General features: G+C 39.6%; 2 protein-coding genes across 5 annotated transcripts; both read right to left on the bottom strand.

Annotated features, from left to right (window-relative positions):
* Positions 1-36,302: 36,302 nt before the first annotated feature.
* On the bottom strand, positions 36,303-39,288 carry LOC147424458 (beta-glucosidase 42-like). 3 transcript variants are annotated; one of them, XM_086499507.1, is made up of 4 exons: positions 39,157-39,288; positions 37,567-37,669; positions 37,294-37,399; positions 36,303-36,951 (listed from the first exon to the last, which is right to left on the bottom strand). In XM_086499507.1, exons 1-4 carry the CDS (start codon positions 39,197-39,199, stop codon positions 36,922-36,924), a joined length of 282 nt encoding a protein of 93 aa, XP_086355633.1. In that variant the 5' UTR covers positions 39,200-39,288; the 3' UTR covers positions 36,303-36,921. The 3 variants fall into 3 exon arrangements, with proteins under 3 accessions (XP_086355633.1, XP_086355632.1, XP_086355631.1); XM_086499506.1 differs by lacking the exon at positions 36,303-36,951 and adding an exon at positions 37,882-37,969 and having other exon boundaries at positions 36,958-37,399; positions 39,157-39,261; XM_086499505.1 differs by lacking the exons at positions 36,303-36,951; positions 39,157-39,288 and adding an exon at positions 37,882-38,078 and having other exon boundaries at positions 36,958-37,399.
* Positions 38,250-41,116, bottom strand: LOC147424457 (beta-glucosidase 25-like). 2 transcript variants are annotated; one of them, XM_086499508.1, is made up of 10 exons: positions 41,025-41,116; positions 40,763-40,913; positions 40,588-40,685; positions 40,479-40,492; positions 40,314-40,399; positions 40,031-40,111; positions 39,853-39,940; positions 39,631-39,761; positions 39,488-39,496; positions 38,250-39,274 (listed from the first exon to the last, which is right to left on the bottom strand). In XM_086499508.1, exons 1-10 carry the CDS (start codon positions 41,037-41,039, stop codon positions 39,090-39,092), a joined length of 858 nt encoding a protein of 285 aa, XP_086355634.1. In that variant the 5' UTR covers positions 41,040-41,116; the 3' UTR covers positions 38,250-39,089. The 2 variants fall into 2 exon arrangements, 1 of the variants encoding a protein (XP_086355634.1); XR_015186342.1 differs by lacking the exons at positions 38,250-39,274; positions 39,488-39,496; positions 40,763-40,913; positions 41,025-41,116 and having other exon boundaries at positions 39,695-39,747; positions 39,853-40,399; positions 40,479-40,749.
* Positions 41,117-72,089: the final 30,973 nt, after the last annotated feature.

Below are 72,089 nucleotides of genomic sequence, written 5' to 3'. Positions count from 1 at the left end.
CAACAGTCAAGAACAAAGGATTTGGCAACCCTAAAATCCTCTCTGTAGTGCAACACGATGGTCAACAACAGACAAAGACAAAGAATCTATTTTTCTAAATCTGATCTTCCAGCAACGCAACATAATGGTCGGCAACAACTAGGAAGAAAAGATGTAAGATACCTAGCTCCTCCTTGCACTGTGACTCGGTGTGGTTAGCAACAATCAGGGATGGAAAATCTAATTGTACAACCTAAGATACACCCTGCAGTGCGACACGGAGGTCAGCAACAGTCAAGGACGAAGCGTCTAAAGTCTAACCCCCCTTGCAGTGTGTCACGAGGATCAACACAGTCAAGGACGGGTGTCTAAACTTGTAGACTAACACTGAGGTGTGAGCAATGCTCCACTACAACAGCATTAGCAAAAACAAGATGCAAACTAACACTAAGGTGCGAGCAAAGCTCCATGACAACAGCGTTAGCAAATAAAATTCACAAAAAAAAACATAAAAGATTAGAAGAAAAATTATCTGCTTGGCTCGGCTCATCTCGGATTGTCTCTGCTCTGCTCGGCTCTCTCTGTCTTTGTCACTGCTCTCTCTCTCTCTAGCAATTCTCGCTCTAGTGAAACAGTTCGTTTGAACTATCGCGGTGCCTTTTTTTATAAGGCGAACAATATTTCGATTGAACTATATTTTGATCAAAATATAGTTCGATCAAAATAAGGTTTATTTGGAAATACGTGTATAATACGGGTATACAACGTATATAATCAAAATATACATACAATTTTTTATGTATGGGCGTATAAACCCAACTTAGAGTTGTCCTAGATGCATTGGTGAAGTTTGGACTTGTTTTTATCAAGTTATGGTCATTTTTCATTTTATAATCAAGTTTGTTTTTTTTTTACTTTCTAGACAACTTTTTGGCCAACTTCAGGAGCTAATTGAATGATTTTCTGATGCCAAATTTCATAGAAGACCAAGAAAGCAAGGTGAGGCTCCCCCCTACCAAGTGGTGAAAATATCATCCAATGAAAAAGCTCACATTTCAAAGGAGGAGCTCGCAAAGATATCGGCCAACATTTTCATTGGAATTCCAAGCAGTCAACATAACGAAAGTCAAAACAACATATTTCCAAAGGAGCTATGGACTTTGCATCAAAGAGAAGTGATCAAGGGATACAAATGCTTGCAAATGGACACCTTCTTAAGGTTATCTCCATGGGGCACGAACTTCTAGAGAGCCCATCAACTGATGAGCTCTATACAGTATAATGGGAAGGCAACTCTGACTAACAAAGATGGGGAGACGGTTAAGGTTCGGATCACCACCGACCTTATTAACCAAGCTACTGACAATTACAAAGCATTTGTCAAGTAGCAAGGCCACAAATTCACATACAAGGATCTGTTGTAGTAAAAAACTGAGCTACCATTGCGGCTGATCTCCCAATACCTAAAGGTGCAAAAGCCACCAAGATACACAGAGCCAAATCTACACATTGTAGTTGTTATGGCGATGGGGCTTATTGAGCAGAGAGTTATCCGTTGTGGTTTGGGCAACTACATTCTTGAAAACCTTGTTGAGGTCAATATCAAGAGTAGTGAAAAGAATAAAACCTACATGAATGGGGGGCCAGTGCTCACCAAAATAGCCTACCAAGCACTAGGAATGATTGACCCACGTCGGTTGACTCTCAGATTGATATTTTTCACAAGTCTAAACTTGCACTTTGGGCGGTAGGATGTCCTTCGTTGACACCTGGCACTAGAAAGATAAGAGGACAAGGATCTAAGAAGAAATCATCAGATAGTGAGGAGATAGAGATAGACATAGAACTTACTAGTGAAATAAAGCCCGAAAACAGAGATACGCCATTGAAGTTTCAAACCATTGTTGATGAAGAGGATGAGAATGAAGAGCAGGATATCACCATACCTCTAGTGCAGGATATCACCATACCTCTAGTGCAGGTCAAGCATTGATCAATAGAGCTAAAAGATCAAAACCTTATCTCCCAAACTCAAACATTAGGGGAAGTTTTGAGGTCTCTTTTTTGTCTTTTAATGTTTAGAGGGAGAGTGCTTTAAGCCAATGAGGGGAGGGCTTTCGTTATGAAATCTTCTTATTGAAAATTATATTTGACTTTTTTTTCTTTTAATGTTTAGAGAGAGAGTGCTCTAAGCCAATGAGGGGGGGGGCTTTTGTTATGAAATCTTCTTTTTGGAAATTACTTTTAATTCTCTAAAATGAATATTCTTTGAGCCAAAATTTGAGGTCGCTCTTAAGAATATGTGTCTTTTACCTCAAAAATGTCTCTTTCACCAACCCCAAAGATTTTTTGAATCTTCTCACGGTCTTTTTCCCCCTTCTCTTTCCACATCTCTTTGTCTCACCTCCTCTTTCTACTGTCCTCTTCTCACCCTCAGCTGCTCTGCATCCTATTCTCCTTAAGCAATGGAGTCCACCCAATCCAAACGCCCTAGCACATCCATTGAATCTATCACCACTTATGCCACCTTAGATGAGCACAACCAATGGATCCCAATATCTATAACCAAGGGTAGTTGGATTATAATGCAGCAGAGTAGGAGAAGAAAAGCCTCATCCAAGAACCATTCTTGTCATGATGGAAAAGAGAGTGAAATACTTTTCACTTGTTGGATCCAAGAAGACAATGAAAGAGGTTTTGGTGCAGCATGTTCACATGCACATGGAGCTTCACTGGCAATCCAAAAGCTCAAATCTTCCTCTGCACAGAGCTAATTGTAAGTGTTTCATACTTGTCTTCTTGTTTGTGGTTGGTTCTTTTCTTGTTTTTTAGATTATTATGATTTTGGTTTGTGGTTCTCTACTATGCTCATTACAGACCTACATCCTTCATGCATAGAGGAATGGCAACCAATGGAGTGTGTCATAGATATTTTAGATGTCCGGCATGGATCCATTGGTGAAGAGATTTACAAAGGGATAACAAATAGTTCTTTGGAAAAAAAAGGGATATTTTTTTATTATCATTTTTATGTCCCACCAAATCTATGAAGGATTGGGCATTGTCACCAAGGTTGCACTGCCTCCTTTCAAAAGTGGAGAATGGCCATTGCCAAGCTCAATAACAAGTGAAATCTATAGATTCAATATCTTTTATGAGATCCGAAATTGTCTAAAGGCCAACATTGCAAGCAAGCTGAGCAGAGTTACAATGTTTATGCCCATTATTGTCTTTGTGGATTTCTTTGCAAAGCTTGATGTGAAAATCTTTAGAACAATGATGTTGGTTAACTACTTAGAGTGTAAAGATGTGTTAGCTGAGGGGGCAGTGTGGAGCTATGATGAACCTACCAGGGACTTAAATAGCAGCAAGGGGTGCCATCTTCAGCCTGGTGACTGCTTGAAGTGCAAGCAACTTCCTTTTACAGCCTGTGAGAGCTTGTGAGTGCCAGAAACCTATACATAGGATCCCTTGCTTCACAATTTGACAAACTCGGAGCCTTGACACACTCTCTCTCATCTAGAGATACCGCTACGCAGAAATCACTAGATATTGAGCTCTTGTTGATTAACTTAAACGGTAATTAGCCTAATCCTTCTTAATTAGCAAGGTAAGATTAATCTATTTTCTTAATAAATTAAAGATTAGGCCTATGTATACTCATAAATCCTCTCTCAATTAAATATTCTCTGCTGATTGTTGTAATTAAAGCTTGAGAATATTAAGCTAATTAATTATCCTATCATATTAGGACTGAAATTATCCAAATTAACCATAAATTAATGGGAAATATATTAATTAGGTTTAGATTAAGTTGAGGTAATTATCAAAGCTGCATTAGATAGTCATTAAGCTAGCAAAATTATCTTATAATTTTTTGAGTAATTATCATAATTAATTAGACAGAATTATGTTGTTTTTTAGAGAAAATTAAAAGAGAAAATAATCAAATTGACTCAAAATATCTTGAGTTATTTATCAGAGGTTAACTACATGTTAGGAAACCCGTGATAAATGTCAAGCTCAGATAATTAATCTACCTAATTACTTTAGTAGAAATACTCTGTTTTTAGGACAAATTAAAAGGAAAAACTAGTAAATTGATTCAAATTGCTTTGAGTTATTTATTGAAGGTTAATTGCATGTTAGGAAACCTGTTAAAATTATTTCAAGCTCAAATAATTAATTTACCTAATTACTTTAGCAGAATTACTATGTTTTTAGGACAAATTAAATAGGAGAAATTAGAAAATGGTAAAAATTGGTTTGAGTTATTTATTAGAGGTTAATTACATATTAGGGAACTTGTGATAATTATGTCAAACTCAGATAATTAATTCACCTAATTACTTTAGTAAGAATACTATATGTTTAGGACAATTTAAAAGGGGAAAATTAATAAATTGATTCAAATTGCTTTGAGTTATTTATCAGAGGTTGATTACATGTTAGGGCACCCGTGATAATTATGTCAAGCTCAGATAATTAATTTACCTAATTACTTTAGCAGAATTACTCTATTTTTAGGACAAATTAAATAGAGAAAATTAGCATATTCAAAATGGTTTGAGTTATTTATTAGAGGATAATTACATGTTAGAAAATCTATGATAATTATGTCAAGCTTAGATAATTAATTTACCTAATTACTTTAGCAAAAATACTCTGTTTTTAGGACAAATTAGAAGGGAAAAATTAGTAAATTGATTCAAATTGCTTTGGGTTATTTATCAGAGATTAATTATATGTTGAAAGACACGTGATAGTTCTGTCAAGCTCAGAGAAATTATTTACCTAATGACTTTAGCAGAATTACTCTATTTTTAGGACAAATTAAATAGGAGAAATTAGCAAATGGAATCAAATTGATTTGAGTTATTTATTAGAGGATAACTACATGTTAGTGAATTTTTTATAGTTATTCAAGCTCAGAGAATTAATTTACCTAATGACTTTAGCATAATTACTCTATTTTTAGGACAAATTAAATAGGAGAAATTAGCAAATGGAATCAAATTGGTTTGAGTTATTTATTAGAGGATAACTACATGTTAGTGAATTTGTGATAGTTATGTCAAGCTCAAAAAATTAATTTACCTAATTACTTTAGCAGAATTACTCTATTTTTAGGACAAATTAAAAGGGAGAAATTAGTAAATTAATTCTAAATGGTTTGAGTTATTTATCAGAGGTTAATTACACCTTAGGAAAACCGTGATAATTATGTTATCCTTAGATAATTATTTTTAGGGGAAGATAGAAGAGGGAATATAGTAGATTAATCCAAAACCCTTTTATATAAATATTATAGGTATCACACACCTTGAGGAATCCATGATAAATACCCCAACCTCAAATAAATAGTTTAGGTATTTATCCTTAATAAAAGTAACCGATTTTGCGTATAAAATAGAGAAAAGAAATTAGTAAACGAATTTATCTAATTACCAAATAAATACCTGAGGTCCAAAATCACTCTTGAAGGGTGGGACAATTACCTCAGCATAAATGGTCAGTATAACAAATTACTATCAGCAAAATTTTACCAAAATTAAACCATAAGTATAGGAGGGAAAGGTTATAAATTAAATTTATAAAAATTCCTAAAGATACAACATATCAAATTACAATTTAGAGTGAGTAATCCATTAGCTGATAGGAATTTATAATTTACTAAAATTAAGTATAAAATATTCATAGAATATAGATCAAGGGTAAACCTAGTAAATGGCTTCTCTAATAAAATGGCAATTATGAAAAATTACTAATAGTATAAAGAAGTTACAAGAGGAATATCTCATCCAATTAACTATCAAGGATACCTACTTACTCCAAAAATTCTTATTTTTGGGTAAAAAGGAAAAGAAAAGAGATTATTCAATTAAACCTCTAATCAATTGAGTCTTTTTATAAGGATAAGACGTTATGACACCTAAAAGGACCCAAGAAAATCCTACATCTGATGATGAGGACGTAGCTTTAAAAAGAACTAGAGTGTCGCACGACGACGAAGCCAGGCCTAGTAGTAGGCCTACGAAGGAGAGTCTTCAAGCACCAACGCAGCAGCAGATGGCCGATCAATCCCAGGTGGGTTTCACATTATTCAATTAAGTTTTTAAATAATTTAAGTTCTTTTATTAGTTAGCATTACATACGTAAGGAGTGAGAAAGAATCAGGAAAGGAATTATTGACCAAAAATGAAAGGTAAATTCCAACGTGCATTTATAGGAAAGAATTGTTTGGGTTAAAACTGGTTGAATTAAGAAAGATATAATTGATCATCCTTAAGACAGATTTTCTCAAGACACCTCTGACTCCTTGGTATATTTTGATGATAATGATTGGCTTTCTAGCCACGGATAAGTCGGTTACCCCCATGAACGATGAGTTTCTACTCCGTGTCATGTCTTGATGTTTCTACATAAGTTAGGATACCGTTTTTATCTTAGGGGAGCCGCCTGGTATTATGGGCAGCTGGTTTGGTGTATGGGCACCCGGAACCTTGGGTGGGGGTTTATCCACTCTGGATTATGAATAAGGAATGGGTGCCGTTTTTTTTCACCCTTAGGTGGTCTTGAGACAAGAAGAGTACTGGTCATGGTTACTATGGATAATGTTTTGATTGACAGTACCATGTCTTAAGTTTAAAGATGTCTATTTGCTAAAACAATGTTTTCAATACAATTTTCAAGGGCTGTTTTAATAAAATTCTGTTATGAAGGATAAAAGGAATCATTATTTTCATTGTGATAAGAACGTGGTAGTAATTAAATAACCAAAGAATCATGTGTGAGTGCGGGGTGGTAAGTGGGGATTGACTAAGGTTGTCAATCATGGACGAGTGGACCTGATTAGTCAGGTAATTATCCATCCCCGCACACTAAAAACGTTTGGAAAACTTCTTCACTTGGAAGATGAGTCCACCAGCGCCTGTGCCCTCACATATGTTAGGGGGGAAAAAGCGTTGGTTGAGGATACCTTAGCCCAATTGTGGCAGTTATAGGGCCGAAATAGTTTTTTGGACTTTTGATACGTTGTCCCGTTTTCGCTGCGAGACAGGACTAGGTCTTTTTCTAAGGCTATAGACCCAAGCCATTGTCAATGGTAAAGGTCTATGCCTTGAATTTTTCTTGTTTAGAGACTCTGATTTTTATCAGACCTAGAGACCTGTCAAGGATCCCATCTCGATTTTGGTATTGGCGGGTTGGGGACCTCACAAGTGGTATCAGAGCGTGTGTTAATTAAAGTCTTGGACCTAGGGAGAAGTTAATGTGTTAGGTTGAAATAAGTGATCTTGATGAATTCTAGTAAAGAGATATTTGATTAAAAAGAGGGAGAGAAAGAAAGAAAGAGAATTATCCCCCATCTTTGCAGGAAGATTTCCATCAGGCCTATTGCAAATCCATGGATTTCAACGTACGGTTTATGAGAGCTTGCCTATCCCGACACTATTCAATGCGAAAAAGCGTGATGAAGTGGCTAGATAAGAGATTTTCTCCTTCCACTTGGAGGATCAACTGGTCAGGAAGCGGTGGGTACTCGGAGTTTGAGGCAGTTTGAGCTTTTTCACCGATCCATAATTGATGAAACTGTGAGTAGCACCGTCATCTACCAAGATGCACACCTTGTGCCCTTGAAGATATTCGTGTATACATACTAACTCATGTGGTCCAAAGGTTTGTTGCCACATGGAAGCTGTGAGACAGCATTCATGCACCACCTCAGTGTGTGTTACTTCCACGGTGGAGAATTTTGAGGAAGACTCAAGAGGCAATAGTTGCACCATATGCATTGCTTTCTCCTTCCCTTGAGCAGAAGATTTTCCCTTGGGACAATCCTTTTTGTCATGGCCTCTTCCTAAGCATTGAAAACATAGCTTCTCTTTCTTGGCTTTATCAAAATCCTCAGGAGAGAGAGGACCCCTGGACCCCTTGGGTTTCTTAGATGCATTTGAATTAGCAACTAGAAATTTTCTTTTATTGTGCCCATACTGAGTGCGTGTATTACCATGTATACTAGTAGGCACGTTACTATTATGTGTTTTCTTATCATCAGGGTCATCATGAATATGTGCTTTCACTATGGCTTCCTCAAGTGTTTTAGGGTCTTAGGTCTTGACATACTTCTTAAGTTTTGGAGTCACACCTCGTATGAACCCTCGTACTTGTTGAAAGGTATCCAAGCCTTCCAACTTGAGGATGACGTCCCGATAGTGAGATATATATTCAAGGAGTGATGGATATTGGCGCATGGAACATGTGTCCCAAGCGGTCCAATTTTGATTGGCTTGGTTTGTAGGCAAAATTTCCTTGCTAAACATTGATTCAAAGGCTTCCCAAATCTGTGGTATGATATTCTTCTCCTTGAGAGACATCTACCATTTGTAGGCCTTGCCTTCTAGAGTTAAGCTTGTTTGCAAAGCTCTGAATGCATCCGGAGTATGCCGTAAGGCGTGAATTTCATCCCATTTACTAAGAAAGATGTTCATTGTATCCTTATTGCGGTCCCGGCCTTCATCCTTGAAAACTGGTGGTTTAAACTTCTTTAACAAGTCATCTACCTCTTTGGCAGTGAGAGTATGCAGTGTTTCATTAATTGGGCCTTGCCCTTGTGTTCCAACGTGCTCATGCATGTGGGTGCCAGTAGGACTCTTAGTCTGCTGTTGCATTAATTGAATGACTAATGTGGAAAGTTTAGTAACATTTTCATTTAAAGATTTATAATTTTCATCCATGACTGTCATGCGTGTCTAAAGTGCATGAAATTCTTTATTATCGAGCAATTCATAAGTATCTTCTCCTGTCGCAGCGTCGCTGGTACTCTCCTTGAGAGGATCCGTCCGTCATTGGAAGGATGAGGAATACTTTGCTCAAAATCGAATGTCATGTTGATATCCGAATCCATGGCAACACAGTGCAGTGAAAGAAGTACTCAGAAAAAAATACCTAATGTGGATAGCACTTGCCAAGAGAGGTAACTCCACTTATGCGTCGTAGCACCTGACCGTCAAAAAAACATAATTTCCACAAGCGGCGTAAAAAATCGACCGTGGCTTCACAAGACGACTGAAATCGTGTAGTGTAGATGGTTGAAGCGTCATCATTGTCAGAAATCTTGATTATTGAAAGCTTTGGCGATTATGTTGCATGAACGCTAATTGAAACTGTCGCAATTGTAAAAATATGCATGTATCTGGAATTTTTTGTAATAACTGAGCGTAGCTTGTAAGTCGTGAGACTCAATGAAAAGCTGAGACGGCTTGTTGCTTGCCCCGCACACGAAGGCTCTTGCTTGTGAGCCACCTTGCTTGTGGGAAGGGCCACCAAGAATGGCCAAGGCTCAAAATTTTGTGGCAATTGGCCATGCCATATGAAATCGAGCAACTTCTTGAAGGGAAAAAAATGCAGGCAACACGAGCAGAGACGAGAGCTCACAAGGAAACTGTGTGCGGCTTGCTCAAGCGGCTAATGGCAGCGAGCTCTTGGAAGCACACCCCCTTCGCCTAGGCTCTCCTGTCAAGCCCAAGAGTGCGCAACTCCATGCACCACATCTTCGCTTCCAAAACGGGAGAGGGTACCCGATTTAGGCAGTCCCCTTACTAAATTTGGTAAAAACCCTACAAAAGCCACGGTTCTCACCTCAAGGCCCTATTTTTAGGAGCAAAAAGTGACCACGCCTAGAGAGAGAGTGGAACAGAGACTTCCTAGCTAACCTAAGCTCTGATACCAATGTAAGAACTAGGGGAAACTAGACTAAGGATCCTCCTCCTAACCTCCCTTTATATAGGCAGTCTCCTAGCCCCTTGCCCTAGACGGATCCCCTGTCGACACTGTCTAGCCCGACCCTTGGTCGTAGTCCATGACCATCCTAGTTCTTAGGTTACAGGACCCTTGTCCTGAAATTATGGTTCTCACGGATATGCTATAATCAGTTTTTTTTATGGCTTGGTGATTGTCTTCATCCTTTGTGCAAAAGTTTTCAGTATGAGATAGGTTAAAAGCATAAGTAAGAGAGACTTCATCTGGTACTAAATTCCACTAATTCAATTTCAGAGAAATACTCGTATAAATAGCCTTTACACTGTTGCTCAAGAGAAAAAATTACTATTAAAGCAAGCTCAACTCCCTACTTTCAAGGGAGAGGGACCCAATTTAGAGCGAGATGTTGAAGCATGGTTAGATGCTATGGACGACTATTTTAAAACTGCAAGAACTGCTTAGGAAAACCAAACAATGTTAGGTATGTTCCGTCTCACGGCGGAGATGCCAAACTTTGGTGGAAGCAACACTGCATAGATAATCCCACGAGTAGTCCATCTTGTGAGAACCAACCTTAATGAACGAGGAAGATGAAAGAGCCACTTGCTTGGCTACAGTTGGTAATCCTAGAGTTCAACAGCAATAGGCAGTTTTGTAAACCACTATAAGCCGATAATGTAAAACTTTGAGTTACTTATATAATGGTATACATTACTTTCTTTCCCAAATTACTTAAGGAATCTAAAGTTAAGTTAGTATTCAATCAAGAAATCAAGGGTTGATCTAGAAAATGAGACAAAAGTTCTCGATAGTATGAAAAGATTTTGAATTTTGAGAATGAGATAGTTATCAAGAAACCAACTCACATTCTTCGTGCATACGATAGCCTTCGTTGGAAATGACCTAGATATGAAAGTATTAAGGTACGAGACTAATAGGAAGCCGAAAAAAACTCTTGGTATGATACTTCTTAAAACCCTTTACATATTGTTGGTCAACCAGGTTAGAGCACACAGGGGGTACCTCTGGTGCAATGGTGGAATCTTGTGCCGAACGCAGATTGCTCAGGATGGCAAGAACACGCCGAGCGCATTCAGATTGGCAAAGCTGAAATACATGATACTTGTCGAACGCTGATTGCTCTGAATAGTCAGTTAGACCAAGCGCGTTCATGGTTACAAGGTGGATGTATGAATCTTTTTTGGAATTTATTTAACCTGGTTTTTGAGATGATACGAATGGTTTGTAAAGGTTTTTAAGATGGGCTCAACACTAAGAGTTTCTTGAGGAAAAATTGACTAGCAAGCAACTCCAACCAGAAACTAGAAAGAACTCTTAGAGTAATCAGTAACCTTTGGTAAAGTGGAAAGGTTATCCCTTCGAAGATGCCAATTGGGAGGATGAATTTCTCTTCTCAAAGATTTTCCCACTTTCGGTTGAGATGAGGGCATCTCAAATTCTTAAGTTGGGGTGATTCTAAGGTTTCCAGTTTTTGAAATCTTAAGATGGTATAAAGCTTAGTTCAACTGATATGATTATTGAAAAAGCAATGTAGAATTGTCGACCGTGGCAAATATTGGTATTTTTGAAATCTTAAGCACAGCAAACCCCGGGCTAGAAATTTTCAGAATAAGATTCCGATAAAATCTGGAAGAGTTACGGGACCTGAAAGGCTACAATAGGAATTCAATTAGCTAAGTAAAATTAGATGATTTCAGTAATTATTATTATCAAAGAGTTTCTTATCCTAAGGTTCTAAAATTTACTGATATTTCCAATTTTCATCATTAAAAGTCTGTGAAAATAGTCAAAATCAATTCTGGAAGCTGAGGGAGCAGTGTGGAGCTATGATGAACCTGCCAAGGACTCAAATAGCAGCAAGGGGCGCCATCTTCAGCCTGGTGACTGCTTGAAGTGCAAGTAACTGTCTTTTACAGCCTGTGAGAGCTTGTGAGTGCCAGAAACCTATAAATAGGACCCCTTGCTTCACAGTTTGACAAACTCGGAGCCTTGACACACTCTCTCTCATCTAGAGAGACCACTACGCAGAAATGACTAGAGATTGAGCTCTAGTTGATTAACTTAAACGGTAATTAGCTTAATCCTTCTTAATTAGCAAGGCTAGATTAATCTATTTTCTTAATAAATTAAAAATTAGGCCTATGTATATTCATAAATCCTCTCTTAATTAAATATTCTCTAGTGATTGTTGTAATTAAAGCTTGAGAATATTAAGCTAATTAATTATCCTATCATATTAGGGCTGAAATTATCCAAATTAATCATAAATTAATGAAAAATATATTAATTAAGTTAAAATTACGTTGAGGTAATTATCAGAGCTGCATTAGACAGTCATTAAGCTAGAAAAATTATCTTATAATTTTTTGAGTAATTTTCATAATTAATTAAAAAGAATTACACTATTTTTTAGAGAAAATATCAAATTGACTCAAAATCTATTGAGTTATTTATCAGAGGTTAATTACATGTTAGGAAACCCATTAAAATTATTTCAATCTCAAATAATTAATTTATCTAATTACTTTAGCAAAATTACTCTGTTTTTAGGACAAATTAAATAGGAAAATGGATTCAAACAATTTTGAGTTATTTATCAAAGGATAATTACATGCTAGGAAACCTGTGATAATTATGTTAAGCTTAGATAATTAATTCACCTAATTACTTTAATAAAAATACTCTATTTTTAGGACAAATTAAAAGGGAAAAATTAGTAAATTGATTCAAATTGCTTTGAGTTATTTATCAGAAGTTAATTACATATTAGAAAACAAGTGATAATTATGTCAAGCTCGGATAATTAATTTACCTAATTACTTTAGAAGAATGACTCTGTTTTTAGGACAAATTAAATAAGGGAAATTAGCAAATGGATTCAAATTGGTTTGAGTTATTTATCAGAGGATAACTACATGTTTGGAAATGTGTGATAATTATGTCAAGCTTAGATAATTCATTTACCTAATTACTTTAGTAGAAATACTTTGTTTTTAAGACAAATTAAAAGGGAAAAATTAGTAAATTGGTTCAAATTGCTTTGAGTTATTTATCAGAAGTTAACTATATGTTAGGAAACCCGTGATAATTATGTCAAACTCAGATAATTAATTGACCTAATTATAAATCCAAAAACCTTTGATATAAATATCAGAGGTAGAACACACCTTGAGGAATGCAATATCCCAACCTCAGATATATGGTTTAGGTATTTATCTTCAATAAAAGTAACCGATTTTGCGTATAAAATAGAAAAAGGAAATTAGTAAATAAATTTATCTAATTACCAAATAAACACCTGAGGTCCAAAATCACTATTGAAGGGTGGGACAATTACCTCAGCATAAATGGTTGGTATAACAAATTACTATTAGCAAAATTTTGCCTAAATTAGACCATAAGTATAGAAGGAAAAGGTTATAAATTAAATTTATGAAAATTCCTAAAGATAGAACATATCAAATTACAATTTAGGGTGAGTAATCCATTAGCCGATAGGAATTTATAATTTACTAAGGTTAAGTGTAAAATATTCATGGAATATAGATCAAGGGTAAACCTAGTAAATGGCTTCCCTAATAAAATGGTAATTATGAAAAATTACTCATAGTATAAAGAAGTTACAGGAGAAATATCTCATCCAATTAACTATCAAGGATACCTACTTACTCCAAAAATCCTTATTTTTGGGTAAAAAGGAAAAGAAAAGAGATTATTCAAATAAACCTCTAATCGATTAAGTCTTTTTATGAGGATAAGAAGTTATGACACCTAAAAGGACCCGAGAAAATCCTACATCTAATGATGAGGACGTAGCTTTACAAAGAACTAGAGCGTCGTACGACAACGAAGTCGGGCCTAGTAGTAGGCCTACGAAGGAGAGTCTTTAGGCGCCAGCGCAGCAACAGATGGCCAATCAATCCCAGGTGGGTTTCGCATTATTCAATTAAGTTTTTAAATAGTTTAAGTTCTTTTTATAAGTTAGCATTGCATACATAAGGAGTGAGAAAGAATGAGGAAAAGAATAATTGACCAAAAACAAAAGGTAAATTCCAACGGGCATTTATAGGAAAGAATTGTTTGGGTTAAAATTGGTTGAATTAGGAAAGATATGACTGATCATCCTTAACACTAGAATGGTAACCTAACAGGACATAAAAGTGTCCTTTCAGGGTTTTGGGAAAAAATTCCAAACCATAGTAGACCAACTCATTTTGAAAAATCCTTTCATGAGCTTATAGTTCACTAACTACTACACATGGAAAAAATAAGAAACTTGTAATTTTTCTCATCCTTGGTCGCTACAAGCCTCCAAAGTTGATGGACCAGTGCATTTTGCCCAAAAGAGCAATTTCTTACGGTTGATTGCATATAAATAAGAGTGGAGATTTTTGTAGGACATGAGATAAAATGCCCTGTTAACTTCAATGGGTTGGTGACCAAAAAATATGGTTGCTTTTACCTCACTTTTTTTTTTGGCAAAAAAAAAGGTACAAAAAAGTTGCATTTTTGCCATTCTGCGGACCTATCATCAAAGTTTCTATAGTCACGCTCAATACAGATACTATATACATGTTTTCTTAGTTCCCTTTGGACCTCTGGATTCAAAAGGAGCCATGGAGCATGTCAAAAGGATAATGGATCTCTTACAATTGGAACCTTGGGGGCAATGATAAAGTGCTAAATACAGCAAACATGAAAAAACTGGGTTAAGCATTATGACCTCTAGAAACCCATAGAAACTACTCAATATCTAGCCCCGTTTGTAGTCTATGATTAGATATGGTCACTACCTACAAAATACACACAATTGGCCTAAGAAACTAGCAATATTGAGAAAGTTATACTTGCTACTCTAAAATGTATCGTATTCTTCAGCAATCAAAAAACTCAACCATCATCATATACTATGCTACATAGCATATTAGGTCCCCCAAAACTCAACGAAGATTAGCTTTATGTTATACATTACACTTACACAATCAAAATTGAATTTGGATATCACGAAAGCCACCAAAAAAATCATAAAAGTGCTAATTTTGGCCAAAAAACATTGGTCATAACTTTCAATTTTAACACTTAGCTCTCCCTACAAGCATCAAAACATGTTGAGAACTATGAAGGCTTAACCTCTAGCCATCTAAACCTCACAAACATAAAGTTTAGAGTGGTATAGTTGCCAAAAATTGAAAAAAAACCAAAAACAGGACCCGTTTTTTCACACAGTTTAGGTTCAAAAATGCTGTGCAAGAGTAAGGTTAATGGTGAGATCGATACTCAAAAAAAAATGCTAAGTTTTTTTCAGCTCATAAGGCAACTTTGTGGATATATAGCACCTAGAAATTCATTTTTATACTCTTCAAATAATTCAAGCAAAATGGTCACTTAAAAGGACACAAAAGTGTCCAAGGACATAAAAGTGTCCTGTTACCATTCTAGTGTTAAGATAGCTTGTCCAAGACACCTCTGACTCCTTGGTATATTTTGATGATAATGATTGGCTTTCTAGCCACGGATAAGTCGGTTACCCCCATGAACGATGAGTTTCTACTCCGTGTCATGTCTTGATGTTTCTACATAAGTTAGGATACCGTTTTTATCTTAGGGGAGCCGCCTGGTATTATGGGCAGCTGGTTTGGTGTATGGGCACCCGGAACCTTGGGTGGGGGTTTATCCACTCTGGATTATGAATAAGGAATGGGTGCCGTTTTTTTTCACCCTTAGGTGGTCTTGAGACAAGAAGAGTACTGGTCATGGTTACTATGGATAATGTTTTGATTGACAATACCATGTCTTAAGTTTAAAGATGTCTGTTTGCTAAAAGAATGTTTTCAATACAGTTTTCAAGGGCTGTTTTAATAAAACTATGTTATGAAGGATAAAAGGAATCATTATTTTCATTGTGATAAGAACGTGGTAGTAATTAAATAATAAAAGAATCATGTGTGAGTGCGGGGTGGTAAGTGGGGATTGACTAAGGTTGTCAATCATGGATGGGTGGACCTGATTAGTCAGGTAACTATCCATCCCCGCACACTAAAAACGTTTGGAAAACTTCTTCACATGGAAGAGGAGTCCACCAGCGCCTGTGCCCTCACATATGTTAGGGGGGGAAAAGCGTTGGTTGAGGATACCTTAGCCCAATTGTGGTAGTTATAGCGCTGAAATAGTTTTTTGGACTTTTGATACGTTGTCACGTTTTCACTGCGAGACAGGACTAGGTCTTCCTCTAAGGCTATAGACCTAAGCCATTGTCAATGGTAAAGGTCTATTCCTTGAATTTTTCTTGTTTAGAGACTCTGATTTTTATCAGACCTAGAGACCTGTCAAGGATCCCATCCCGATTTTGGTATTGGCGGGTTGGGGACCTCACAAGTGGTATCAGAGCGTGTGTTAATTAAAGTCTTAGACCTAGGGAAAAGTTAATGTGTTAGGTTGAAATGAGTGATCTTGATGAATTCTAGTAAAGAGATATTTTATTAAAAAGAGGGAGAGAAAGAAAGAAAGAGAATTATCCCCCATCTTTGCAGGAAGATTTCCATCAGGCCTATTGCAAATCCATGGATTTCGACGTAAGGTTTATGAGAGCTTGCCTATCCCGACACTATTCAATGCGAAAAAGCGTGATGAAGTGGCTAGATAAGAGATTTTCTCCTTCCACTTGGAGGATCAACTGGTGAGGATCTGGTGGAATTTTCTTCATTAATGCGGGAGAGTTAGAAGGTTTAGAACTAAATATGAAGAGACTCAACTGGGCCGAATATCTTCAAGTGATTGAAGTATACTTTTTCATTGGAAGAGAGAATCCATAGGAAACCCTTGTAATAGGTGATGTTCAAGTATCACAAAATCAGTGGGTGTTTGATCAAGTATCTAAAGTAATCTACCCAGGTAGAATTAGGCCCATAGGTGTAGGCCCTAGTTTGAATGGACCAAAAGTTGTTGTATATTTTGATCCTATATCTGATCCACCCAAAGTCCGCAAGATTCTAGTATAAAGTTATCATCACCCTTGTACATAGTAGGACCTTCATGGATGGTATTAACTCTTGTACATATTATGTGTAAGAACTAGGGGAAACTAGACTGAAGATCCTCCTCCCAAACTCCCTTTATATAGGCGGGCTCCTAGCCCCTTGCCCTAGACGGATCCCCTGTCCACACTGTCTAGCCCGACCCTTGGCCGTAGTCCATGACCATCCTAGTTCTTAGGCTACAGGACCCTTTTCCTGACATTACTCCCCCCTTAAGAAGAGTTTTCGTCCTCAAAAACAAAAGTGGGAAACTTCTTCTTAAGAACACTAATGTTTTCCCAAGTGGAACCTTCTTCAGGTCGGTCTTTCCACTTGATTAAGGCTTTTTGTCGTACGTGATGTCGTGTACGCAACTCATGATAATCCATAACACGTTCACGTTCATGCGGTAAGGTAGGAGGTTCAATGTAATCAACCAAAACCTGTTGGTCAATGACGTTGTCTTCCCCATGTAACCGCTTTCGTAGAGGGCTTACATGAAACACCAGATGAATGCGAGAATGTGATGGTAGTAATAGTTTGTAACCACGATCATCGACTCGCTTGAGTATTTTGAAAGGCCCACAATATCGGGGAGATAATTTAGGCGTCAGTCCAGTTTTCAAACTTTCTGAATGTTCTGGCACACGTAAAAGTACTTCCTCCCCTTCTTCGAAGATAACTTGCCGATGTTTATCATCAGCGTATTTCTTATACCGATCATGTGCTTACCGAACTTTCTGACGAGCAAGTTTCAGCATATCCATGTGGTCTTGGAGAAAATCCTTAACCTGTTGGAGTTTTTCGATTGTCAACCCCACCGTAACTGGTGACCTAGGTTGAAACCCATACATGAGCATGAAAGGACTAAAACCTGTTGTGACATGCTTAGAACTGTTGTAGGCAAACTCGAGAATAGGTAAGTATTCTTCCTAGTCTGACTGTTTTTTGCTAATGTATGCTCTTAGCATATCCTCTAGCACTTGGTTAACCCGTTTCGTTTGACCATCTGTTTTTGGATGATCAGTTGTACTGAGGTTGAGTTGTGTACCCAATCGTTTAAATACAGCTCTCCAGAAGTGGCTGTTAAACTTGGGATCACGGTCACTAACAATGTTACTTGGCAACCCATACAATTTGTATAGATTGTCCACAAATAACTTTGCTAGTTCCGGTGTCTTAACTCTTGATTTGGTCGGAATAAACTTACATAGTTTAGTCACCTTGTCTACGACCACCCATACTGAGTCATGACCTTGTATAGTGGTTGGTAAACCTACAATGAAATCCATAGAGATACTTTTCCCATTTTCCATTGGGAATTTCCAAAGGATGTAAGAGTTCTCCTGCTTTCAGGTGCTCCCCCTTGTTCACTTGACATTTTTGGCAATGCAGACATAAGCTTGAACAAAACCATGTAGACCTGGCCAGTAAAACTGTCGTCGTACGAGAGAATAACTTTTTCTAATCCCCGGGTGCCCTGCACTTGGACTATCATGACATTCATAAAGAATTTGGTGCTGAATGTCTGTGTCCGTCGGTACACAAACTCTCCCCTTGTGGAGTAGGTACCCATTGTCGATGGTAAAATGCTTCCATCGTTGTAGTTCATCACTTGATAAAGGAGAACTAGGTGTGGAGGTTAACTATACACTACTTGCATTGGAGTGAGAAGGATCCCTCTTTTGAACATGGCTCCACACTTTGGATAATGTTTCATCATGCTCATATTTGCCCTTGAGAGAATCTAGAAATTCACTACAAAGTTCCGTGAACAAGAGCAAATTGATCTCTGGCATTCGACTGAGAGCATTTGCCACTACATTGTATCGGCCTTTGCGATACCTAAATCTGGCGTCATATTCCTGAAGGATCTCGGCCCACCTTGCTTTTCGACCCTTTAAGTCTGTTTGTTGTGTAAACCATTTAATGCTTTCATGGTCAAAGACAATCTCGAACTGAGCACCATACAGATAGTGTCGCCATGTCTTTAAGGCAGACACTATTGCATAGAGTTCGCGTTTGTAAGCAGAATAATTCTGCTGAGCTGCATCCAGCTTCTTACTTTCAAATGCAATCGGCCGTCCGTCTTGTAACAGGATTGCACCAATAGCACGATCACTGGCATCCGTTCCAAAACGAATGGTTTCAAAGGATCTACAATAGCCAGTATAGGAGCTGTAGCTAATGCGTCTTTGAGTGTTTCAAAATTGTGTTGTTGAGCGGAACCCCACTGAAAAGCTTTACCTTTGCCTTTTAGTTGATCTGTCATAGGTACAGCAATGTGAGCATAGTTTTTAACGAACTTTCGATAAAAACCTGCAAAGCCTAAAAAGATATGTAATTCTTCCAGATTTTTAGGAGGTGGCCATTTCCGGATGGTATCCACTTTGGATTGATCCATGTATAGGCCATTAACTGAAATAACATACCCTAAATAATGAATTTCCTCCTTGAGAAAATCACATTCAGATTCCTTGGCATATAACTTGTTTCTGCGTGACAACTCAAACACCTGCCTGAGATGTTGTAAGTGTTCTTCTTCAAAAGCAGTATAAACTAGAACGTCATCGAGGAACACAATGACAAATTTGCCCAAATATAGCTTCAAGAAATTATCCATAAGTGTCATGAATGTTGCGGGCGCATTGGTTAACCCAAAGGGCATCACCAAAAACTCATAATGTACAAACCGTGTTCGGAATGCAGTCTTAGGTATATCGACAAGCCGAATACGGACTTGGTGATATCCTTACCGCAAGTCAATTTTCGTAAAAAATCGAGCATGAGTTATGTTATCAAATAACTCATCTACCCTTGGCAATGGGTATTTGTTCTTAACTGTAACCGCATTTAAGCCCCGGTAGTCTACGCACATGCGCATACTGCCATCCTTTTTCTTCACTAAAAGGATAGGCGAAGCCCATGGTGAAGAACTGGGTTGTATAAACCCTCTGCTAAGGTAGTGAGCAAGCTGACGTTCCACCTCAGCAGCCTCTGAGTAACTCATACGGTAAGGTGGTTTCCTAACAGGTTTACAGCCTGCAGTCACGTCAATGCCATGTTGTACTGAGCGTGTCGGCAAAAAACCTGATGGTAAATCATTAGGAAAGACATCTAAAATTCCTTTAATAATTTTTGTAATTGATTAGCAATGTTTGCTTGTGTAGAATTAACAATTGGTGGAATAGAGGAGAGAGAAGCATGCGGCGTTGATGAATGCTGAACAGACTCAATGTTAGAAAGAAAATGAGACAGTGAGTAACACAAGAAAAACTGTTCTATTTCATTATCAGAAACGAGTTGCATAAGCTTAGCAGTACACATCAGTGGTGATGAAGGTATATCCCTTTCTCCTAACAACAACACATGTGTGCCATGGGAATCAAACATCAAGTTGTTGTGCTCATAGCTACGCTTCAACGATGGTCCTAGGCTATGCAACCAATCCCTACCAAGAACCACATCAGCCCTTTTGATGTTCATAACTTGAAAATCCAAACAAGTAGAGTACCCATGTACTTCCAATGGGACAGCTCGGCATTGAGTATCCCATATTTCCGTATCATGTCCATTCATCATTGCTGCCTTGTAGCGGTGGGTACTCGAAGTTTGAGGCAGTTTGAGATTTTTCACCGATCCATAATTGATGAAACTGTGAGTAGCACCGTCATCTACCAAGATGTGCACCTTGTGCCCTTGAAGATATCCGTGCATACGTACTAACTCATGTGGTCCAAAGGTTTGTTGCCACATGGAAGCTGTGAGACAGCATTCATGCACCACCTCAATGTGTGTTACTTCCACCGTGGAGAATTTTGAGGAAGACTCAAGAGGCACTAGTTGCACCATGTGCACTGCTTTCTCCTTCCCCTGAGCAGCAAATTTCCCCTTGAGACAATCCTTTTTGCCATGGCCTTTTCCTAAGCATTGAAAACATAGCTTCTCTTTCTTGGCTTTATCAAAATCCTCAGGAGAGAGAGGACCCCTGGACCCCTTGGGTTTTTTAGATGCATCTAAATTAGCAACTAGAAATTTTCTTTTATTGTGCCCATACTAAGTGCGTGTATTACCATGTATACTAGCAGGCACGTTACTATTATGTGTTTTCTTATCATCAGGGTCATCATGAATATGTGCTTTCACTATGGCTTCCTCAAGTGTTTTAGGGTCTTGGGTCTTGACATACTTCTTAAGTTCTGGAGTCAAACCTCGTATGAACCCTCGTACTTGTTGAAAGGTATCCAAGCCTTCCAACTTGAGGATGACATCCCGATAGTGAGAGATATATTCAAGGAGTGACGGATATTGGCGCATGGAACATGTGTCCTAAGCGGTCCAATTCCAATTGGCCTCGTTTGTAGGCAAAAATTCCTTGTTAAACATTGATTCAAGGCTACCTAACTCTGTGGTATGATGTTCTTCTCCTTGAGAGACATCCACCATTTGTAGGCCTTGCCCTCCAGAGTTAAGCTCGTTTGCAGCGATCTGAATGCATCCGGAGTATGCCGTAAGGCGTGAATTCCATCCCATTTATTAAGAAAGATGTTCACTGCATCCTTATTGCTGTCCCGGTCTTCACCCTTGAAAATTGGTGGTTTAAAGTTCTTTAACAAGTCATCTACCTCTTTGGCAGTGAGAGTATACAGTGTTTCATTAATTGGGCCTTGACCTTGTGTTCCAACGTGCTCATGCATGTGGGTGTCAGCAGGACTCTTAGTCTACTGTTGCATTAATTGAATGACTAATGTGGAAAGTTTAGTAACATTTTCATTTAAAGCTTTAAAATTTTCATCCATGACTGTCATGCGTGTCTAAAGTGCACGGAATTCTTGAATATCGAGCAATTCATAAGTATATTCTCCTGCCGCAGCGTCGCAGATACTCTCCTTGATAGGATCCGGCCACGAGCCGTCGTTGGTAGGATCAAGAGTACTTTGCTCAAAATCGAATGTCATGTTGATATCCGAATCCATGGCGACACAGTGTAGTGAAAGAAGTACTCAGAAAAAAATACCTGATGTGGGTAGCACTTGCCAAGTAGAGATAACTCCACTTGTGCGTCGTAGCACATGACCGTCGAAAAAAGAAGAATTTGCACAAGCGGCGTAAAAATCGAACTTCGCAAAATCGCTCGTGGCTTCACAAGACGACTAAAATCGTGTAGTGTAGATGGTTGAAGCGTCACCGCCGTTGTCAGAAAGCTTGATTATTGAAAGCTTCGGCGATTATGTTGCATGAACGCCAATTGAAACTGTCGCAATTGTAAAAATATGCAGGTTTCTGGAATTTTCTGCAATAACTGAGCGTAGCCGTAAGTCGTGAGACTCGATGAAAAGCCGAGACGGCTTGCTGCTTGCCCCACACATGAAGGCTCTTGCTTGTGAGCCACCTTGCTTGTGGGAAGGGCTACCAAGAATGGCCAAGGCTCAAAATTTTGTGTCAATTGGCCATGCCATATAAAATCGAGCAATTTCTTGAAGGGAAAAAAATGCAGGCAGCGCGAGCAGAAACGAGAGCTCACAAGGAAACTGTGTGCGGCTTGCTCAAGCGGCTAATGGCCGCGAGCTCTTGGAAGCACACCTCCTTCACCAAGGCGCTCCTGTCAAGCCCAAGAGTGCAAAACTCCGTGCACCACAGCTTCCCTTCCAAAACAGGAAAGCGTGCCCGATTTAGGCAGACCCCTTACTAAATTTGGTAAAAATCCTACAAAAGCCACGGTTCTCACATCAAGGCCCTATTTTTAGCAGCAAAAAGTGACCACGCCTAGAGAGAGAGTGGAAGAGAGACTTCCTAGCTAACGTAAGCTCTGATACCAGTGTAAGAACTAGGGGAAACTAGACTGAAGATCCTCCTCCCAACCTCCCTTTATATAGGCGGGCCCCTAGTCCCTTGCCCTAGACGGATCCCCTGTCCACACTGTATAGCTCGACCCTTGGACGTAGTCCATGACCATCCTAGTTCTTAGGTTACAAGACCCTTGTCCTGAAATTATGGTTCTCATGGGTATGCTATAATCAGTTTTTTTTATGGCTTGGTGATTGTCTTCATCCTGTGTGCAAAAGTTTTGAGTATGAGATAGGTTAAAAGCATAAGTAAGAGAGACTTCATCTGGTACTAAATTCCACTAATTCAATCTCAGAGAAATACTTATGTAAATAGCCTTTACACTGTTGCTCAAGAGAAAAAATTACTACTAAAGCAAGCTCAACTCCCTACTTTCAAGGGAGAGGGACCCAATTTAGGGCGAGATGTCGAAGCATGGTTAGATGCTATGGATGACTATTTTAAAACTGCAAGAACTGCTTAGGAAAACCAAACAATGTTAGGTATGTTCTGTCTCACGGCAGAGATGCCAAACTTTGGTGGAAGCAACACTGCAGAGATAATCCCACGAGTAGTCCATCTTGGGAGAACCAACCTTAATGAACGAGGAAGATGAAAGAGCCACTTGCTTGGCTACAATTAGTAATCTTAGAGCTCAACAACAATAGGCAGTTTTGTAAACCACTATAAGTCGATAATGTAAAACTTTGAGTTACTTATAAAATGGTATACATTACTTTCTTTCCCAAATTACTTAAGGAATCTAAAGTTAAGTTAGTATTCAATCAAGAAATCAAGGGTTGATCTAGCAAATGAGACAGAGATTCTCGATAGTATGAAAAGAATTTTTTTTTAAAATGAGATAGTTATCAAGAAACCAACTCACATTCTCTGTGCATACGATAGCCTTCCTTGGAAATGACCTAGATATGAAAGTATTAAGGTACGAGACTAATAGGAAGCTGAAAAGAACTCTTGGTATGATACTTCTTAAAACCCTTTACATATTGTTGGTCAACCAGGTTAGACCACAGAGGGGATACCTCTGGTGCAATGGTGGAAGCTTGTGCCGAACGCAGATTGCTCAGAATGGCAAGAACACGCCGAGCGCGTTCAGATTGGCAAAGTTGAAATACATGATACTTGTCGAACGCTGATTGCTCTGAATGGTCAGTTAGACCGAGCGCGTTCATGTTGACAAGGTGAATATATGGATCTTTTATGGAATTGATTTAACCTGGTTTTTGAGATGATACGAATGGTTTGTAAAGGTTTTTAAGATGGGCTCAACACTAAGAGTTTCTTGAGGAAAAATTGACTAGCAAGCAACTCCAACCAGAAACTAGAAAGAACTCTTAGAGTAATCAGTAACCTTTGGTAAAGTGGAAAGGTTATCCCTTCGAAGATGCCAATTGGGAGGATGAATTTCTCTTCTCAAAGATTTTCCCAATTTCGGTTGAGATGAGGGCATCTCAAATTCTTAAGTTGGGGTGATTGTAAGATTTCCAGTTTCTGAAACCTTAAGATGCTATAAAGCTTAGTTCAACTGATATGATTATTGAAAAAGCAATGTAGAATTGTCCGAGCGTGGCAAATATTGGTATTTTTGAAATCTTAAGCACAGCAAACCCCGGGCTAGAAATTTTCAGAATCAGATACCGATAAAATCTGGAAGAGTTACGGGCTCTGAAAGGTTACAATAGGAATTCAATTAGTTAAGTAAAATTGGATGGTTTCAGTAATTATTATTATCAAAGACTTTCTTATCCTAAGGTTCTAGAATTTACTGATATTTCCAATTTTCATCATTAAAAGTCAGTGAAAATAGTCAAAATCAATTCTGGAAGCTGAGGGGACAGTGTGGAGCTATTATGAACCTACCAGGGACTCAAATAGCAGCAAGGGGTGCCATCTTCAGCCTGGGGACTGCTTGAACTGCAAGCAACTGCCTTTTACAGCCTGTGAGAGCCTGTGAAAGCTTGTGAGCTTGTGATAAATACTCTGTTTTTAGGAAAAATTAAAAGAGGAAAATTAGTAAATTGATTTAAATTGCTTTGAGTTATTTATCAGAGGTTAACTATATGTTAGGAAACCTGTGATAGTTATGTTAAGCTCAGATAATTAATTTACCTAATTATCACATAAATATTACATTATTTTTAGGGAAAAATAAAGGGGGGAATATAATAGATTAATCCAAAAACCTTTCATATGAATATCAAAGGTAGAACACAACTTGAGGAATCCATGATAAATACTCCAACCTCAGATATATAGTTTAGGTATTTATCTTCAATAAAAGTAACCGATTTTGCGTATAAAATAAAGAAAGAAAATTAATAAATGAATTGATCAAATTACCAAATAAACAACTGAGGTCCAAAATCACTATTGAAGGGTGGGACAATTACCTCAGCATAAATGGTTTGTATAACAAATTACTATCAACAAAATTTTACCTAAATTAGACCATAAGTATAGAAGGAAAAGGTTATAAATTAAATTTATGAAAATCCCTAAAGATAGAACATATCAAATTACAATTTAGGGTGAGTAATCCATTAGCCGATAGAAATTTATAATTTACTAAGGTTAAGTGTAAAATATTCATGGAATATAGATCAAGGGTAAACCTAATAAATGGCTTTCCTAATAAAATGGTAATTATGGAAAATTACTTATAGTGTAAAGAAGTTACAAGAGGAATATCTCATCCAATTAACTATCAAGGATACCTACTTACTCCAAAAATCCTTATTTTTGGGTAAAAAGGAAAAGAGAAGAGATTATTCAATTAAACCTCTAATCGATTAAGTCTTTTATAAGGATAAGAAGTTATGGCACCTAAAAGGACCCGAGAAAATCCTACATCTGATGATGAGGACGTAGATATAAAAAGAACTAGAGCGTCGCACGACGATGAAGCCAGGCCTAGTAGTAGGCCTACGAAGGAGAGTCTTCAAGCGCCAGCGCAGTAGCAAATGGCCGATCAATCCCAGGTGGGTTTCGTATTATTCAATTAAGTTTTTAAATAGTTTAAGTTCCTTTATAAGTTAGCATTGCATACATAAGGAGTGAGAAAGAATCGGGAAAGGAATAATTGACCAAAAACGAAAGGTAAATTTCAACGTGCATTTATAGGAAAGAATTGTTTGGGTTAAAACTGGTTGAATTAAGAAAGATATGACTGATCATCCTTAAGACAGCTTGTCCAAGACACCTCTGACTCCTTGGTATATTTTGATGATAATGATTGGCTTTCTAGCCATGGATAAATCGGTTATCCCCATGAACGATGAGTTTCTACTCCATGTCATGTTTTGATGTTTCTACCTAAGTTAGGATACCGTTTTTATCCTAGGGGAGCCGCCCAGTTGTATAGACAACTGGTTTGGTGTATGGGCACCCGGAACCTTAGGTGGGGGTTTATCCACTCCGGATTATGAATAAGGAATGGGTGCAGTTTTTTTCACCCTTAGGTGGTCTTGAGGCAAGAAGAGTACTGGTCATGGTTATTATGGATAATGTTTTGATTGACAGTACCCTGTCTTAACTTTAAAGATGTGTGTTTGCTAAAAGACTGTTTTCAATATTGTTTTCAAGGGCTGTTTTAATAAAATTCTATTATGAAGGATAAAAGGAATCATTATTTTAATTGTGATAAGAATGTGATAGTATTTAAATAACAAAAGAATCATGTATGAGTGCGGGGTGGTAAGTGGGGATTGACTAAGGTTGTCAATCATGGACGGGTGGACCTGATTAGTCAGGTAACTATCCATCCCCGCACACTAAAAACGTTTGGAAAACTTCTTCACTTGGAAGAGAAGTCCACGAGCGGCTGTGCCCTCACATATGTTAGGGGAAAAAAAGCATTGGTTGAGGATACCTTAGCCCAATTGTGACAGTTATAGGGTCGAAATAGTTTTTTGGACTTTTAATACGTTGTCCCGTTTTCACTATAAGACAGGACTAGGTCTTCTTCTAAGGCTATAGACCCAAGCCATTGTCAATGGTAAAGGTCTATTCCTTGGATTTTTCTTGTTTAGAGACTCTGATTTTTATCAGACCTAGAGACCTGTCAAGGATCCCATCCTGATCTTGGTATTGGCGGATTGGGGACCTCACATTCTGGGGGCAACATGTTTCTTTGCCTTCTTTGGAACCTCTTTGGGCTTGTCTTCCTTCTTTGGCTTCTTTGTCTTTGCTGTTTTGAGAGGACCCTCCTTGATCTCTGTGGTGCCTAGCCTCTTCCTTTTTCTTATTTGGCCCTTTGGGGACATGGGTGTTATGGGTAGTGCTATTTGGGCACTGGCCGTATTTCTAATCAACTTTTCCCTTACCCACCAAACATGGTTTCCGGTGTAGCAATTCCTATTGATCTAGCAAAGAAAGATTAGTGTGTTAGCTTACCCTAATATAAATATCTTTTCCTATTTATATTGTCAAATGCTTACCCTAATAGTCTTTTTGGGTTGCAATAGGTGTAGTCAACCACTTACTTTGTATTTGTTATCACTCTCCATCCACATGAGAAAGCCTCACTTTGCAATGGTGGCTACACAAACAGAAAAGGCAAAATAAATACACAATTTTAAGCTCAAACTACTTACAACCTAGCAGTACTATACCTTCACATTTAAGATTTTCATGTCATTCATGAGCCTTGCTATAGGAGGAAATAGCTCAATTGTCTCTATTAGCCTTCAGGTAGCCCTATTTAGAAAGATCCAAAGCATTATTACAAAATAATTGAAAGTGGGGGCACTAGGTAATGTATGGGACAATTACAATTACAACCTAGCCATTCCATGGTAGCCCTCAAGAGAGTTCAATATGAAACATGTTTTATCAGTGATATCAATTGCTATAAGACTCCAATGAGAGCTATGGCAAGACCATTGCACATTGTCAAAAGATTCCATGATGAAAGTTTGAAAATGAAAATGATCTAGGGTTGCAGTAGAACATACCTCTCATTGTAGGGACAGAGGAGGAGTCGCAATTTTCAAAATCTATATTGGATAGCTAGTTCCTTATGTCACATTAGTTCTCAAATAGTGAGAGATGGTTGGGTTAACCATATCTTGGATATCTAACTTGTAGTCACACATCAATAATCTATAAAGAATTTCAAAAGAACACTTTGTAATTATGAATAACCTACAAAAACACTTATAGAATGTTGATGGTGGTTAGGCAAACCTCAAGGATGCAATAATAATACGGTCATTAATCTCTCTTTGCCAACCTTTGAGGATTTCAACACACTCAACATCTAGGGTAATATAGTTTGTTATTTTAAGAAGGCCATCCTCTAAGAAAGCAGCCACTAAGAAGCATGTCGAATTAACACCTCTCAGCATTGAAGAGTATTTTGTAGCTCCTCCCTGTCAACTTTGGGCTCTTCCAAAAAATTATCCTCTATTATTTTCTCAACCAACATTTCAAGCTCTTTTGCCTTTCTTGATGGAGGTATGTTGATAATGTTGAAGTTTTTCTCATCTTGCAGAGGTACTGGTTCAAGAATTTTGTTGAATCTGTACCTTAATCTCCTCAAGTAATCATATCCTTGTCCATCATTGTGACCCTGTGAGAGTGGGCTGCACATATGTATGCATCCTGGAAGAGCTCAATTAAAAAGTCTTCAACAGACTCCTGCATACATGTCAAGGCACCTCTTGTCCATCTTATATCAATCTTAAGCTGCTACACACCCTCTAGAAAGGAAGCTTTGGAATTGCAATTGTCAAAGCCTTTTGTGCTCTCCTTATCTCCCTCAAGCATCTCACCTTTTGAGAGAATCTCCTTTTCTTTATAGGTGGGAGTTTCATACCAGCTCCCTTTTTGGTGTGTTGCTTAGAGGATGCAGCTCTCTTATCTCCTTGTGATCTCTCACCTTTGTCCACCTTTGAGATATCACCTTTGTTCCCCTGTGAGATCTCACCTTTGTCTGCTCGTTTGAAATCATTTGGTGTTTCCTTGACATCTCCCGGTTTGACATTCTCTGTAGGAACCTTCCTTGTAGTTTGTTTGGTCCTTGCCATATTTCTAGATTAGACCTAGAAGGAGAAAATATAATGAGCATAGAGTCACTAATAGTTTTTTATCAATAAACTATATTATACCTCTTCATTAACTTCAAAGGGAAACATTCTATTGATATTGCACACAAAAAGAGACTTGTGACTTCTCTATGTGAAAATAGTCTGGTCGGACATACATCCCGGCTACACTATTTTCGCATTGAGAGGACACATTCAAGTAAAGTTGAAAGATGATATAAATAATTATATAAAATACATTGACTTTCCTTGATACACTATGTTAGGCCTCCATGTGAAAAAGATACATTGTGTCCCCTCTATGCAAAAATAGTATAGCTGGTTGACTACTTTATTTGCATAGAGACGACAGTAGTGAAAAGTTTGAAAAAATGCCAATTATGTCATCCCTATGCAAAAAGACTATACTCGGACATGTGTCCGACTTCTCTATTTTCTCATAGAGAGGACACTATAAAAAAAATCTCCAAAATAATACTTGTGTCATCTCTACGTGAAATTAGTGTAGTCATTGGCTACACTATTTTCGCATAAGGACGACACATCTAAAAAAAATATCATGACACCTCTTATGTCGTCTCTGTGCAAAAATAGTGTATTCACACATTTGTCCTACTACACAAATTTGGCGTATGGATGACACGGCTTGCGTACCTTTTAATGAGAATCCAAATGTTTGAATTGAAGAATCAAGAAGAGATATGGAGGAAACGTGAAGGTCCGGGTTGAATCCAATACGAGAAGCGAAAAAAGAGACCCAATGTAAGTCGACCTCCAATTGGATTTCAAAATCAATGCAGAGTCTACAATGGAGCTAATAGAAAGAAAAAATGCTTGTTCGAGTGCGAGCGCTACTGTATATACGACTGCAAAATTACCTAGGTAAAATTTGAACTTGCACGATTATGATGCATATATTTGACTATTTGCATGGATTTGAGCATTAGGCACGTGTTCCAAGGTGCATGATTGACACGATAACATTCTATTTATAGCTCTTAAAAGGAGCTATATAATATCATTTTAAAATCAAACCATTGTATTTTGTGAAAGTGTTTTGTACACATTTCAAAGCTAAAGAGCTCAAAATGTATCTATGAAAACATAAAGGTAACCATTTTCTTTTCCTTTGTGTTTGTCATATGTATGAAAAAATAGAGCACCCAGAAGTCCATCCGAGTGCTCTGTTTTTGCATAGCGAAGACACAATGTTACCCGTTGAGGAACATATTTCTATAAGAGATGTACTATTGTTTGTATGTGATAATAGAGCATCCGGAGAACCATTTGAGTGCTCTAATTTCACATAGTAGAGACACAATGCTATAATTGAAGAATATATTTCTATGGGAGATGTACAATCATCTGTATGCGATAATAGAGCATCCGAACGGCCGTTCGAGTACTCTATTTTCGCATAGCGAGGACACAAATGTTATAAATAAGAAGTCCATTTTTTATAATTATATTTTTTTGTCCATATGCAAAAATAGAACACCCAGATAGCTTCGGTGTGCTCTATTTTTTCATACGGATGACACAATGTCACAAGCAAGAAGTATGTTTTTTTAAGAATGTTATGTTGCGCATATGGAAATTAGAGCACCCGGACGACTGAGTGCTCTATTTTTGCAAAGTGAGGACACAATGCTACAAATAAGTAGTTCTTTATAATGATATCGTGTCGCTTGTATGCAAAAATAGAACACCTAGATAGCCTTTCGCGAGCTCTATTTTTGCATAGAGATGACATATCACTATGGTTGTTTAAGGATGAGTATGACCAATAATTTCATCAAGTGTATAACAATTTAAAGTTTTCTTTTTTGTTTCTTGTGTAGAAAATTCTACTATTAGAAAGAGTTTGAAAGGTCTTGATATTGAAGAGGTTGAGGAGACATGTAATGACAGGTTAATGGAGCTACTATACCAAGTCAAGAAATTGTCTAAGTTTTCCTATGTGAAAGATCTTTAATGTTCCTTTTGATCTGGAGAGCTTTCTTGAAGTGTTCAACAATGAAATTCTTGACTATCAAAAGGTTTGTTTTACCTTAGTAGGGAGCACAAGCTTGACAACTTTGTACACTTTAATGATATATTTAAAGCAAGTAATTCAACACCAAGCACAAGCTCCAAGATGGTTGGCATTACTCCAAGATGATTGGAGAGGGTCCATAATCCATGTCGGTGGCATGGAAGGTATGGTTGCAAGCTTGTGATTGAACATATAGCATTTTTTCTCTTTTTGACTCCTATTCGAATAGAGGAAGGAGAAACCAACTCTCTACAAAATATAGTAGTTGTGAATGTCCAAGATGTGGAGGGAACACCTGAAGATTTCAAAGAGGAAATGGAGAGGGTTGAAAGCAAAGAGAACTTGGATGTTGTAGAATTAAAGGGAAGGAAAATCACCAAAGTGGAGGAATCAATCCATATTCCAAAGGAAGAAGAGATTGATCCCTTGTTGTGCACAACAACCATGCCCACCTACAAGATAAACAATAAGGATTATTTGCCGCTATAGGACATACAAAAACTCTTTGATATAAGAGAGGACAACTGCCTTGCTATTTTGGTAGAGTGGGCAGAGCATGATAAAGGCTTTGTGGACTACAGTACACCCTGCCCATTATCATTACTTGATATAAAGTCTGAGCAGTTTATTGATCATTTTAAGCAACCAAAACTGATCCTTGTATTATTCCCCATTTTCTTCCTTGCCTCTCTCTCGTGGAAAGCCATTATAAAAACCTTTTACTTGCAGATGATCTACCTTTTGCATCCTTCCTTTTTTGTATACTCCTCTGTATAGCTGTAGCAATATCAGATTTGTCTAATAATTTTTTAGTGACTTGTGATCTTGTTCTATGCCACACTTGTCTATAAAACCACTCGAATACTTCAAGAAAGCTATTAGCTTTTTAAGCTCCTCCACCATGTCTAGTGTGTTTGAAAAACTGGTTCTTGCCTGATAGTGGGACTTCTCCATACCTTGGGTAGACCAAATTGACAAGCTTCCATATTTCTTAACAAACCAAGGAGTGTGATTGTAGATAATGTGTGCTGCAAAAAAAAAAAAAAAATCAATTCTTTAGCAACTTATGCAAGTATTGGAGCAGATTAGTACATTCAAAATTCATAACTATTACCATGTAGTGTGTGAAGTGTTTGCGCTCCAAGCACTTATCATAGATTTCTTGAATCTGTTCAACTCTTGCTTAAAGCTGGAGAGGTCATTCTCTCCCTAATGAATTTTATCAGAGTAAAAAAAAGAATGTATCCAAGGCTTCCCACACTTCTGCCTTTTCAATTCTTGCTCTTCCATCAACTCCATGTTCCTTCACATCATTGTGCAAAGCCTTCCATTGGTTGTACTGGACTTTAGATGAACCCCTACCCAACTTTCCTTGAAATCCCAAGAATTTTCTAGCCTTCATTCCACCAATAGAAGCTTTCCTAGTGACATTATTTCCACCACATGACCTTTTGGGGTTTGACTCAATCACAACATTCTCCCCAAGAAGTCCAATATCAAACAATACCCTCTAAATACTACTTATTGCAGCTCCTCTAATTGATAAAGGTCGTAGCTCCCATGCAAACCATATGTAGAGGTGCACAATCGTCTCAATGATTCTACAGAGTGCATGAAGTGTGCAAAGGTGGACATTTGAAAGGGGAATATATAAAACATCTTGAAAGATTGGATCTTTAGAGTGTCTATCTGGGGCTTTGTTCCAATTAACAGGATTCAACTCCTTTGTTGCACCCATACAATAGATACAACGGCTTTTGGCATTAGCAACCCTTGGCACAATGTACATACACTTTTAGTGCCTTTAGGTCCCCCCCCCCATGTGCAATTCCACCTTGTACCTACCAAAGCTCTCAACATCTAGCTCCTCCCTAGCCTGTTGATCTTTGATTATAGCAGGGATACTAGTGTGGTGAAATACCCAATTCAACACATTGAAATTTTCACTATCAACCAAAGAACCCAACCACCAAATGTTCTTCTCTAACTGCACACTAGGGTTTTTTTTCCTTTGTGGTATGCAAAGCTCTATTCATGAGAGTTGTTGAACTCTCTCAAGATTTCTACCCTTCACAGTTTCACTCATCTAATTTGATGAAAAAAATGGCTTGCCCATTCACCTCAATATGTTGAAGATCATAGAATTTTATCATGGCCCTCTGCAAATTTCTCAAGTCAAAGAAAGATTGTTGAAAGAGTTAAACTTGAGGTCTTTCCTCTTACCAAAATATATGTCATTGATGTGAAAAGGCTCTCTAAGAATCTCCATAACCTTGGAATTAATTTTGAGCCTGGCCTGTTGAACAACTGATGAATTTGGAAGCAAGGACCCCTTCACTCTTAACTTCTTCAGGTTTTTGTTGATGAGCTTGAATAGCTTTTGGTAACCTACCCTACTGATTGCAGCTTTTTCCAAAATCCTTTAAACTTCATCTTTTTCCAAAGTAGAACTTTACAAAAGTCCATCGATGCATAGCAACCTTGAATCTTCTTTCATCCAATAGGTTGCCAGCAAGAACAAGTGGAATCACTTCACAAAATGATTTTGATGCACCTCTCATGCTTCCTTGTGAGCAGTCTGGCTAAACTAAGCACTTGAGTAAACACAAGGAAAGACTATAACACCCAAATATACCAACTTGCAGAATAATATCAATATGAAAAAAAAAGTTTTACCTCACTGCTTTGATTCTTTTGTTGCAGCCTCTACCTCCTTGCTTAAGACACTCAATATTCTTCAACTTCCTTTGTCTTTGTTTAAGTCTAATATTTGTCCTCTTTCGTCTGACTGTGTTCATCAATGCTTGGCGGTTCTTTACCTTCTCCTTGCTTTCTTGAAGCTAATGATAAAGAGAATCCTTAAGCGTTTTCCAGCTTAAGAATGTCTGTCTCTGCTACAAGGTTTTTTGTATAGCCTAATAGCCCTTTCATACCATCTCCAAAAAATCTCATCAATGAAGCACTTGAAGAATGGTGGGATGCAATTGGTGATAGGGTCTATGGGATACAATCTACCATTTGCCCATAAATCATGTGCTTCTTTTTTTCTAATCTCAATGCTTCTAGGACATAAGGAGTTTCACAAAACCTATTTCTTTTTCGGAGAGGGGAATATTCATCTTCCAACTTGACATGGAGATGATAGATATCTCTTGTAGCAAGATTCATGGAGATGATGTGGAGAAGATGATGATTTGGATATGGTGCAAAAAAAGATGCACAGAAAGGTGTAGAGAAAGGAAAGAATGAGCAGAGGGAAATTTGAAATTTGGACCAAAAGATAAAAAAAGGTGCATTGGGAGGGAGAAATTTTTGGAAAGGGACACATTCCCAAGAGATTTCAAAATGACACTACATGTGGGCCCCAAAAAGTAACATCCAATGAACGTGGTAAAAATATAAAGGTCCCCTCGGGAGATTCACTATTAGTAATGGGGGATGTCACCTACGTGCATCAAAATTAGAGAAACCCCCCTATATACGATTAACCTACCCCCCTACATACGGACAAGATACGAACGTTCTCGCAATGAGCCATCCCCCCTCATACGGATTCACTATTAGTAATGGGGGATGTCACCTACGTGCATCAAAATTAGAGAAACCCCCCTATATACGATTAACCTACCCCCCTACATACGGACAAGATACGAACGTTCTCGCAATGAGCCATCCCCCCTCATACGGATTTCGTACTGAATGTAATGATCCGCTATTTTATATATGCTAGTAACATAAAAATTTTAGAAGCACATGCTTTTGCAAAAATACATGCTGAAGTGCAAATGAACAGAAGTGTAGATTGTAGTGTGTTTTCATTTTCACTAGATGTTAAGAGAACAAACCATGAAAAGCAACAAATATAATGAATACTAAATTAAATAAACCAATCAATTCATCGTAATTTTTCAAAAGATAGACATCATTTCCCTTGTAAACTAATACAAATCTCAGTCTCGAAACAAATGATACTAGCCACCTACTCAATAGGCTTCCCACATAGGCTTCCCACATGGGATTTAAGGCACACATACGAAATGGATTGTTCTCTAAATAACAAATAACGGTATGATCATAAACAACCATGGAAAAAGTCACTTATTAAATCAAAACACATTACAGGTTTTTTTTCTCTAAATGTATCTCTTTCTTATTAAAATCTCTCTCTCTCTCTCTCTCTCTCTCTCTCACACACACACACACACACACACACACACACACACATATCATGTACCAAACTTGAACGTTTCTATTCATTCTAACTTTTTCAAACAATGTGTAATAGAGTATTAGAACTATAAAATAAAGGAAAACTTAAAAGTCTCCTGGTTTTTAGGTCAAAGTTTAACGCTTTTGCTTTTAAGGCAAAAGCTTCAAATTTTGCTTTTTCCTGTTCACTTTAAGGCAAGCTTGCAATCAAGTTGGGTTATTAAAATTCAAAGGATCAAAACCAAAAATCTTGAAGAGAAAATTGAATAAACGATCCAAATAACTTTTGTTTAACAAAAGGACCAAAGTCTAAAGACTAACAGCAAGAAAAGAGCACAAAAAAGCGACTTTATCTGGAAAGAACTACTAACCAATGAATCGCAAAACCAATGATTGAGAGAACACTCATCATATGGATGGCGATGGAAAACTCTTCAAACGCCCGCTGACAGTTTATAGTTGTGTGGAGGTTGGAGGATAAGACGGAGTACCACAAGAAACTTTCGACACATTCCCACTTAAAATTACCATAAGGGAACTCACATTCCCATTTTTTCCGTGCTTAGTGCTTAAAATCCCTGGAGTGGATTTTAAAGGGAATGTCAAATGCTCTCTTGGGAATTCCAATTTCCCTTTAGGGATAATCCTCTTCCATGTGGAATAAAAAATGTGGAGTGGGAAAAATCAACGGAAAGAACTTTCCCTAATTGTTAAAAAGAGGGAAACTAATTAGAAGATCTATCTTCCAACATTTTCCCAAGTGGGTTTTACTTTCTTTTGACTTTCCCATGTTACATGGTGGATGTTTTAGAAAAGTGTCCTGCTCAGTGATGTTGGTCGCACCGGGGGGGACACAAGGAGATATAGGGATCAAAGAGTGTTGTTGGGGAAGCTGATGGAGTTGAATGGGGGTTACAAGAGTGTGCACGACTTCTTGATGTTGGACAGGGGGTGTATCAAGAGATGGGGCACATCAATGCAGAGGCCATCAAGGGGCTCATTCCAAAGATAAGCATATGGGATACAACAGCCCATGGGGTTCAATGTTGTCATCTGTAGTAGCACGCTATAGTGATCAAGTGCAAATGTCCCATACATACAGAACCACCTCCCTTTACTAACCATAATGAAGGACCAAACCGGAGTAAACCCAACCCCTTGCCTTGCCACTTTTCCTTGAGTTGAAGTCAGGATGATTGTAGTATTTTTATTTCCAAATCAAAATAGCTCCTAAGCACTACTATAAAAAGTGGCAAGGCAAGGGGCTGGGTTTACGATTGTAGTATTTTTATTTCTAGATCAAAATAGCTCCGAAGCACTACTATACAAAAATTAAAAATATTGTATATCTGTAAAAAAAGATGAAAAAAAGAAACGTTGTACATTAGACATTCATAATTAAGAATTGGTGCCCGTTCATGAAGAGGGCAATAAAAGTCTACTTTGCAATCAACTCTAGGTTTGTACATAAGGTTTGATGTTCAAAACGCCAAAACCAAAAGAAATATCCAACCTCATTAGGTTGTTGCCTTCACATGTAGAGTCAGTGTGTTTAGGCGAATAGAAGGTCAACCTTCTTGCATTTTGGCAAAAGTTGAGAGTTCAAACCAAGTAAAGACAAAGAGGGTACGACCCCCACCCAACGGGCAGGTGCAAGACACTTCACAGTTTTGCAATGCCGAGGTAAGGCACATAAGGTTTCCTTATGACAACCCTTATCCATAAGGGTTGTCATAACATTTTGACCATGCATCCAGTGTATCAAATGTGCTTTTAGGTCTCAGTAAGGGATATTGTACATTAGACACTCATACAATACTCTTGCAATAAGCCAATGTACAATTATTTCTTGCTCTGTCGGCTTGCCAATGACCCGGGGGGGGTGCACTCCTCCCCTTGCTAGCTTGCGGACTCTAGTAAAAGTAAAATGTATAAAGTACAATTATATCGTTTTCTCTATTCTGTGCTTGCCCTCTTCCAAAACCTGGCTGCATTCTAGCCTCTATAGATCCCTTTAAAGATTCATTAAGCTTGGTGAGCTGCTCTGCAACATCATCATGTGTGAACATAAAAGTAAACAAAAACTCCAAATAGGTAATGAAAATTGAAGCAGAGACATAATGTTTATTCTGGCAAACCCATGTTTGTGAGTTATTTTGTGTTTATTTCACCACAGTAATCTCACACACGCTGATCAAGAGTTATTCAAATGACATACTAGCATCTTCATATAGAGTTGTATGTATGTATAAACAACCTGATATAGAGATGCTACATGCAGAGTTATATGAACATATGTATGTACATACAGTATGTATGTATGTGCATTCATATTTACATATGTAGGTATGTAGTTGTGAAAGTATGTAGGTAGGCAGATAGGTACATGTGTATGCATGGACATGCGTACGTGCGGATTGGCCAAGCCTTGGAAGAGCTCAAATCCATTGTCAAGTGACCAAGCAAAAACACCTCTCACATCACCTCCATCCCTATGCATAATATACTTGTCAGACCTTCCCTTAACAAAGCTATAAAAATACTAGAAAGAGGTACTGTTGCATTGCATACTATTTACAGCTGGTGAGACTCTCCCCAATCTTACACGATCACTTGACTTGTTTGGTAAAGCGGAAGAGAAAATCAACCAGAATGTCACCTGATATCCTTGCTTAGAGTTGCATAGTACGAATGAAAGTATTGCACACATGCCATATCATTCATGTTCTCTCCCATATCCGGTGCTGATCGAATTCCCCAACCTGTTCATAGCCCGTGTTTGATTGATTACTTGGCACTTGAACAATGTTAATGCTCAGAATTAATACAATCATGTACCCAATATAGTAATGCATGAAAGAGGACAAGAAACTTGCAATGCTAAAGCACTAAACAAACATCCCAACTAGGGCTCCCACAGTCTAGCATACATGTACTGTTGTGGTAAGCTTGCAGCCGAATGACCTTCCCGTACCTGTATACATGGTCGGGTTGCTATATCACTCTCTCATATACTCCACAATTCTTGTAATACACCATGGTACTGAAAACTCTAGGGTACCCTACAACGCCAAATTTCTGACAAATTAGACACTGCATAAAGTTAAATCCTTAACCATACCTCAATATCTATCTCCTCAACTCGCCAATTGCAACACCATCTAGATCATAGTCTACCATCATCAGAACCCACGAAAGGAAAACCTTGGTTAGACATATTTCCATTCATGATTTGCTCATTGATCGAATAAGGAATGAGAGTAGCAGATTCCTGCAAGAGTGGAAAACCTGTAACATTGGCCCTCATATCTTGAAAATAGTTGAGCTCAGTATCTTGATAAACAGAATTGGTGTCTAGCGTATACATGGTCAAGACCACATTTAGTCCCAAAAAATCCCATGAGGCACATAACTCTTCTGCTTGCGTCGCTGTAACGCTTGGAAGGCGAGGCCCTACCATATTCTTCATGCTCTTAGGGTAGTCCCCAAGCTCAACAGGTCCATGAACTTGATTAAATCAACCTTCAATTTCCCATCTTCAAATACAATCAACATTTTTAGCCACTTATAAAGTAGGTGATCCACGATTGGGATCACGTGGTAGATCGACTTCGGCATTCACTCTCATATGGTTGTAAGCCTGACCTTGGGCTTGAAGGCTCAGCTAGTGAGCCGGCTGGGTACCTTCAAAGACTTATCAGCATGATCCAAAAAACTGAGTTGGGCATGTACCCAACTCAATTGTGTGCTTGAGTAGACAAGTGCTCACTTAGGATCACACTTGGTTATGCACATACAGAAGCTAGAGTCCACAAAGCTGGCAAAGATACTTGCCCTAGATGGGCTCTTGCCTCCTCTATAGCTTTGTCTTCTAAGAGAATAGAGTGATTGGTATTAAGATGGCAATGAGTACTAACTTTTGCGCATTCTTATCGGTCCTAAATACTCATACAAGAAATATTCCTGTTCTAATTGCATTATTAAATTCACCACATTCTGAGAAAATTACATCGTCGGTCCTAAATGCGCATATGAGAAATATGTCTATGCTAATTGCATTACATAAGGACACAAATCCCATGCACAGGTCAAGTGTTCACATACTCATGTCATTGTTAAGGAATCTATGTCCATTGTATAATCAGATGCAAACATGCCATTGAGGTATTTAATCTGCAAACATTAACCAAACATTGAAGTATCTACTAATCCATCATATAGTAAGGAAGGTTGAAACCAAATCACATACCATCCAAAATAGAAATCTTGGGCACGCTGAGCTGCCACAACATGGCTGATGCTGGTACTATCTATCGGATCATACCATTTGAACCAGAGAGCTATGCCGATAAGGCCCTTCTGTTTCCCTTGAAACATTATGCACATTGGCAGGAAATGATTTCTTCAACCAATTTATGATTGAGCTCTATTAATATGTGCCATAAATTACCAGACAACGTGAAAAAAATACAATTAATCCGCAAAGGTTACCCAGTAAGTTTACACTGAATCCCAGTTACCACAAATAGTGGATGCCTCAGTTACAACACACATAAATACATCAACTAAGGGGTACTCACTTGGTCTTCCTGCTTATAGAGGTGAGATGTTGCTGTTGCCGAGTGCGCTAGAAATTAGTTGTGGCCAACAATGTAGGGCTCAGTTGTAGAGTTTCCAATGGTGCATTTGACTGTCAAATAGGATAAGATATTGATGCTGCAACGTCCAGGTGGGCTCTGCGTGGATGCATACGCCAGGCTGGCATAGTCATTGGGCTTATCTAGTGTTATCCAGAACTTCACCCGGTCATCGAATGCCGCAAAACATCCATTTGCATACACTAAAAAATCATATCTACATGATCATATGAGGAACCCTTATTCTAAGAGAACTATCCATGCTTTTCATGGGAAAAAAGAGTATTTCGATAATAGCTGCCCCTTACATGATTCGTGTACTCAACAGTCCATGGTACTCATCTTCGAGAGCTTGCAAATGATCTCGAGCCCACAAAGTGACATGGGGCTCTATGCCTGCTCAAAAAGGGTTCAAGACAAGGTTGGTTACTACAAAAAGATCATCCGAGATAATAAAGGCAGTGCTCCTCACGCCAATATTCATACCCTTTTCAAGAAGCAGATTGATAAGATCATTATAGTGTGCAATAGCATCTGCATTGGGAGTGACATTTGGTACTGTGCCATCTGGAAACATCAAGGTCAAAGATGACCCATTTGGTTCGATGTTATGTTGCTACTATGTGCAACGCATGCTTATCCTCGGAAATATTAAGGTTTATCAGCTTGATTATTGCAACAAACGCATATGCATCATCACCTCATCTCATGAACTCATGAGCAGCCAAGAAATGGGTTAAATGCCAAAATAAAGATGAGCTCTACGCACTGGGAAAGATCCGTTTCCATGCAATAGAGAACCGATATGCATCCATCCTTATTTGGTTCAATAGCTTTATATCTTCCTTCACATGCCTGCATCAAACCAGAGAGCAAAAGGATGAGCATTGAGAATTGAGATACAAGACCTATTGTCTCATTTGTACTACTTCACCTTGGAAAAAGGTCCTGCAATAGCACATCATCTTGGAAATACGCATGCTTTCAATGCACCACAAGCATGCGTAGGGGAGAACAGTTCGAGCTAGCAAACATCCGTCCACCTTCAACCAACAGCGACGCCCGCAACCCTCACTTTTGAGCAAAGTGGACACATGTCCAACATCGGCTAACTCTGCATCAAGTATCCAAAATTTGCCTTCTGCAGGTCAAAAGCTTCTTGAAGTTAAATCCAAGGTTACAACATCTAACTGTTATCTATCTTCTCTCACACGTGACCCTCGAGTTGGGCTCCGATGCATCGATGACTGGCCTCATCTATGCCACCACCTACAACGCAGCTCTCCCTGTGTCCTCCATGCCATGCACCAACTCGCAACATGTCCTCCATGCCTCGGTTCTCATGCTGCAAAATGCGACTAGCACACAACTATGCGGGTTTCAACACAGGAAAGTAGCACCTCATTAACACCTTGTCCACGCGTTGTAGGCACAACATGACACGCAGGATTCAACAACAAAAGGAAGAGTAATCACCTACCCACATGTTGCTCATTGGAAAATTCTATCCCATGGCCAAGAGATGCACGAAATTTTCAACCTTGCACTAAGGCCTTCTCTTGCAGGCCAAAAATATGTTTTAAATAAAAAAGTTGCAAAGAAAGTCATCAGGTTTTTAAATGAAGGGACCATTGAAACTAACAAAGTGAAGGGTCACATTGGTATATTAAAACAATTTAATGAAATGGTCACATGTGTAACGCTTAAATTAAATGGTTTTTATCAAATCTTATCAAATCAAAATATAAAAAACAATTCAATCGATTGACATATTGAAATTTTTTATGAAATGGAGCCCATGCTCTTAAATGAAAGAACTTTTTTACAAACTAAAATAACAAAAAAAAAGGTGGAAGAGGCCGAAAAAGATTGTGTGACGCAATTTTCAATGGTCCTCTTAAAGAAAGAGGTACACAAATATTAACTCCTTTTACAAAAACCAAGAAAAAATCTTAAAAACAAGCAGATTGTACATGTGTCCTCCATCAAATCGACTTGCATCCACGGTCCACAATTTGCACCAAAAATCCACCCACCCCACTATGGCCTTTTGCAAGCCAAAAAGAGCATCCTTGGAAGAACTCATCTTCATACACAAACAACTAACACGTAGCAACTTCAGTTAAAAAATGAATTGAGTACAAAGTACATAGCACAACTTTCATATTACACCAAGGTACTCCTTTGCGAAAAAAAATAAACCAAAATAATGCTTCGTCGATTCTTGTTAAGTTACTAACTATATCTCATAACACGTTTCAAACCTTAAATGTTACGTTGCACCATGGTCAACAACGGTAGATAAAGCTTCCCACTATAGAAAAGCTAAGTAAATGTTATCTTTCTCTACACTACAGACAAAGGGGGAGGGATTCTAGCCCCCCTCAACCCCCGGCACGCAAGTGGCACGAGTCTAATTCTCCTATAATAGCCAATGTGCTCTGCAGCTTGACACACAATGAGACAAGGCGCACGAGCGAGAGAGAGAGAGAGAGAGAGAGAGAGAGATTGGAGGGGTCCATCGGAGACAATGCCTTCACTCATCACCTCCACAGTAGTACAAATTATGATCCCAAGATACATACATGAAGCTTCTCCATTCTAGACATTCCTTCTTTATATCAATTCGAGTATACAAAGGAGTGCTCCTAAGTGAAGTTGTAAGCTTGCACATCCTATTTTAAGACCTAAAAAACAAGGACAAATCCCAAATCCCCTAAAGAAGGCTTGGCAAACATCATTAATTGCACACATTAAAAACCATTTTCCCAAACATACAAAATTTCTTTTCTTGAATTTTTTAAGAGGTAATTAAAAAAAATACGTTTAGTTTTTCAAAATTTTACACTATTTTTCTCTATTTGGGATGGAAATTCTCCTTTTGCACTTGCCCTCAACCGGCATTTTTGAAATCATTTTTCCCGAACACTGATGGGCTGTGAGGAATGTCTGGACCTATAGTCATTTATTGTCAAAATCATTTTGTTCCACATTCTTTTTTTTTTTCGATTTGTGATTGACACACACGTTGCCCAATATTGCACTTTCTGACATGTCCGATCGCTCGTGTGTGACACGGGCCTAAGATAAAGCTCTATCATTTTGTAATGTAAGCCCATATCACACCAAGGCAATGGACGCAGCTGACATGGCGGAGCTTGGGCGGCACCTGGAAAAGGTGTGCTGAGCTTTTTGAGCCTTTGTCACAGAAAGCAAGAATGAGTGTGTGTATCAAATAGGAGCTGATTACAATGATGGTTGTAAAGCTGGTATTGTAAGTGCAGGAGAATCTCTTGATCATGCCATTGGTGTTGCTATTGAGTTTGAATACGAAGAAGAAGAAGAGAAGAGTGACTTTGATGATGTGCAACAAGACAACAATAAATAAAATGAGGGTGTAGACGTGGAGACAAAGGCTATGCAGATGGTGGTATCGATGATGATGATGTTGAAGAGCCTAATGAGGGTCTGAATGTCCAAGATATTGATGCCTAGTGGCTACATAGAAAAATAATAGTCAAGTTTATGGTAGCATCGACCACAAAAAATATAGATCTTGTTGAACAAGTCTTAAAGATGTTAGCTAAGGGAGAGGACATGGAGGTACCATATTTTCTCATTGATATAGCTATCTTAGTTTGCTAGTGGAGTAAATTAACTCTTTGAAATACCAAGAACAACACCCTCATGTGAAAGATTCTTTAATTGGCTTGTTAGGGCATGTGTCTTATGGCATAAGCACTTAATATCCCAGCGGGGTAGGTTGCCCCCCTCCCTTATGCATATGGTACAAGCATGAAATAATGGGGGGCTACCCCTATTGTATACGCTTATGTCTAACCTCTAAAAACCCCCCTCTTGTACACTCACATGATACCATACAGAAATCCATTGTGAATCCCCCCCCCCCCCAATTTTGAGTTTTAAAAATCATTGTTCATTTTTCCAAAAATGAAAAGTATTTTCTCTCTCTACCATTTCTTGCCGGGCGAATTTGATACCTCAACTTACCCTAATGGGTCTCTGAGGCCCAGAGACTCAGAGAGGAACGAAGGCAAAAATTGGCTGAAGAAAAGAAAAAAGAAGGTGTTGATGCGGATGACAAGGAGGAAGATGTAGACAAGTCCCTCAAGCAAAGAAAAGCTAAAAGGATCGAGAATTTATCAAACATTACAAAGGAGAACAATGGCTGATGCGGTGGAACTTGTCGGCTCTATGCGGCAACATATCCACAAGGTTCTCAAGAGAAAAGCAGAATAGAGGGCTAAAAAGGAGTCATAAAATAAAAAAACTAATGATCTAGAATCTCCTAATACCTCCCCAAAGAGAAAAGAGAAAGATGATGAAGAACCATGTTAAATGAGTCGACGTCAATTAACAAAAGCTACTAAAGACCAAAGACGTATAAATGCACATTAGGATGAATACAAAGAAGCAGTGAAGATTGGAGTTACCCATTTTTTACATTTTCCAAAATGGCCATGTATTGTAAATTTCTGATTTATTTCAATCCATTGTTCCGGTCTCAATGGGAGTTCCAAACTGTAAAGAACAGGTCAGTTGATGTGCCTAAGTTGCAGATTCAGTAAGTATTGGAGCCCTAAAGGCCTTAGGTGCCCGGACGATGCATATTTTTACCCTAGGCATATAAGGCAGTGTGTAAAAGAAATCAGGGTTGTCAAGTTCATTGGTTGAGACCACTCTTTGGTGAGAGCTCATGAGGTGTGTGGCTATGAAGTCCTTGAGATTCTCCTTACTCATGTGACTTGGTTAACACTAATCAATGCTTGATTCTCTTTCACTATGCCTCTTTCATACTTCTTGTGATTGTTAATGATACTTTGATTAGCTATATCGTAACTAGTTAGTGGTTAATCTCTCTCTAATCTTTCTGATTGCCCTCTTTTTCTTGTGTGTGCATGTAGGTTTGATTGGAGTGTGGTGCTCGATAGATCTATGTGTGTGTGTGCTGGATTTTTTGTGAGTTTTTATAAAAATTTTACATTTTTAAATTATTTGTGTATTTTTTTATTTTTTTTGTTTTTCTATAAGGTTTTTTTTTATAAGTTTTTTGGTGACTTTTTCTTTTTTATGTTATTTTTAAAACCCTTTTTTAAGTTTTTAATGGATTTTTTGGATTTTTTTATTGTTTTTATGTGATTTTTAAAGTTTTTTTGTGATTTGATTTTTTTTTTAAAAATGTGTGATTTATTTATTTATTTTTGGTTAAATTTTTGAATACCTTCTTTTTATTCTTCTTTTTTTATTTGAAAAAATGTTGTTTTTTTGGAATTTTAAATTTATTTCCCTATTTGATTTTCTTAAAACTAAAAATAAAAATCAAAATTTTAAAGCTTACCTTGATGACGCAGGCCGATGATGGCGGGCGTTGACCTGTGATGAGTCGCAACGAAGGAGTGGGTGGCGGTGATTGCGGAGGAGATGGGGGGGTCCTGGCGTGCAATAGAAGAGCAGCAAAAGAGAGGCAGAGGGTCGGCTCTGAAGTGTACAGCGAGGTGCGTATAGGAGGGTCATTGACGTGGCAGCCTGTCAACCGACAGAGGGGTGCGCAGAGGGGGGAGAGAGAGAGAGAGAGAGAGAGAGAGAGAGAGAGAGAGAGAGAGAGAGAGAGTGCCATGGCACAGTAGAGAGAGAATGTTAGAGAGAAAGTGTGAGAGAGATAGTGAGAGAAAAGAGAGATTAAGAGTGTGTGTGGGGGGGGTGTGTTCATGCCACGAAGAGAGAGAAAGAGCGGTCGGCAGCAGTCAGAGGAGGAAGAAGAAGTAGACGATTTTAATGTCGTAGGAAACTATCCCAAGAGACCTTAAAGGTCTATCCGACGAGGAAAATACAACAGAGGAAGTGGGAGAGCGTTTTTGCGCCAAAAGGCAGTGCTCGAGAAAAGACAGATTTGCTTTATCCAAAGCCGAAGCTCGAAGTTTGACCGCCCGCCGAGTCCACACAACCGTCGAAATTTGCCAGAACATGCGTCCAAGCTCGAGATCAACCGCCAGCGCTCGTCGAAGCAAATTTTTCAATTTTTTCAATTTTCAAATGCTCGTAAATGCCACTTTTAGTCCGAAAATTAGCCGAAAACATTAAAATTCACCCGAAGATCCAAAAAAAACCAAACAATTCTCGAAAATTTCTAGAAACCTTTAAAAAAAATCACACCAAAAGTAGCAGTTTTTATCAAAAGCACGATTTACGACAAAATCAACAACCTGACCCCCGAAAATAGCGAAACGCTCAAAACTCGACCAAGGAGGGCACAAAGGCGCTCAAAATGATGCCGTAAATACATATACAAAACAACTCGTCAAGATCGCAAGATATCAAATATTTGCAGAATTAAGAAAAAATTAGTGCAAAAATTACCAAAACATTGCCAAGAAATTACAAAAATTATCCAAAAGATACCCTTTTTATATAAAATAAACTCCACACATAGGGGATTAGTATAGCCAAATCAAATGATAATAATCACATCAATTCAATTGCCAAATAATTTCACCAATAAAAATCAAAAGTAGGTAATTAAACCGACAAAATTAGGTAAAAAATTGACGCATTTGGAGTGTAAATCCCTGTTTTGAGCTAAAAAACGTAGCAATTAACCATTACACACATCAAATATACAATCAAACATTGAATTTATCATTCACATTAAGCACTTTTTAGGCACACACACACACACACTAATAAAATGGTAGTTTTTACCAATTTTTAGGTTCGCACACAAAAGGGTTAATCTTGTCGAAATTGCAATTTGAATTCACAAAATCTCTAGTTGGGCATGACCACAACACAAATCAATCATTACAATTGAAAAATCATTAAGCACACATTGATTTTTAGGTGCACAAACAAGGGCAAAATAGTGCACACACACCTAAAAAATAGGCACGCACACACTCAATTAGAATGCACACACACTTGATTTTAGTGCACACACACTTGCAATTGACAATTCAAGCATGGAATTAGATCAATTAGGCACACAATTAGCAATGTACATTAGCCAATTAGCAATTGAACTTGTCAATTCCGTACGCCTCCAAATCTGAAAAATTTCGGTATTACGATTGCATGAAAATGAACATTTCAAAAATTTTCAAAGCATAATATAGCATCAACATGGTGTAATTAGCATAGCATATCATAGCATAGACATGGTATTAATTAGCATAGCATAACATAGCATTGATATGGCTCATCATGGCATCTCTACACATGTTTAGATTCTAGGGAGGTTGAGAATACCACCTTGTTTACCTTTCCAATGAAGATTGATTGAACAGTTGAAAGATCCAATCCTTAGTAGAAAAATAGTGTGTAAGTTAACAAAAAATAGTGAAATTATCCAGGGATTAGTGTGAAATTACAGTGTGTAGGCACACAATTCGCAAGATATGGTGACAAATTAGGGAAAAATGAACACATTTCTTCATGCACACACATCCAAAATCCACAAAAGCATAAACACACAAGTGAAATCAGTGTGGAAACGCATCCGAACATCGTCCCCAGCAATGGTGCCAAATGTTGGGGGTACCATTGTAGCATAGCTCCAATGACCAACAAAATTGTCAAGCCAGAGAGATGAGATGCCTGGCTAGGGCATGGAAACACTCACACGATTATTGAGCTAATCATGGAAACACAAATGGTGACTCTATGAGGTGAGCTTCTTGGCCTATGGAGGAGCTAAGCCACAATGATTGGCAATCTCCACATCCACTTCCCTTCATCTCCAATCAACCCAATCACACATACTAACGTTTGCAAGACGCACACAACTGTTACCATATACATGTGGTAGTGATATGTGTGAACACACTAGGACCACCATGGCATTTTTTCCCTCTTTAGGAGGTTTTTCCCCCGAGCATTGTATATACGCCCATCACTCTAGGGCTATTGATTTTTCCATTGCACACTAAGTAACACACTCTCTATTGTGTGCCTTGAGCTTCCTTCATCTTCTCCAAGCTGTGTGCGTTTCTCTGCAACCCTAATTCCAACAATTGGTATCAGAGCAATTTATGTCCTCCCGGGCTTAGTCGCCAGCTGCTCCAGCACACGCCTGCTCACTTTCTCCGATTACAATGAGATTTGGCGAACGTTCGCAGGTCAACAAATATTTCAGGTAAGCTTGTAGAGCTTAGTCTGCTTAGATTTCTGATTTGGGCTCATTTCGGCCTCCATTTCCACTACAAGCAGGTCTGCACAGGCTATTTCGTCATTTTGTGTTGATTTTTTGTCAGTGCCATTTTTTGCATAACAGGTGCCTTACAGTCTTCTACGATTTGTGCTATATAGCACGTGTTGTTCCCACTCTGTTTCTCCTCTTTTCGGGCAGTTTTCACATCAGGTGCAACATTTACCATGGCTGACAACAACACAGATGTCTTCAAGATGTTTGCTGCTGAGGACAGGTTGGATGGGGACAATTACCCTATGTGGGCTTATATGATGCAACATGTTCTTGTGTCAAAGGGTGTCTATAATATTGTGCAGGGCATTGATGTACGTCCTGGTTCTGAGGATGTAGGCGATGTTGAGGATGTTGCAGGTCTTGCTGCAAGGATTGCTGCTATAAGAGTTGTTTTGCCTACGGCAAAACAATCTCGTTGGGATGTAAAGGATGCACAGGATCATGCATTGATTGCGTTTTCTATGAAGCGCACCATTGTTCCTCACATTCGTTCAGCAAAATCTGTAAAATAGGCTTGGGATATATTTGCTGGTCTTTATGCAAGTCGCAATGAGGCTAAAATTTCTTTGTTGCGTAAAGAGCTGGAGTCGAAGATTATGCATGAGGAAGATGATATGGACAATTTCCTTGCTGGTGTCAAGGATATCAATGAGCAACTTATTTCTGCAGGTGAAGTTATTTCAGACAGTTCCCTTGTGCAGACTGTTCTTGATGCCTTACCAGATTCCTACAAGACTTTTGCTAGTACTTGAAGACTGATGACCCAAGGAAATCCTGAAGTTGTCAAGTTTGATGCATTATGCACATTGCTGTTGCAAGAGTCACTTTCTAGAAAAACAGGACTAGGCAGCGTGCAGTTGAACAGGCTTTTATTGCTTCTCAAAGAAAGGGTGGTAACAACAATGCAGCCACTTCTTATGGTTCTGCTGCGAGTGGCAAAACTTCTATTCCTAATGCTTCTGCTGGCAGCAATTCTTCTGGAGATTTCGGTGATAAGGGAAAAAAGAAGATGCGTTGCCATTATTGTAAAGCTAATAATCACTTGATCAAGCAATGTCCTAAGCTGAATGCCAAAGAGGCTAAGAAGAAAGAGGGTGGTTCCACTACAAATGCAGCCATTGTTGAGTCTTCTATAAAAGGAGAGTGTAATAATCACTTGATCAAGCAGTGTCCTAAGTTGAATGCCAAAGAGGCTAAGAAGAAAGAGGGTGGTTCCACTACAAATGTAGCCATTGTTGAGTCTTCTATAAAAGGAGAGTGTAATGCTGATGTTGATGCAGAATGGGCTTTTAGCGCAGAGTGCACTTACAATCCTGTTGTCCATGATGCATGCTTGTCAGTTGTTGCAGCTTCACATGTGTGGTACTTCGATAGTGGTGCTACAAAGCACATTACCTCACATTGTGAATTGTTCACCTCTCTCGAGTCTGTCCCTCATGGGAATTCAGTCACTTGTGTCAACAATGCCTCTTATCCGGTTCAGGGAGTTGGAAAGATTATTCTTATTGCTACAAATGGCAGTTCTTTCATACTTGTTGATGCACTTTATGTACCTGGGATCAAGAAGAATCTTTTGTCTGTATCTGCACTTACTAGACTTGGACTTGTAGTCAAATTTGTGGATGACAGATATACAGTTCATTATCTCAGTTTTGGTGATGAAATTGTTGCATCTGGGCTTTTGTGCCATGGGTTGTATAAGCTCACTTCATATGACAAGTGTGGACAAAATTTTGCAAATGCAGTTGCAGATTCAAGGGCTATTTCAGATGCAAAACTTTGGCATCCATGTTTTGGTCATCTGAATTTTGTCAGTTTGCTACGTTTGCACAAATCTGATATGGTTGCTTCTTTGCCACCTCTTGAAGTACCTGTCAAACATGTTTGTTAAGGCTGTATTTTGGGTAAGATGCAGCGTTCTAAGTTTCCAAAGGATGGTTTAGTTTGGGCCACATGCAGGTTGCAGCTTGTGCATAGTGATGTTTGTGGGCCCATGCAAACTCCATCCTTGGGCAATTACCTTTACTTCATGACTTTGATTGATGATTACTCTAGGCATGCATGGGTATTTCCGCTTAAAGCGAAGTTCAAAGTTTTTATGTGCTTCAAACAATTTCTGGCTATGGCTGAAAATGTCTCAAAATGTACTATGGGCACCCTCTGTTCCGATCGAGGTGGGGAGTATATATCTCATGAGTTCAATGCATTTCTGGCTAGTCGTGGGATAAAACACCAATGTACAGTGCCTTATACACCTCAGCAAAATGGTGCTGCTGAGAGGAAAAACAGGTCACTTACGAAAATGGCACGATGTATGGTCAAAAGTCAAGCTTTGCCGCATTCTTTTTGGCTTGAGGCCATCATCTGTGCCACTTATGTACTAAACATGTATTCTATGAAAGCTTTGGAGTCTATTACTCCATATGAAGCATGGCATGATAGAAAGCCTTCTATTGAGCACATGCGTGTTTTTGGTTGTTTGGCATATGCTTTGGTGCCACAAACACAACCCAAAAAATTGGACGATAAGGCTGTCAAATGTATTTTTGTTGGTTATAGTGCTGAAAGCAAAGGTTATAGGTTGTATCATCCGCAAACAAAACATATTCTGGTTTCCTGGGAGTAGTGTTTGTGGAAGATTCTGTTCAACCCTTGCTGTCATGTACTAGAGACAGTAATGTAAGGTCACAGGACATTTATGACACTTTGTTGTCTCTTTTCAATGGTGGAAATACGAATGTAAGTTCCAATGAGGAAAATGTATAGCCTATGGGGGTTTCTGAAAATGCTATAGATCAGCCTATTATTGATGAAGATGTACATGAGGTACTTGATGAGGAAAGGGATGAAAATGAGTAGGCTAGAGGTATGCCAAAATGGCTGGTGCACACTTTGCGTGACAGTAAATTGGATGCACCTTTATCTAGTTGTACTTGTTCAGGCTCTCGCAATGCATCTTATGCATCAGATTGTTATGCTTTGGCTGTGTCTAGTTTACATGATGTTGAGGAGCCTCTATCTTTTGATGAAGCACAGAATTCAGAAAATTGGATGGCTTCCATGCAATCAGAATATGATGCACTTATAGAAAATGACACATGGACTTTATGTGATTTGCCTTTTGGCTAAAAGGCCATTGGTACAAAGTGGGTTTACAAGTTGAAACGCAAGCCGGATGGTGAGATCGATCTCCATAAGGCTTGAGTTGTTGCAAAGGGTTATGCACAACAAAAAGGCATAGATTATGAAGAGACTTTTGCTCCCACTTGTCGTATGACTACTGTGCATTTTCTATGTGCATTGGCAGCTCATTTTGGTTGGGATGTACATCAATCAGACATTGTTACTGCTTTCTTGAATGGTGACATATTTGAGGAAGTTTATGTAACGCAGCCGAGCGGTTTTTTCATAAAAGGACAAGAGGACAAAGTGTGAAAATGTAAGAAGGCTTTGTATGGGTTGAAGCAATCTCCTCGTGCTTGGTATGAGAAAGATGACACTCATTTGGTCAAATGTTGCTTTTGTAACAGTCCAACGGAAAGCACATTGTATGTAAAGCATGAGGGTGATGTACTTCTCATTGTGGTTCTTTATGTTGATGATTTGCTGATCACTGAACCAAATGAGAGACATATTGCTAGATTGAAGACTGATTTGAATGCTACTTTCAAGATGAAAGATTTGGGGTTGTTCCATCATTACTTGGGTATACATTTGAAGCAATGTGATGGTGGTATTGCCTTGTGTCAGAAAAGTTACATAGAGACATTGCTATGTAAGTTTGGACTTGAGGATTGCAAACCCATTGCCACTCCCATGGAAACAGGTTTGAAGTTGAGTCTACATGATGTTGGCGATCCTGCTGATGTCACTCTTTGCCAAACTGTTGTTGGCTGCCTCATTTATGTATGCAGCACGAGGCTGGATATTCAGTTTGCAGTCTCACACGTCATCAGATTTATGCATAGCCAGGGTCTAAGCATTGACAGGCTGTCAAGAGGATTTTCCGCTACCTTAGTGGCACTTTACATCTTGGCTTGTTTTATCCCAAGGGGGGATCATTGCCCCCAGACTTACATGCTTTTTCGGACTCAAATTGGGCTGGTTGTTTTGACACGCAAGTGTCCACAAGTAGTTTTTGTTTCATGCTTGGCAATTCATGTATATCATGGTTGAGGCAAGAAGCAACCTACTGTGGCCACTTCAAGTTGTGAGGCTGAGTACAAGGCAGTCTTCACAGCTACGGTTGAGTGTGTATGGCTCAGACGCCTTATGGATGATTTGGGTGTTGGACAGGACACTGTCAACACTATCTACACTTACAACCAGAGCGCATTGGCAGTTGCGAGGAACCCAGTTTTTCATGCTTGCACAAAGCACATTGAGGTGCATTACCACTATGTCAGGGAGAAGCTCTCAGCAGGAGAGGTCAACTTGGCTTATGTGCCAACACAGGACAACCTTGCAGATCTTTTAACAAAGGCATTGTCTCGTGAGAAGCTTGAAGCTTTCCACAAAGGTTTGGGCTTACTCCCCTTTGTGGACTGATCATGTCCTCAGGGCATGGCACTTCTCTTTACTCATGTGCCAGCTCTCGTTCACCGCATCACTCTAGGGGGAATTTGTTACCATATACATGTGGTAGTGATGTGTGTGAACACACTAGGACTACCGGGGCATTTTTTCCCTCTTTAGGAGGTTTTTTCCCCCGAGCATTGTATATACGCCCATCACTCTAGGGCTATCGATCTTTCCATTGCACACTAAGTAACACACTCTTTATTGTGTGCCTTGAGATTCCTTCATCTTCTCCAAGCTGTGTGCGTTTCTCTGCAACCCTAATTCCAACAACAACCTAATCCTATCATGCAACACACTAATCACATGCCAAAACCTTTTCAAAAAAAAATCACAAAAATTGAAAATTCCATAAAAACTCTCATAAAAAGTATTAAAATTACAAAAAATTGTTAATATTCATAAAAATACTAAAATTTTTAGAAAATTTAAAATTTCACCAAAAAAATAATAGAAATAAGGGAAGAGGAGTCAAAAAATTAAAAAAATAAAAATTTAAAAAAAAAGCAAAAAGCAAAGCCAGGAGAGTTATACATCGCAAATCAAGTAAGTTGAGTAGAGCAGCCAGGAAAAAAAAAATCGAGAAGAAGCGAACCAGATCAGCAGAAGAACGACCAAAAAAAGCGAGAAAATAGACCAACTCAAGGCCGTGAGCGGCAGACAAATTTCAAAATTTATCAAAATCAAGCAGAAATTTGATAAATTAGAGTTGTGAAACTCATCTAAGCTCAGAATTTTGAGCTAGATTTTGGGAAAATCCTTGGGAACTGGACTTATTCTTTTTGGCCAAGAACATCATTGTTTTAGCCCAATTTTGGACAGTGTTCCCACAGTTCAGACAAAGAACGCTAGGGACTAGAAGTCATTGTGCAAACCAAAAACGGGCAGGTGCAAGTAGATGTACTGCAAATTGAGCTTCTAATCAGACGAAAAAGGGTACAAATCACATTGAATTGTAGGTTAGGCTATTCAAGGCCAAGATGGAGCAATCTACAGCTTGATGCTCAGTGTTTTAAAAGAAGACGTCGACAAATTGGCGAGTACAGAAGATGAAACTTCTCAGCAAGAGCTTGACATGCCAGAGCCGGATGAAATACCACCAGCCATGGCGTATTGCTCAGATTGTGGAAAAAAAGGTGGAAATTTTTTTAAGATTGTCCAAGAAATCCAGACAACAAGGACAAATCAACTGCCAAGCAAGGTACAAAGCAAATTGGAAATACAAACCTCGATGTAAGTGCATCTAACTACTTGGTCACTTTTAATGCAATCAGATGATTATGCATTACAGTTAGAAGCACCAGTAAAAGCACTGCAAGCTCAAAATCAATATAAAGATTCACAAGCACCTGAAAAGCGTAAAATTGATCCTTTGGACAACAAATTCCTGCATGAATTTGGTCAAGATGTCCAGATATCATCGAATGTTGAAAAGACTGTTAGGTTTGCAAATGATTCTGCATCCACTGCCACAAGTATGCAATCATTTACGAGTCTAAGGGACACATCAAACAGAATGATGTTAGCAACACATAATTCATATGCACGCTATGTAGACCAAAAAGGGCAACTGTACAAAAAGGATCAACTAGTGTTTGAACGGCCCACATCCTAGCTCATAGAAGTGCGTCCAGTGATAGATATAAAAGAATGGTTCATTTCAGAGGATAGAAACTATTATAGCCCATCCTCTCTAGAGCTGAAGGATATTACCCAAGTGAACCTAGAAATCTGTTCAGAGCCAAACACTCCTCCATCAGAAATCAAGCTTCGACCTTGTGACCAAACAAGCATATACTTTGACCAAAATAGTCGTAGATATATACGAGAGTCTAGCATCTATGATGCCTTGGGTCCTGAAACCATGGAAGCTCATATCATAGGAGACCCATGGGATAGACAATATCGGGGCAAAGATAATGCTATCTACAGTTTGACTTGGGGAATAAGTTGTCATGTTTCACGGAGATACATAGGAAACTATGCAAAAAATTTGCAGATGCCAAACATCAACAATGCTACCCAAAGTGTGCCTTCACAATCTCAAAAGGTGAGACTAAACCAGAGCCAAATAGTTTTGAACTCTCATATGGGAGCAAGGTATAGTGGTCACCCTAGGAAGGAGGGAGTTGTAAATCCATCAAGCTCAGCTCTTATACGGGAACCGCAATAGCAGCTAGAAGCCCTAGAGCCTCTAGCCAATAGACCCCTTCAAATCAGAAACCGTTGAAAGATCATATGGTTGTTGGAGGTTTTCACTCGACCCAAATTCCATCAGATTCTATAAATAAATGCCTCTATGAAGATCATCAAAGACAAAAGTTTCAACAGATCTCCACAAGTCAGAGCCAAAATCCAACAAATCCAATAATGTTCAAATAGTTACATGTGACCAATCTCACATATGCATATCTAGATGCAAATGGAAATGATTATCAGCAAGTTCATGACCTTGTACAAACGCATATGGATGGTAAGATTGAAGTCAAAGACTATCTAAAGATGATGCAAAGCCTCAAGCCACCTGAACAAGTGACAAAAAAGTCAAAATCAACAAAAGCTAAAGTCCAAAAGGTTACACAAAGGTCACCACCGAAATCTCCTCCAAAGAGAGAGATTCTTCCAGAAAGTACAATGAATATTCTAAGATCAATAGTTACCCAAATGCAAGCGGACAATTCTCAATCGTTGCAATCAAAAAGTGCAATATTACAGGCAATAGAGTCAACATCGATTGAAGCGGGTGGTCAAAGCAAAGAAAATGTAGATAAAGCTCAACCAAAGGACACTACCACTACGAATCCTAAGACGATCAAGTGCAACATTATTGGTGAGAATGAAGAAAAACTCTCAAGTGAAGTAAAGCTAGATTTTTAGCTAGACAAGAACCTCATGTCTTTTTGCACTTGGAAAAAATGTGGCCAACCACAGCTGGAAGATGCTCTTGCATTTGTGAGCATATCTGGAGACAAACAAGCAGAATGCTGGGGAATCATCTCCATCACCATTGAAGTAAGTTTACAGAACTTTATAGCCCAATTCCATGTGATCACAGTAAAAGATGTACTTGATGGCCTCATATTGGGAAAGCCAGTATCTTAGAAGGTTTTAGAGATACATAACGCAAATAAGATGCAATTTTCATAGACAACCAAGAATGAAGACCAACATTGGTCACCTGTGGACGATAGCACAAAGTCCTCAAGCACAAAAAAAATGGAGACTGATATCAAAACACATCTTATTGGAGATGATTCATCTCCATCGAATAGAACTTCAGAAGAGCTTGAAGCAAATCAGGCAATAGCAAGTGCAGATCAAACAGAGCAAAGAGCAACCACGATAGCTATTGAGTAAAGAATGCCACCAAAGCCAAAATTTAAGAAGAACAGGATTGCAAACAACCAAGAAGCAAGGAAGTCCAAAGATCACTCACTCATTGCCAGCTGAATCAGCCGATGTAAGGCAGATTGGAAAACAAAGTCTCAAGACACCCTCCATAGAGACACATTTAGATCAAGATGACACCATGACAAAAGTAGGACAAAAATCTTCAAGAGCACCTCCAATGAGAATAAATATAGTCCTCGGTAGTATAAATGGAGCAAGTGTCAGATGCAATGCTCTATTGGATAAAGTAGTAGACTGCAATACGATTGCAGAGAACATCCAAAGGATCCTCCAGATCACTTCATGCAAACATGATAGCAAAACAATGCTAGGTATGCATACAAGTCAAGAAGAAATGATTGCTACCCTTAACATCCAAAAGCATGAAGATCAGACAAAGTTTTAGGTGAAGCCTTCAAAGGAAATGCTTGCAGATGTCATCCTTGAACATCAGTGGTTAGACTAACACAAGGCCTACAGGGAAGATACAATGTTAATACTCTCTTTTCCAAGAGGTAGACAACAACATTTACAGGTACCGTTAACGTTAGATTCTGAGTTGCAGAAGTCACAAGAATCAAAGACAAATCTTACAGAGAAAGGTAAAGCTAAAGTGGAACTTCCACCGACTAGCAAAGAAGCTGTGACATCATATGCCTCTACATCAAAGAAACCTCATGGATCAGCTTCTTCAAGCAAGTCAGGCTTTCAAAACTTCAAGTCAATTGTTGACCCAAACGAAACCTCTAAGGAGACACCCACGAAAGCAAATATATTTCAGCCAAAGTACTCAAGAAAGCAAAAGATAGTCAAGCAAGTGTTTGTTCCAAGCAGTTTAGTCAAATTCAATGATCCGGTTTGGATTAAGGACGGGAAATCAACACAGAAAGACAAACACATGGGATGGATAGCATCACAATGGAGCTTAAAAGAACAAGAGTACTATGGAGATAATAGACAGATATGGGTACCAAAACCGCAGGTTAGAGCATATGAAGTGAAATCAAGTCCCTCCCAAGAAAGAAGGCCCACAAATTATCAATCTCGACAATATCCTAGGATACCTAAGTAGCAGGTATACAACAGAACCACATCAGAAGATGCTAAAGTCTACCACAACTCTCAAGAGGATACAAAACAAAGACGGATCTCAAAGAATCTTCCTCTTGGACAAGGATTCTACACAGGTTATACAAAAATTTGGCTACCAGTCAACCACAAGCCAACTACAACTAAACCAGACCTGCATGAAGATCTCAAGAGCTCAACAAGACCTAGAGCTAGCCAAAGTCAACAAAGGAGTTACAAAGGTCCTGAAGAGATTTGGATTCCTAAGTCTTCCAATGCTCTGAGTCAAAAGCCAGATGCCGATAGCCAACAAATGCCTACAACAACATCAAAGACTTCTTACACTGAGGCCCAATTGGAGAATCAAACAGATAATGTAGTCTTCACAGTTAAAGAAGGACAACCCAACACATGCAAATACAGATTCGAAGAAGATAAAACACGTATGGCAAAACAAACCTTCAATGCCAACTTGGTCCTTCATTAATCCTCTTTTTGAGGACTCAAGCTTACTTTTACCTGAAGAAATGTTTGTAGTAAGCACAAGAATGTAAAAAACCAAGTTGCTAGGGTGCAAAAAACACTCTTTGGCATAGTCAGAGTCGCGGGTTTCTGAGCCATAAAATGAGCAAAGCATTAGTCCCAAAGCTTCAAGTTGTAATGAACTCTGTGCTAAGAGACTTGTAGTTATTAGTCTTACGCTCAAGCTGGAAGAGTTGAGCATATCTAAGTCGTGTTTCTCATGCTAGATGAGATGGGCATAAGAGTCAAAGTTTATTAACTTAATCATGGTGGAGTGTCGTAGAATCCAACACTCACGCACATTGCACAGTAAGATGAGAGTACATATCGTCAACAATGAAAACCATTCTTAAAGGGCTGCTAGCTTGCAAAGCCATGTCATATGCCTTTGTAGCTACACCATCTTTCTGAAGAACCCCTCAAAAATATTTCTTGCGCAGCGTATTGTTTCCCATGCATTTCTGTGTATGCATAAATAGGAAGTCCCACCATTGGACAATATGCATTAGACACTCTTTTTTGCTTCCACCTATGCACCTTGACTGGACTACAACATGCAAACCAATGTTCCATCATGCTACCCTCTCATATTTGCTGCCCTTTTTAATTCCATATCTATAAGCAAATAATCCCTTGAGTACTTAATTAATATTTCCCATGCTAATAAGTACTCCAATAATGCACGTGTCCCAAAGGAACTTTTTTCCCATTGGGTTTTTTCCCTTTGGTCATCCGCGTATTAGACCCTAATTTAGATGCTCATCATTTTACTTCTCTTATACATACTTTTCATAAATAAATAGTAGCCTCATCATTATGCTATTACAATGGACAAATACAACATCATCTCTCACATCAGACTTATTCGGACCAATCAAGATGTTGTAGCAAATTGAACCTCATCAACAAATTCAACAAAAAATGAAGACGATCAGCCCATCAACAACCAATCAAAAACCTTCCATAGCCTCCACGGGCACTAAAATCAAAAGGGGAGCATTAGGAAAAATATGAGCCCTCTAGGGGCCCTTTGGGATTAAGGTTAATTAGAGGCCAGCCAATGAGAAGAGGGTGGTGGACACACTCTATGCCCTCAAAAATGTAGGGGGACAAAGTAATCTTACACTTCTTAAATGGGCTCTTACCTAGTGAGAAGGGGGGGGGGCGGGGTGGGGGGGGCATATGGAACCTCCAACTTCCCTCCTTTTTTATCCGGTTTTGAAAAAATCCCAAAAATTTTAAATTTTTCAAAACTCAAATTTTATCTTCTTAAACCCCTCTAAATCTGTTTTATGGTCAAAAAAGCATTTTTTGACTTCAAAAAGTCAAAACGTGCACCCAAAAACCCTAAAATTTATTTTTTTAATAAAAATTTTAAAAATTCTTTTTTTACTATCTAGAGCTCCCCAAAAAGTAGTCCTTAGGCAAAAAGTGATTTTTTCTCTCTAGAACCCCTTTTCCCCCCCTCCTTAGTTGTAACCATCACACTCATCCTCTACTCCAACACTCTCTCTCTACACCATCTCCATTGCTGCAGCAAGGAAGCTCCTCTCTCCTCCCCTACCACCTTCCATTGCCACACCAAGCAAGGGTTATCCACCTTCTCCTTCCATTTCCACACCAAGCAAGGGTTATTCACCTTCTCCTCCCATTGCCACACCAAGCAAGGTTTAATCACCTTCTCCTATCACTTTATCCCACCTACATTGTAGCAACAAGCAAGGTCCTGTTCCTCCTCCTAATTTTTTTTGCTCAACCATGGCCAACTCTACTTCGCAAAGGCGGCCAAAGGATGAGGTCACAGCACTTGCATGCCACAACATTAGAGGTATAGATGATGAGTGGGTGCCACAAGAGTTCACCAAAGGTGCTTCGGTATACATGCAACCATCTGCTATTGGCCCTCATCCTGTGCGGAATCGTGTAAACTTGGATCATCATTGGAAATGAAAGCTCCTTGGCTTCAAGAACCGCAAAGACAAGGGGACCGTAGCCATTGTGCAACATGTTTTCTCAATGTCAAGCATGCAATTGCAACAACCACCTCGATTTCCAACACATTGTAAGTACATGTTTTGAGAATACAAAGCTAGGTGTGAAATCACAGAGTAATGTTATTATGGATTCATACTTAAGATTTGCCATGCATTTATAGTCATATTTCCATCTACGTTGGTGGAGGAGCAGCCACTACATAGTATCTCCGACACATTCAATGCTATACATGTGAGTATTGGAGCAACAATGTTCGCACATCTTTGCCCAACCAAACTGGTTCAAAGAAGGATTTTCTTCTATTCTCACTCCTATATTGTGCCTACTTATACACAAGATTTTGGAATGCTTGAACCCATCAAAGTAACTTCCTTATTAAGTATGGAGTGGCCGCTGCCAGATTTGTGGTTGGTAGCATCTTTCAAGAAAAAGATGATAATAGATGTCCAAAACTCTTTGAAATACTCTAAAGCTTCCAGGTCTGTGGGCTTCAGTTGGTGTTTGCCTATTCATTGTTTTGTGCACATGTTTAAAGAGTTTGGATTTGTGGAGAGTACCACAATGCTTGTATGTAAAGATGTGCATTATGAGGAATTAGGAAGGCTTTTAGAAGAGGACTGGGGTTTTGTGGAAGCATGCACAATGGGGCCGGTATCGTTGTAAGGTTGGAGCTTCAGGTATTGGAATGCACTATTTGAAATCCCGCACCTCCTTGTACATATGATTTCACTATGATCGTTGGATGTGCAAGCTTGGAGTGTGGACTCCCTTACAAAGTGTAGACGATGCTATTGCAAGCTTTGACATTGCAGTGAAGATGCCCAACGATACTTTGGAGTCAGTCCAAGTGAACAAGCATTGGACTCTGAGTAATGTGCGAGAACATTTGGTTATTATGGGTTTTGAGGCCCTTCAACAAGCACAATTTTGTTTACAAGGCCACAAGGTGAGAATCCTTCCACCACATTTTCAGTACATCATAGTTTGTCGATCATTGGATGCTTATTGTAATGAATGTCCACAGATTGGGAAGAGAATGGAAGACAAATTGAAGGTCGAGGAGGACTGGGGGATGGATGGAACTATGCTATCGCTCTTATAACTTTGTAACTTTTGTAATTTTGAAAATGATCCCCGATCTAATCAACATGATTTGCTTCGGCAAATCATGTCTTTGAATATAATTTTTCGCATTGAGATGAGAGATCATTTTTTGGTGAAATTGCCCTTTTTTTAATGTCTTTGAAAAAGGGATTATTATAAAAGGGGGGCCGCATAACTCATTCACTATTTTCACTTTTGCAACTCTTGAGCTCCTTCACTCTCTATCTACACCCTAGGCTAGACATGGACGCTTCCACAGCCTCTGCATCTGCACCCACATCCACCCCTTTGTCACGCTTCATCCTCTTCCTCGAGGACACCAAATACAAAGGGAAGTTGGACCTCCACACCTTTTTTACTCGTCTCCCTGACCTTGACGCCACAATTTCCCTTCACATGGATGCATTTGCTGAGATTTTTGTGTCCATGGAGGAGCACATCATAAAATATTATATATCTGTCTCCCCACATGCAAGGATCTGGGTGCCTTGCGATCTTTTGCACTACATACACAAAGGTAATCGCCCATTCTCCAAGCAGTTGCGATGATTTCAAGAAATTGCCACCGACGCAGGCCATTTCTTGGATGAGCAAGCCCCAAGGGTGTCAACGCTCAAGAAGCGCAAGTTGGGGGTGGAGTACCTTTCCTGGCTAGCAACATTTATCTTCTTGGTGAGCGAGGAACCTAATTTGGAGGAGCTCCGCTTACCACACCTTTAGGTTGGGTCCTTTATCAAGGACACCAAGGAGCAGGAGGTTATCCCCATGAACCTTGCAGCAGAAGGAAAGACACTTCGGCTCGAGTACCCTAGTGGGCTCGAGGAAGTGGTTGAGAAATCCATCATTGTGGCTGGCCCTAGTGACACTCCAGTGCCACTACCATTGACGGATGTGGCTATCCCAGAGGTAGAATCAACTGCTTCTCCTCAGTGGTAGTGGATGGGGAGGAGTATGTGTTTATGCATGATTTGGAGAAATCATTTGGCCTGCACATGGATGAATGCTTGAGCGTGCTATGCAACAGCACCAAATGTACCTTAGACAATACACCAGATGCCCTAGAAAGCAAGCTCTTGCCATTTGGGGACTCTGTTGCTGACACTATTGCAGTTGTATGTGCAGAGGTCCTGGCAGCAAAGCAGTTGCACGTGGCTGAGGAAGAATTCCAAGCCACGCAAGCCAAGGTTGAGGCCGCTAGGATGCCTATGCCATTATGCAACCTCCCATCTGATGATCCAAAGCTCGTAGCTGCGGTGCATGGGAGCATTGACTTGGATGCAAAGGGCAACAGGGAGGAGGACGACAAGGAGCAGGAGGTAAACACTATCCTAATTTTCATGTTATTATTTTATCCTTCATTGTCTTTTTTCTCAACCTTCATTGGTTTATGACAGGACCTCGTGGAGGTTGATGATTTTGCTGCAAGGACAGGTGACAAGCGGACAAGCTTTGGACCTCAGTCTTCCCTTGCACATTACCTAGGACAACTCCCCCCTGGCGATGTAGCCATTATCCATAATGAATTTACTCCCCAAGCCCATTTTATGACTTGGTTGTTGAAATCTTTGAGCAAGTTTTTGTGTTTGAGCACTATTGCTCAAATTGAGTATCTTGTGTTCCTAGTGCGTAGATCCCTTGTATGCACAGCGTTTGGCACTAGCTTCCGTAGTAAAGTTCTTGCCCAGATAGGGATGCATGCTTCCATTGGCTCAACTGACCCAAAGGCCATAGCGCAGTCCCTCTTGGCTGGGGAGTTGCCTTACATGCAAGATAGGCGCCATGAAATGGTCCAGAAAATTATGAACTCCTCAGATACATGATTGTTGGACGAATACGCCGCGACGGACGTCAGCACAGCGAGAACTCACCTAACAAGTAATGTCAGCTAAGGACGAAGCTCGACCCGTAGGCACATGGAAGCAAGCATAAGGTGTCAACCTACACTCGACCGAATCCTAACTAATTCCTACAGAGGTCCCTACCAATTGTCTAAGTCACAGTCTTCAAAAGTGCAAAAGAGGAATCTTCCTACAACGCTTGCTAGAGTCGAACACCCATCAAACACTTTCGAAACACCATAGAACTTGAAGGAGACCCTACTAATACCTATAGGCCGCTCTCCCTAAGGTCTATAAACCAAAATCACGACCCAAAACACCCGGTGCAGAAATGCGTAGGATGTCTGGCCGAAATCTGCAGGTCTTTGTTTTCGAAATCTGAAGTGCCTAATGTGTAGCTCTACTCAATGTGAACGCGTGGATATGCTGCAATGTGAAATCAGATAACGTATGCTCACCCAAACAACCAATGAAGCTCGTAGAAGGAGCTCCCAAAGCCGGACCGTACGCGCGCAATGTTGGTATCGGCTCGTAGCTCTAGTCGGGGGCAACACGCTGCACTTCTCCACACTCGATTCCGACCACCATAGCACACGTAGCGTCAAGACGAAGCTCACACTCTCTCTCACATACACAGTACGCTCACTCACAGACTTAAAACTTGTTTAAAATGACAAAAGGTTTTTCATTAAGGTCAAAAAGTGGTATATATACCTCACAACTTCTCAAACCCTAAAGTTCCAAAATCAACCATCTACTCAATCTAACTATCAAAACTGGGATACAATCTGGAAACTTCTGTAAGTCCCAATATGTACAATGTGAAAAATCGGGTTTTCCTCAATGAATGAATAATTACAAAAATAATAGTCCGCCGAGTAGTTAGATGCCGTGGGGTGTGTCCAGCTTCTAATATCCCCCCCCTCCTTGTTCATGTCGTGCCCAACATGGCCTTGATCCTTTGCTTCATCTTATGGTCTCCCGCATCTTTTACAGTGATTCGTACCGTGCATGTAGATTTAGCATTGTTGGGCCAAAGATATCTGTATGCACGGTGAAGAACCCCGTGTAGAATGCTTCTTCAAAATCCTGGAGGTGATAGGATGGTAGAAACATAATTCTTTGATACAACGCATGTATCACCTCCTTGGAAGGCTGACCTGACATATCATAAGCACATCTGTATGTATCCTGGAAGAAGAATATGTTGTCAGTCACCTGGCCTGGCTTGAAGGTCTCGAACACTGCTAGGATGGTTCTGTAGATATTTCTCATCATAATGCATGTAAGGTCAGGTGATCCAATGAACAACTTTATGGCGCCCGTTAGGGTTTTCACCATGTATTGTACACTTATTCTCTCACCTGCCTTCACACCCGGCAGCTTTGGGTAGTTCAGCCAAGTGGGTTGGCTTGTTTGTAAGATTTCTTGTGCTTTCCACGTCCTAATCCTTGGTAGAGGACAGAAGCTGAGGTTGTCTCTGATGTCTTTAGGTGCCTCTACCAAGTGTATTAGGTATTGCGGGTACTTGGTAAGCCAAGCCTTCCTCCACTTTGGCTGAGAATCCACTATGAGCTTTACTCCTTCTGTCCTCGAGGTGTCTGCGTTGTAGAGAGGGACCGTTGGCTCTTCTCTGATTCGCCTGTTTATTATTGCCACCTCATATTTCAGCAATGGATATGGGAGAGAGGGTTGAAGCCATTCACGCCTGAGATTGCTGGCGTCGATTTTCTGAATTGTCATAGATTTGAAAACCCTCTGTTCCCATTCCAAGGCTTCCTTTGTGCTTTCTTTGAGCTCTGCCTCTATTGCTTTACGCAATTTTTCCTCCTCTTCTTGTGTTAGATCCTGTTGCTCTTGAGAGGATCCTGCTGTGCTTACCTTTGGCATGGGTGTGTCCACAGGATCTGCCACATTGTCGAGGTCGATGCCCTCATTGGCAGCTGGCCCTGAGCTTCCTGCTTCTGCTTGTTGCCGGCCTTTCAACTTCTCAATTTTCTTGAGGAGTGTCTGCTTTTCCGCTTCTGCTTCTCCGCCCATAGTCACGAGGAGGTCATTGAGTTCAGCGTTTACTTTTTCAGCTTCCTCGAGATTTATCTTTATGCTTCTCCAATTCTTCTTGTAGGGCTCTTTGGCTGTCCTCCATTCTGGTTTGCATTGCGATAGAACCTTCAGCCATCATCAACCTCTGCTTCTTCTCGAGAGTAAGCTCCTTCTGGAGTTCTTGCATCTCCTCTTCATATATTTGACTCTCGAAAATGATTTGAGTCGAGCTCGTAGCTCTAACTCTAGCGGGTGATGCTCGCAGCCTCTGGATGGTTTGATCTTTGACTTTTAATTGGTCCTTGGGCTCAAGGACTTCATCCAGGCTTGCTTCTTGTTCTATCTCCGCCTTTTCCTTGGCATTCTTCATGGCCTCTACTTCTTTAGTTTCTTCTGCTAGCTGGAGCGTCAGATTATCCCGTTCTTTTTCAGCATCTCGCAATGACTTGCTGAGTTGCAGACACTCTTCTTCAGCTGCTTGTAATCTTTTTGTTGCTGCCTCATTTGCTTCTTCCGTTGCTTGGCAGTTTTGTAGAGCCATTGCCAAGCTAGCCTAGAGGTCAGCTTCTCTCTCTTTTTGTCCTTGGCTTTGTGCCTGCAGAGTATCCCTTTCCATCTTGGTCTTTTCTTCGGTGGCCTTTAGAGTTATCAATTCTTCGTCTGATGCCACAGATTGTGCTCTTATTCCAGCTAGCATTGTCATCACCACATCCCAATCATTAGAGGGCGGGTGCAGGTCTACCATGTCGGTAGCAATTTCCTTTAGCTCAATTAGCCGGATGCCTGGCATCTGTTCTTTATGCCCTGTCCTCGCCAAGTTGAATGCGACTGTGGCGGCTTCTTCCCTTGTATAGCCTGCAACTAGCAGGTCCAAAAATGCATAATATGCCTCCTCTAGTTCTTTTTGCTCAGACGCAGGCTTGGCCTCTTCTTTGGGCTCAGGTTCTTGCCTTTGCTCTTGCTCCTAAGCCTAGTGTTCTTCTTGATTGTCCTCAGCCTCCTTATCTTCTGGTGGAGGGCTGCTAGGAGGTGGTGATGGTGGCAGTGATGGCTGTGGGCTGGGTTTAGGGCTACCTGGTAAAGCCACAGGTTTAACGTAAAGTCTCTGTCTGCTTTCGTTTTTCTTTCCCTTTCTTGGTTTTCTTGTTCATCTAGCAATGTCTGCCTTATCTGCTCCACTTCTTCCTCGGTAAAAGGGACATGGGGAATGTTTTTCGCTGCAGCATCAAGAATCTCGAAATTCTTGATATAGTCTTCAAAGCGGTCCCTCTGCACTCTTCTGGATGATCCGGACATAGACTCGAGAGATGGCTTCCATAATTCGTTTAAATCACCCTTGAGGGCTCTTTTTTCTCGGAAACTCTCCATCAGCCTCTCGAGTCTAGCCGCTTTTTGTGATCTTGTCTCTTTGGCGGCACTTGAGCAGACTCCTTTTTTCCTTTCTTCTGCTCAGGTTGCTCCTCTGCAACTGGCTATAGCCGTCTCTTCAACCTTGTACCCACCCTTGGTGCTCGTTGTGTCTCGTCTTCTTTGTCTTCCTTTACCCTTAGCCAATCATTCTGAGATGGGGGGTCAGGCCACCTTCCCTTGGCGTGTAGTGCTGCATAAATTACCTTGGTTATCATTTCTCCTGGCACTATGTAGGTTGGCTTTTTGTTGCCCATTTTTACCAAGCTGTCATGTATGTATGCCGCATAGCTGATTATCTTTGGGGTGCCTTTTGTCATTGCCCAAGTAAACGTTGTGGCAATTGCACCTGGCGGCATCCTGTACTTCTGTGGCCTCTTCATGCACATGTGGAAGTACTGGTTGTACAATTGTCTCATGATCGCCACCTTTGGGTTGGCGATGTCTTCAAAGGTGTAATTGGCCTTTTTCTCTTTGTACACCTTGACTTCATCCCTTCTTTTTGTCACACTGTCTCCCTGATTGGAGAGATCTAGTGCATGGGCTACAACCCGCTCCATGATAATGATCTCTGTATCGGGTCTGCCGTGCAAATCTGTCACCTTGGCCACGCCATCCTCTTTTATGCTTGTTACAAACTCCCATACTCTTTTGACGTCCACCCCTGCTGGTATTGCTTCGAAATAGTTATGGAGGTCAATTTTCTCCAAGTAGCCGGCCATTTTGCTTTGGACAAATTCATTGAGCTCTCTTGGCAGCATTGGCAGCTCTATTACATTGCCTTCATTGTCTTTGAACACCCCCTGGTAGATCTTTACGCCGTTTGACTCTAACAGATCTTCCTGTATCCAGGTGCTGGTGGGCTTTAGTGTTCCCTCTGGAATGACATAAGGGTCCACCTCGTCCAGATAATCTTTGATTGTCATTCTCTTCTTCTTTGCCGGTGACTTCGAGGTTGCCATAGATATTGTTGCACTCAGCAGTCCAAAGTTAGCGTTTTTTTTTTCCATATCAGCTGCTAAACTGAGTTTTACTTATCCAAATGACTTGAAAATTGAAATTATAGCTTAAAAGGAACTTGTGAAGCTGTGCATGTGCTCACAGTGCAAATCTGGCCAAAAAATTCCATCTAGGCATCCTACGCGTAGGATGTCTTTTTCTTCAGAATTGGTTCATACTTGACATGCAGGTAGTGTAAGGCTCATGGAACATGGTTATAAGCTTGGATTTGAATTTGGATGACAAAAAGTGGATTTTTGGGCTGATTTAGGCTTTAGGTCACAATTTGGGTAGATTGTCCATCATGGGTAGCAATTGATGTCCAAATGGGTTGAAAATTGGTATATGGGCTCAATGCATCATGGTATTGGCTCCTATGATGTCATTTCTTGCATAGAATGATAAATTTATGCTGAAGACATCCTACGCGTAGGATGTCTTTTTCATCAGAATTGCATGAAACTTGTTTTGTGGGTTGTCCTTGGCCTATGGAACGTGGCCCTGTTCTTGGATTTGAATTTGGATAAGATTTGATGCCTGTAGGACTCTGTGAGGTGTTTTTGGGCCCAAAAAGTGTATGTTGAAGGTGTTGGGGGTCAAAAGTGATTAGAATGGCTTCAAACTTGACATATGGGCTCTTGCTGATGAGGTAATTAAATCTGGAATGACAAAACTTCCCTTCCATGCCAAAAAGGTCCATTAGACATCCTACGCATAGAATGTCTAATTCATCATTTTTACTCCCTGACCACATATATGGTTTGCTGATGTGTATGTGAATGTGTTGTGCAAGTTTCATGAGATTTGGACAAGATTTGGTAGGTCAATGGCCTATTATTGCCTCTATGCCCTAACTTTGCGTTTTTCCATGCATATGAGGTCAAATCTGATCCAAATGTGATGAAACTTGGTGTAGGGCTTGCAAATGTCATTCAGAACATGTGCATGACAAAAATTATTGGGTTTTGTGCCAAAAAGTGTCCTTGAGACATCCTACACGTAGGATGTCTCCTGATGATTTTTTCAGTGTTAGTGTTCCCAGTGCTTGCCCTTTGCCCCCTTAAGTCCCTTTTGAGCCTAATTTCAACAAAAAAGTCAAATGGATAGAGTATAACTCCCTGTGTGGACTTCAGAGCCTCCGAGCCGTTTTCTGACTTTTGGAGTGCTTTTTGGCGATGAAATTTCTCGATGTTGGTCTCCATAGCTTCCCAATCCCTTGGGGATCCTTGCCGTATGGTTTTTGTCGACTTTGGCTTCACCGGAGCTTCATTTGGCAATTTGTCGCTCTAGAAGCACCCGTGGTTGCGTTTACATACCTTTGATGATTTGTGGTGGTCTACCACCATAGGACTTGGTTGTTGATGGTTTAGGAAAGCCACTCGTGAAGTTTGGTAGCAAACGGGCTTGTGGTTTGGCCGCAAGTGCATTTTGATGTTTTGTGTGTCTGATGCCGTTTCTAAGGTTTAGTGCCGCTTCGGGTCACTTTTTGGTCATGCGGGTCATATGGACTTGTCGAGCATGTCGAGATGCTCCTACCCATAAATTTTGGTAGCATTTGGTCGCCGATTCGCCGATTTCCCATTTGGTGGCCTCTTGCGGGTTTCTGGGAATTAGGGTTTTTCCCGATGGTCTCCCACTGCCTTTGGCTATCCAGGAATGGTCTCCTAGACTAGGGTAAGGTGCCGATGAAGTCTTATTGCTTTCGGGTTAGCCGTTAGGCCGCCGTCTCTACTTGCAGGTCTCTACCGCTCGCTTTGTGTGTGACCTCTACGCTAGTTTTCGCGACATAATGATAAACATGCGCTAAAAGCTCAAGGTGGTGAGCCTACCTCTCATGTCTGGAGCTGGTCGGGTAGACGTGCGCGTCGTAGAAGCTGCTGGAAGGTCGATCCGCTCTAGGTGGTAGAAGCTCTCTCCACAAGGTCAATAGTGAGAATGAGCTAAAAATGGGGTGGAAATTTCTTATAATGGAGGTCCCCGAACCATTTTTCATGAAATTTGACCTGTGCTCCTATCTTTCTGCGAGATGCAGTTTAGGCCCAAAAATTTCTTGATTTGGACTCTATTTGCCCTGTTTACCAGAAATTTGTCATTTCGGTCAAAACCTGGCCAAAACACGCTTTCCGTTCCAGTCTCATAATTGCACCCCCACTGTACCATAGGTTGTCCTTTAGTCATTGGTCATCCCCATATTTTTTGTTTTTCATTACGACTATTTTTCACCTGCTTTTTGTATTTTTGAAGTTTTTCTACCAAAAATTAGCAAAATTAAAAGGAAAATAGCAAATCAAACCCAGAAAATTCCCAATAATCATAATAGATCACAAACATCACCGCAACACATTATGTACACTCTCATGCAATTTTTATGGCCGAATTTCTCCGTTTTACCAATATTTTGCCTGAAAAATGGCTATTTCTACTTATATACACACACCTAGGGGCTTGATTTGGCGTTTGGCCCCCTATACCTGTAGCTTCATGCTATATAAGGGCATCTGTACTTGGGTTACTTCCAGAAAATTTCGCAATCAAACGTCAACCCTTAAAATAGTCGAAAATCACGCCCTTTTTTGTTGTGTCTGTTATTGGTTCCGCATTGAGAATGCCTCCCCCCCTCCTAGCCGGAGTCCTCCTGGATGACAAGGTTTTGCCTCGGAGTATGTGCCGTGTATAGGTTGAAAAATTTGTGCTAATGCTTGGCCGATTAATGTGGCCCTATTTTATGCATACTCGGTCAATGCATGGAAAAATTAATGCTGTGCAAGAGAAGGGAATAAGCAAGATGCTTATTGGCATTCGCCGTCGAGGCTTCCTGCTTTTTTTGCAAGTAGCAGCTGTAATTCTACTGCTCTCTGTTTAATTGTCTTTGTGGCAAGAGGCAAGTGCTTTGCCGACACTTTTGATGGAGTCGTAGCTGTTTCTGAGGATAGAATTGGCTGGGACGTGATAGCTATGGGCCTTATGACCTTGGCTTTCCATTGGTAGTTTGTTGCTGCCAACTTTTGTAGATGGTTTGGCACTTTCTTGTTTGCCAATGGTTTGTCTGTCATCGGCATCCACATATATCGGTTCTCCTTGTTGACCTGCAGATGTCTGCTTTCCATTGTTGCTTGTACCGTAGGTATTTCCTTTGGCTTTTGCTTTGGTATCCAAATGTGAGTGACATTTGGTTATGGCTAAGCATTTTCTTTGGGATCCATATTTGTTTTATGACCTTGGTTTTGGGTTGCACCGTCTGCTTTGTTGGAATCCGGTTGTTACATTGTTTCTTTCCCGCCATGGCATTTCTATCCTTCCGCATCCATACTTGTTTACCTTGTTTTGGTAACCTAGATTTGTGCATTGTGGCTAGTGACTTCATCTGGCTGTGATTAGCAGTGTTGGCTTTTACCTGGTTGTTGGTCTCAGGTTTCATGGTGGTCTTTGATGGTATTTGTTCTCTTGTCTCTGTTGCCACTGATTGCATGGCTTGCAGTTGATCATGATGGTATTTATGAGCAAAAGCTATCACCTATTGTTCATGTTCGTGCTGAATTTTGACCGCCTGTTTTTGCCAGTCTATGTGGACATTGTATGCTTTTTGCCAAGGTTGCCCTAGCATCATTGGGTGTTGTGTGCTTGCATCTGTCACCACATAGAACTTGTGTGGGTAAATATATTGATGTATCTATACATGCAATATAGTCCATCCTAATATTTTCAATGGGTGTGATGTGCTACTTTCCAGCACTTGGGGAGTAGGATGAATTTGATATGTGACTTTGAGCTATTGGTATAATCCGTAAGAGATCAAATTTGCTTGAGCACCCGAATCAAGCAAGGCTGTTGATTCAACTTGATTGTTGCCCACTTTGACTGTAATTATTGGCTCTACTGTTTCATCCTCCAAGCTCATCAGTCGAATGGCATTGACTCTCAATGGTGGTTTACTCTGTTGTTGTTGTCGCACAAGCCGTCTTTTTGCAATGCGTTCTTGTGCTTCGGCTTGAGCTTCCTCCCATACTCTCTCTTTTTCCTTCATTCTTTGCTTTCCTTGATGAATCTGTTGGAGCATCTCCTGTGTGAGGGGTAGAAGATATCTCCTCAGTCGACACCCACTAATCCAGTTTGGCATTTCTTCACTGCTAATGTAGCAAGCTTGACAGCTCCACTTTGTGATAGATCACTAATCACAAATGGTCCCATCCCTCGCTTTTTAAGTTTCTTGGCATGTTGCTTCAAGGTATAAACAAGTACGTAATCACCTGTTTTGAACTCTTTGGTACGCACATGTTTGTCAAAAAAATCCTTTTGTCTTCTCTTTTTAGCATAGATTGAAGCGACAGCTCATAAGCGGAGTTCATCTAGCTTTTTAATATCATTAATTCTTGAAGAGAGTTCATGCCCTGTCCATTCCAAGCTTCTTGCTACTCGTAGAGTTGGGATTAAAAACTCTATAGGTAGTATAGCATTTAGCCCAAACACCATGTTGTATGGTGTTGTTCCTATTGATGTTTTGTAAGCTACCCTGTATGCCCATAGTGTTGAGTGTAGTTGCTGATCCCAATCGGTTCTTGATTCTGACACTATTTTAGTGAGAACCGTGCATAGTGTTTTATTTGTGGCCTCAGCTTGCCCATTGGCCTGTGGATGGTATGGTGCTGATTTCCTATGTATGACCATGAATTCCTCTAGTAGATATTCAATGACTTCATTGAGGAAGTGTGTTCCACGGTCACTGACAATTTCTATTGGTAACCCGTAACGTACAAAAACATTCTCATACAAAAATTGAGCCGTGGTGCGTGCATCAGCTTTTTGTGTTGCTTTGGCTTCGACCCATTTTGTGAGATAGTCCGTAGCCACAATGATATATTGGGTATGGGTGCGATATGCAGGGGGTGATATAGGTCCCACAAAATCAATGCCCCATTTTGCAAATTCTCTTGCCCCCATCATTGGCCGTAATGGCATCTCATCTCTTATTATTGGTATCTTGGTGCGTTGACATGCATCACAACGCTTTACAAACTCATCGGCATCCATGTGCAATGTAGGCCACCAAATTCCTGCGGTTAAGACAATTTTTGTTGTCTTATCACCCGAAAAATGGCCTCCACTTACTCCGCTATGTGCATGTTCTAGAATCAGCAGGTATTCGCTTTCACTTGCACAGATTCTAAGTTGATTGTCCTTTCCCCGCTTATAGAGTTGATTTCCAATTAACTGAAAGTCACGAGCTTCCAGCTCTATAGCTTTTTCCCGTGCTCTTGTAATGTTCTCAGGAAACTGTCTAGTGGTTATGAAGTCAATGATATATTGACTCCATGCAGGTGCTATGTTCACCCGAAACAAAGTTGCGTGATCCACTGGTCGTTTGGCACTACATATTGTACAATTG

Source organism: Adiantum capillus-veneris, chromosome 25, assembly GCF_014529385.1.
Source record: "Adiantum capillus-veneris isolate H3 chromosome 25, ASM1452938v2, whole genome shotgun sequence".
Lineage (NCBI taxonomy): Eukaryota > Viridiplantae > Streptophyta > Polypodiopsida > Polypodiales > Pteridaceae > Adiantum > Adiantum capillus-veneris.
This window is presented reverse-complemented; position numbering and strand designations above follow the sequence as displayed.

Coding starts and splice junctions, on each gene's coding strand:
- LOC147424458 (XM_086499506.1), bottom strand. Junction 37,400..37,566: donor ACTCTAAGCAAGGATATCAG/GTGACATTCTGG, acceptor TATTATGCATAG/GGATGGAGGTGATGTGAGAG.
- LOC147424457 (XM_086499508.1), bottom strand. Junction 40,686..40,762: donor CATCGGAGCCCAACTCGAGG/GTCACGTGTGAG, acceptor TTTGACCTGCAG/AAGGCAAATTTTGGATACTT. Junction 39,941..40,030: donor CAATCTGCTTCTTGAAAAGG/GTATGAATATTG, acceptor CTTTTTGAGCAG/GCATAGAGCCCCATGTCACT.